The sequence below is a fragment of the Hemibagrus wyckioides genome, linkage group LG08 (assembly GCF_019097595.1).
Source record: "Hemibagrus wyckioides isolate EC202008001 linkage group LG08, SWU_Hwy_1.0, whole genome shotgun sequence".
Taxonomy (NCBI): domain Eukaryota; kingdom Metazoa; phylum Chordata; class Actinopteri; order Siluriformes; family Bagridae; genus Hemibagrus; species Hemibagrus wyckioides.
The window spans coordinates 11544614-11616702 of record NC_080717.1 but is presented as its reverse complement, the minus strand read 5'-3'; the positions used below and the strand labels follow the sequence as shown (position 1 = coordinate 11616702).

The 72089-nt window shown below is 37.5% G+C and overlaps 4 protein-coding genes across 4 annotated transcripts in view; 1 reads left to right on the top strand and 3 right to left on the bottom strand.

Moving 5' to 3' along the window:
* The first annotated feature begins 26268 nt into the window (after nt 1-26268).
* LOC131357765 (integral membrane protein 2A-like) lies at nt 26269-34557 on the top strand. Its single transcript, XM_058397049.1, has 6 exons — nt 26269-26467; nt 27521-27652; nt 28571-28768; nt 29023-29133; nt 30853-30997; nt 32006-34557. Exons 1-6 carry the CDS (start codon nt 26396-26398, stop codon nt 32092-32094), a joined length of 747 nt encoding a protein of 248 aa, XP_058253032.1. The 5' UTR covers nt 26269-26395; the 3' UTR covers nt 32095-34557.
* A 1594-nt stretch (nt 34558-36151) lies between these two features.
* gpr174 (G protein-coupled receptor 174) lies at nt 36152-47132 on the bottom strand. Its single transcript, XM_058397048.1, has 2 exons — nt 46764-47132; nt 36152-38276 (listed from the first exon to the last, which is right to left on the bottom strand). The coding sequence occupies exon 2, from the start codon at nt 38027-38029 to the stop codon at nt 37010-37012; it is 1020 nt and encodes a 339-aa protein (XP_058253031.1). The 5' UTR covers nt 38030-38276; nt 46764-47132; the 3' UTR covers nt 36152-37009.
* Nucleotides 47133-52443: 5311 nt separating this feature from the next.
* Nucleotides 52444-58608, bottom strand: p2ry10 (P2Y receptor family member 10). The gene is made up of 3 exons (XM_058397867.1): nt 58277-58608; nt 54719-54935; nt 52444-54481 (listed from the first exon to the last, which is right to left on the bottom strand). The coding sequence occupies exons 2-3, from the start codon at nt 54898-54900 to the stop codon at nt 53611-53613; spliced, it is 1053 nt and encodes a 350-aa protein (XP_058253850.1). The 5' UTR covers nt 54901-54935; nt 58277-58608; the 3' UTR covers nt 52444-53610.
* A 7426-nt stretch (nt 58609-66034) lies between these two features.
* Nucleotides 66035-72089, bottom strand: part of lpar4 (lysophosphatidic acid receptor 4) — a 6683-nt gene continuing 628 nt past the window's right edge. Inside the window, exon 2 of the mRNA XM_058396308.1 lies at nt 66035-68815. Coding sequence (XP_058252291.1) covers nt 67588-68649 — 1062 coding nt within the window. The 5' untranslated portion in view covers nt 68650-68815 and the 3' untranslated portion in view covers nt 66035-67587. The remainder of the gene's footprint in view (nt 68816-72089) is intronic.

Here is a 72089-nt window from a genome sequence, read left to right as displayed (position 1 = left end):
GCTTCTTTGATTGTTCATTGAGTCTGGTCCAAAGTACTCTTTTGCCTATGGTCCATTTATATTAACTGTCTACCATTTAGTGCATTCCATCTCCACCACGTATAGCCCTACTGGGCATCCAAAAAATTTAAGACTCTGAAAGCTGAACATAAACTAGTTCAAGAGGTGAAATGGACAGAGAATGAAATGTGCTGTATCATTATTAATGTAAAAAAAGATGTCCAATTTGATTTTTCATTTACTCAGCACAGCCAATACTGGCTAAGTAAAAATAATTGCTTAACTCTTCCTTAAAGCCTTATGTAATACTAACCATATGATTAGTATCTAAGAAAAAAGGGGGTTTTGTCTCTAGTTATCAATAGCAATTTATATAATAACTCATCCAGAACAATAATGTGCTGGTCTGCTTTGAACTACATATCATGCTCCTGTGTTCCCAATTATTTAATTTCCAAGCACTCCAAGAATTAATATAGTTTGTGGTAAAAGAAAATAAATCTGCGGAATGCAAAGATTAAGTGAGACCTTGGGGAGTGATACATATTTTTAATTTTACATGCACTGGAGAAGACTGAACATATTTCCCAGGGCTTGTAAAAGCATGGGGTTCAGCTATCTAAGACCTGATGCTCAGTGGTGGAAGCACTGCTCAGAAGTACTGTAGTAAAATTACTGTAGTAAGAGTAAAAATACTGCTACTCTAGTGTTAATTACTTAAGTAAAATAAGTAGTGATCGTTAAAATTACTCAAGTAAGTGTAAATAATAAGAGTAAATAAGTCAACCTGAAGAGTAGACCTTCAACAAGAAACTGCTGGGTCTTGAAAAAGAATTGTTTAAAAGTTGTACATATTGCCACATACAGTTTAACTGGATTACAGTCTACTTGGATAAATGTATTATTATTTTTGACTCTCTAGCAGTGGAAATGTATGATATCAGGTGGCAGATAATGACTCAGATGTAGGAAAACAAAAACTTTATTGTGAAATCGTGAAGATAAATTCAATATGTGAAGCAGCCCGAATTTGCTAAGATCAGGAGATGCACAAGCAGCATTCACCTGGCAATGCAAGAGCAAAAACTAGGAAACCAGAAACTCAAAATCCATGACAATATATACTTGTTAATGACTGGTATGCTAACACAGCGCATATAACTCAGAATGAGTGAGTGGGATGAGTTCTTAAATACTGTAGCTGTGTGATTGATTCCAGGTGCTTGCGATCAGTAATCAGGTGAGTCTGAACATATGTGCTGGAAGTAGGAATCAGTGACGTTCATGTTTGTAGACCACACAGTGTTATGGGAATTATAGTTAGAAGCTGATTTCTTGTGTTGACATGACAGTACCCCCAAACATCCCCACCCCCCGAAGCATTACCTCTGGGAGTGGAGTTCTTTCTTGGCCTCTCCTTGGATCATTGACCTGGGTGATTCAGGTTGCATGTATACACATTGGAATCAAGCACATAGTGTATCCGAACCCAGCATCTCTCCTCAGGTCTGTAACCCTGCTGTTCTATGAGGAATTAAAATTTACCTTCTCTCCTGTCTAGGATTTCTTTCACCACATAAGCTAGTTTCCTTCAATGTCAAGGGATGCTTTTAAGTGTGTCTATGAGAGTCTCTGGTATTACTGGCTTTAGTCAGGAGACATGAAACTATAAAGTAGGTATAGGAGGGTGTGATGTGGCGAGTCTAGTTTGTATGTTTATTTTCTGAAGATTTTTGAAAGGGCCAATGTAGCCATAAGTCATTGTATATAATACAACGGAATTTAATTGGCAACTCTCAGACAGCAACGTTTAAATATAAAACTAGGAAGGAATTTAAATTAAATTAAATTAAGAAGTTTAAAAAATAGAAGGATTAGGAATAAATTGTAAAAAACAAAACAAAATCAAGATTGCGTATTTGAATGTATTTTAAGATGCATATATTGCACATAGTATAAACAAGATATATTGCATATTTTCTAAAGTGACAGAGTGCACTGTAGTACATGTAGCAGCAAAGGATAAGTTAGATGTGATAATTTTCTGTATCTTTTGGGTAATGTGAAGATTTTTAGTTGGCAGCCATACCTACTTGTGTACCTAATGGTGAGTTTCTCCTCTGCACCAATCTAAACAGCCCTGTTCACATACATAATTACTCTGCCTGTGAGTGAGTTGGTGAGAATGGTGTTCCATGGGAACAAGGGTATTTAGCATTGAAAAGCACATTGGAAGGTGTTGTAGCTTTGCACATATTTTTCCCATGGTAGTAGTTTTGCCCAGTTCTCCTGTAATGTTCACAAAAAGCATCCTATATCCCGAATGTCTGTCTACACTTGGCCATTAGCCTGGGGATGACATCTTGTTGTAAGGCTCACTGAGATTCCAAGTTTCTCCATAAATCCTCCCCATACACAAGATGTGAACTGAGTTTTCTGGTCACTCAACATGTCCTTGGGGAGGCCAAAGTTCCTAAACATGTGATTAAATATCAGCTCTGCCATTTTGAAGGTGAATGGCAGATGATGTCAGATTAACTGTCGATAATCACCATGATGACCATATTGTTCTGTGATTAGGGGAGATCGGTGAGGATAACTAAGTGGTCTTTGTAGAGTAGATAGAGGAAGTAGTTTTCCTGTGGACATTTTATGTTTCATTTATGGACCTAGGATGTTTTAGGATGGGGCCTGAGGGATTTCACTTTTTTCTAAAGAAATAAATTAAAAAGAGAGCAGTGATTTCAGCAGGGCTGTATATGGGTGCTACTATGATGCTGAAGCCTCAAATAAATCTCCAATAAATGGCATTGGAAAACTGCTGTTGCTGAAGATGTGGTAAATGTATGGGCATGTCTCACACCAGGAGTTTTATTGTCATAAGGGTGCTGTGGTGGTAGCACACTGGCTTAACTTTGCTGAAGACTTTAGACTTTGAAATTTGTGATATTCAGGGGAGTTAAATGGGACTTGATTTTTGAACTTATTATGGTTGATGAAGCTATGCAAACTGACAGAAATTGGAGACACTGGGAATAGCAATGTGCCGAACAGCATGTGGTGGCCATGTTGTACGCTGTATGGTGTTATAGGAGATAAGTTAGACAATGACTCTATGAATATATTTACTAAATAAAAAAGGGTTACTGTAGTGTAGTTAAAGAAATCCTTTTTTTGGCTGCTGGCAGCTGCCTGGGCATGAGTGAGAGGATGGACTGAATGCGTGTAGCTCTCTGCCAGGCAGTTCAGTGTGAATTCTTACAGACCGGTGCTTCTGTTAATGATCATGGTCTCTTTCTGTTCTGTGAAACTGAATTGGCCACCGTTCTGCTACAATGCACCTTTTTCCTTTCCTTTAAATGTAGGCTATTATCATCTAGCCTGATTTGCTAAACCGTGTCCCCATGGCTAAATGATCTCCCAATATCTTATCACTCCTTGATTACTTACGTGTGCCTGGCGACCAGTGATTGTGTGGTTAATACTGTGGTTGGAGAAACAAAAACAAACCCAAATTGATAATGAATTTCAGACTCAACATTGAGACCATCAAAAAGCCATCCAGAAAGGAAATACCCATTATGTGGTCGTTAGTGCAAAACCTCTGGCTTAGCTAAATGTACACAGAACCTTACACCATTGAGATGACAAGTTGTAATATCTCTTTTGGGTTATATATATATATATATATATATATATATATATATATATAGAGAGAGAGAGAGAGAGAGAGAGAGAGAGTGTGTGTGTGTATGTATGCATGTATGTATGTATGTATGTATGTATGTATGTATGTATGCATGTATGTATGTATGTTTACTAAGGAAAACACAGAATTGGGTAAGGGTTGTTAATCTGGCATCTGTTGTACAGTATTCTTAAATGGAAGATCTCTCAGAGTGAAAAGAACAGACTTTATTTGGTGTCACTGTGGCTTTTGGGAAGCACTCCCATCTAAGTGAAAATTAGATTTCTACACCAGTGACAGTGATTTTCAGTTGTTATGGAGAAAAAAACATTTCCCATTACATCCATTCCATGGCCATTAGTATGCTTAGCTCTTCAACAGTAAATTGGGCAGTTTATATATCTGGATGTGTTTTGGAGAAAGGGGATAAAAAAAACAAAAGTGAATTAAAAAAAAGAAGATCTGACCATTTCACTAACACTTTTAAAACAACATATGAAATTTCAGCAGTTCTTTAACAGTCTGCTTGTCGTTTTTATTTGCCTTCTCAAACAGTTCCAGCTTACAGCTTTCAAGACAGTGCCAAATACGAATGGGTGATGGCTGAAAAGCTTAGTTTCTGGCTTGGATTTACACTCTTATTATCATTACCGCAAACTGTAATTCACATGTCACTCATGGCCACATCAGCACAGGGGCTGACTTGGCATACCGGCAATGAGCTTTTCTGAATGCTTCCAGGCCTTCATCTAGTTTCCATCATATATACAGGACAGAACTGAGCAACATAATAAGAGACAGGGGGAGTGAGAGAGAGAGAGAGAGAGAGGTAAGTATGACAGCACAGGAGAGAGAGAGAATGATTTGTAATAATTGCAAAAGATGACGATGTGGACTTTCTCATCTGTATCAAAAATAGGCATTATTATGTTTCATAATTGTCATAGGTCCTGGATTCCATAGGAAAATTGTTTCCTCTATTTTTCTTTCTCTCAAAGTTGGCAACTTATAATCTACTAAACATGCCAGAAGTTATACACCAAGGACTATCTAGTACCTTAATACCAAATTAAACTATCTGGTGTTAAGAAAGGCACTTTTAGTCTTTGAGTTCACAGTCAGTTACTGACTCAATTTCAACAAGTTATGTTAGATTCTCAGTTCCTAAAATGTGATGGGAGATTCTTATAACCCCATGACCCTGATAAAGTTTAGTGAATAGAAAAACTCCTTTTGAGGAACTATGTTCATATACCAGAAGTTTTCTTCTCCTTCATTTCTTTAACTGGAGACATTTTTCAAACTCTAGAGACACTATAATTTAAGCTTCCCCAAAGCAGGGGAAGACATGCTATTTCAATCAAAGACAGTGCCAGTTCCATCACATTGGCTGCCAGCATGTGGTTTCTCTTCATGATACTTTAATTCCTCATGGTTCCTTTCTTTTATCAGGGCCATGCAAAATGATTTATTAGAGAGGTCCAGCTTATATTTTTAGGAAAAGATCCCTCTGTCACTGTTAATAAAGCTGTCTGTTCTGGAGTGTGGTAGAAGTCTCCCTGGAAAATTGATCTTTTCACAAAGGCCTCTTTATAGGATCAATGTTAGAACCAAACAATGGGATGAAAGCTTCAGACCCAGGCTAAAAATAGGTACTTTGGTTGTAAAGTGATTTTTAGAGGATGCTAGCCAAGCCTGGACTTCCACAAAATGCAGTAAAACCGTCATGCTTCTAACCTACACCTATTACAGAGTTCAGCAATCATTTAGATCAGTTTATCAAATGTTGTTATTATTTATTTATTTATTTATGTATTATATGAATGAATATCCATCTTCAAATGGCACACCACAAATGTTTAATTAGGCAGACTTCAGCCTTTTATTAAAAAAGTTCAGATCTGTTTGGGAGCCTGACATGTACATAGCACCAGTTTTTTGTGATGAAAGATGGAGAAATATGAGCACATGGTCTTGCTGTGTTTTGTTGAATCACTCCCTGTTGATGGAAGCCATAAATAAAAAAAAAATGAATATAGTCCTGGTAAATATAACCTTGAAAACACAATGACAATTCACAATGCATCAGTGTGACACTGCAATTAACAAAAAAAATAACTGGATCACAGAGAAAATTTGGATAGTGGGAGCCATTTAAAACTTAAAATTTCTCCTTCAGATAGGGAAAAACATGAAAGACCTGGTTAGATGTGTATTAAATGATCAGCCTGTGAGTAACTATGGTCTTTCTACATGCAACCATTCAACATGTTCCATTCCACTTGTAGATTTATTAATATAGCTACTAAAAGAACAGACCCTAAAAGATCACCCATTACTTCTCATGCAACACCACAGGAGTTGTTTATTTTCTTTCCTGCAAGAGATGTCTTTCCAGTGATAAGACAATTTAACAGACATGAACATACCATTAATGCTATCTTGTGGATTAAATAACTTTCACTATACTGCAGCTACACAACAGTTACTTAAAGGATTCTATTTCAGACATATAAAACACATTATATACACTTTATCTAGTTTGTTTGGTAATATGTGACTGCTTATACTATTTACCAGATTATGTGGATATTGACAGAAGATTCAATTCAATTCAATTTATTTGTATAGCGCCTTTTTCAATGGATATTGTCTCAAAGCAGCTTTACAAAAGAAGAGAAACAGAGAAAGGAGAGGGGAAAAAACCTAAATAACTAGAAATAAAAATAAATTATTGAATTAACTTATTAAACTATTTTATCCTTATTTTATTTGATCCCTAATGAGAAAGCCTGTGGTGAAAGTGGAAAGGAAAAACTCCCTGAGATGATATGAGGAAGAAACCTTGAGAGGAACCAGACTCAGAAGGGAACCCATCCTCATTTGGGTGACACTGGACAGTAAATAACGTAACTGTAACTGATTAATGTCCTTTCTACAACAGCAATCAATGGCCCATGAGTAACTATTAGGTCAGTGTAGTTTCTGAGTTCATTATAGACACTAATTCCTTGCTGTCACAAGCTGACAGATGAAATGGCAGATTTGTGACGGTGTGAAAGTCCCCAAGTGGTTCTGTCCACGGCTGTCTCCTGGGTAACAGGCTGTCCACACAGATCCATCCACAGCATCAGTGAGCACCACCAAGCGACAAGATTCCGACCAGGGGTAGAAGCAGTGGTCACACTGGAAACTGGCAAACACTGGGAGCACAGGAGTGGGGTGTATAGTTTGACAGAGAAAGACAGAGAGAGAAAGATATTAAGTATGCTTCTGATTATGTGATGTTTAAAGACAATGCATATTATGTGTAAAGTGCAGGCAGGGACTCCGGCAAGACTAGCTATGACAGCATAACTAAAAGGGAGAGCCAGAAGGTGACAGACATGAAGGCTTCCCGGGACGTAAAGCGTCCAACCACTTCACAGTCAGCAAACCTGAGCGACTTGTGAGGGTGGAAAGATCACAGCATCCAAGCATCCCAGTACACCAAACACTCTATGACCATGAACCTTCCAGATCTGCACCTTTACCTAAGAAAACTATACATTAAAAGCTTGACTAAACAAATGTGTCTTCAGCCTAGACTTAAACATTGAGACTGTGTCTGAATCCCGAACACTAATTGGAAGGCTGTTCCATGACTGTGGGGCTTTGTAAGAAAAAGCTCTGCCCCCTGCTGTAGCCTTTACTACTTGAGGTACTACCAAATAACCTGCACCCTTTGATCGGAGTAGGCGTGGCGGATCATAAAAGACTAAAAGATCGCTCAGGTACTGCGGTGGGGGACCATTTAGTGCTTTATAGGTCAGTAACAGGATTTTATAATCAATGCAAAATTTGACTGGGAGCCAATGTAGTGTGGCTAAAATAGGAGTGATGTGTTCATATCTTCTGGTTCTAGTTAGGACTCTAGCTGCTGCATTCTGGACTAACTGGAGCTTGTTTATGCTCCTACTGGAACATCCAGACAGTAAGACATTACAATAATCCAACCTAGAGGTAGCAAAGGCATGAACTAGTTTTTCTGCATCATGAAATGACATCATATTTCTTATCTTGGCAATATTTCTGAGATGAAATTAGGCTACCTGATATTATCTACATGAGCTTCAAACAACAGACCAGAGTTAATAATCACACCAAGATCTTTTACTGCTGGACAAGATGAAACAGAAAAACCATCCACCATTACTCTGTAATCAGAAAGCTTACTTCTAGCTGCATGTGGTCCTAGTACAAGCACCTCTGTCTTGTCAGAGTTAAGCAGGAAGACTTTAGTGACCATCCAATGTCTAATTTCCTTTACACATTCTTCTATCTTAATAAGCTGGTGTCTCTCATATGACTTAGCTGAAACATTTAGCTGTGTGTCATCGGCATAACAATGGAAGCCAATACCATGTTTACGAATAATTGCACCAAGGGGTAGCATATATAGGGATAAAAGCAGTGGGCCTACAACAGTACCTTTTGGAACACCGAACATAAACTTGGTATCCATAGAGAAGTCACCATCTAGGTCTACATACTGATAACGGTCAGTCAAATAAGACCTGAGCCAGGAGAGGGCTGTTCCTTTAACACCAACAACATGTTCTAGTCTATCAAGTAGAACAGTGTGGTCAATGGTGTTAAAAGCTGCACTAAGATAAAGTAGCACCAGTAAGGAGACACAACCCTGATCAGAAGCCAGTGACAGATCATTTACCACTTTAATCAGTGCTGTCTCTGTGCTATGATGAGGTCTAAATCCTGACTCATACATTTATGAAATGTTTACATTCATAAATGTTATTTCTATGCAGGTATGAACATAACTGTGCTGTGCTACAGCCTTTTCTAGGATCTTGGAGATAAAGGGCAGGTTTGATATTGGTCTATAGTTAGACAGCTGACAGGGGTTGAGGTCCGGTTTTTTAATCAGGAGTTTGTTAAAAATATTGCTTGAAAGATGTAGGCACATAGCCAGTGCTAAGGGAAGAATGAATAATTTTTAGAAGGGGATTGGTAGCTACTGGAAATATCTGTTTAAGGAAAGATGTGGGTAAAGGATCTAGAAAGCAGGTTGAAAGTTTTGAAGAGGAAATTAGTGAAATTGGATCAGGCTCTTGAAGTGGAGTAAAGCAATCTAAGCTCTGATCAGAAATAGTTATATTATCTAATGGATTATCTATCAAATAATTTGGTTTTAAATTAATAGTAAATTAATAATAAAAAATTAAATTAATTTTTTGCCTGATATTGTCAAATTTTTTATTGAAAAAATTCTTGAAGTCATTGCTGCTGCATATAGATGGCGTACGCTATTCTACCATGGTTTTACTCCTAGTTAGTTTTGCTACAGTACTAAATAAAAATTTAGGATTGTTTTTGTTATCTTCGATTAGGGCAGAAAGATACGCTGATCTAGCAGCACTAAGAGAATTTTTGTAGCTCAGAAGGCTTTCCTTCCAGGCTAACCGAAATACTGCCTCTCGTGCCTAAGACGCATTTTAAATGAAAAAAGATGTACAGAACTAGCTTTATCCTGACACAATTTATAAGTGACTGTAGCCTAAAAGTGTTCTCTGTTTTGCCAAACATTTTTAGATTTATCAAACATAATCAAAAGGGTTTTAGTTTCTTCTGCAGCCCAGAGACTGCAGAAACAGCACAAGTTTCCTCCATGATAATGTCTTTTCCACTCTGCCTTCCATACCATCATTAAATGACAAGAATTACCTGAGGTCTGTGGATGCATTCCCCTTTTATTCTGCCCTACCCCAAAACCCACTGCCAAGTGGCCTGGCCAGTCTTCCTTACACTTTAGCTTTACTAGGCTTTTATATGTGGCATTGTTCATATTCAATTTTGACACAAGTCTTGACAAAAATTTGAGTGTACAGTGTATGTGTGTGAGGGAGGCATTAGGAGTGGGAGAGTGTGTGGCATGTTTTTATATCTTGGTGACATCAAAGATCAAAACTTCAGCTTTTATAAGAAGAACTGGAAAAAAAGAAAGAAAAGAGAAAAGGTTTCCTTTTTTATTTACTGAGGTTAAGGTTTTGATTACATTTAGATTACTTATTTGTGTAATTATTAATCACTGTGGGAAGTAAAATTTGTGAAACCCACTCTTCCTCTTTTCAAACCCTTTCAACTCTTCCCTTGTCATCCCATTAATAACACATGATAATTTAATTGTCCAATAGTAGAGCATATTTTTCATCATGTACAAACACCACCTTCTAATTTCTTAACCATGTTCTACTTTGGACACTAGTTAGAGCATATCCTGAGCGGGATATAACACACACGCACATGCACACACACACACACACACACACACCACCACCACCACCACCTAATCCCTCCTCTCTTCAAGTACAGTGATTTTCTCTTACTGAACTTTGGCATTAGAGAGGCAGCGTTGAAGATATCATCAATTTTGGCGACCTTTGCCACTCTCCTCAGGTTGCATATCATTGGATATCACTTTCCAAACTCTTCAAAGATAGGGGGGTGTGCCTCTGTCTCCTGAGACCCAAAGACAAATCACCCTCCAACATCAAATATAGACAGGTTTAATGGGTCATCATGCACTCGGGTATCAGTGATGTGAAATGAGACAAAGAAAAATGCATGCTTCAGGCATAAAACTCAATGATCAAATTTCAACCAACTGCAGGATCAACCAAATGGGCACAAATAAAAACAGCCATGTAGCTCTTTGGTGGAAAAGCCATCTTTTCAAGGACTGGAAAGAGTTAAGGGGGTCAGGACCTCTAGTTGAGGTTCACTGTTTCGAGTCTTGTAGTCGACAGGTGGGACACACAGCCACGCACACACATACCTCTCACAGCACCAAAACATCTTTGATTGATCTACAAGTAGGAAACAAATTATTTCAGCTCCCAACATGTTTTCACCATGTTTCATGTTTGCTTAATAGACATAGCTACAATACCTGGCAAAACAAATGAATCTAAGCTGTATATAGTAAGATGACAAATAAAAATAATAACCTTTATTGAAGTAAAGGGACAAAGTGCTCTATGGAGAGTATGAAAAATCTTGTACAAGAAAAGTTTTAAAATACAATACAAATAAAACTAAACCAAACACAACAGTGTAAAAGAAAACCTTGGTTTTAAAATGGTCCCATTCCAAAAATGAATGATTGACACTTTCAATGTCTTAAAATGATTTAAGGCAATTTCAAAGCATGTTTGGTGATTTTTGGCTCAGATGGACAGATACAGAAAAAAAGAAGACAGTAAAAAAAAGACAATCTTACAATTTGCTTGTTATTATTATCTTAAACCGACATTAATGTAAATTTTATGAAATCACCACTTCTGATGCATGAGCAGTATGTTTTACTTAGCCCTCCAATACTAGTAGGCAAGATATCCAATATTCAGCAGCCTCAAGCCTTCCAAATCTCTGGAAATGTCTGACTAGCACCAATACAAATCAAAGTGTGCCATTTATAATAGTGTCTGAGATCAGCCCTTGCCCCCAAATCGAGTGTAACTCATAATTTGTCCCCAGTTGTTTGGTTTTCTACAGCAAGTCTCTCATTGTCTGCACCACTTGTACTGTGAACCTGAAAGCAATGTAACCAGACTCAGAAAGGCTGAGGGTCTGGAAGTGATTTCATTCAATTGCAACGCCGATGAATTGGCTCCAGCAGCGTAAAGTCAACATGGTTGCATGTTGGCCACGCCACAGTCTTCGTGCAGTGGTCTGGAGCAGTTCGGGTGATGAAGTAATTTCCCTAGAGTTTTGCACTTCGAAAACGTAAAGGCCATCCCTCTTGGACTCTGCAAAGTTTCCCGTCCCTGTTTCCTTTTTTTTCTTCCTCTTTTTGCTTGGTCTCCCCATTTGCCTTGAGTCGTCCTTTATGGCTTACACATGCCTGCCTATATGCTACAGAAGACATGAAGACTCAAATCCACAACATTCTAAATTCTTTTCCCAAAAGTCGACAATAAGACAAATATGTTGTACAAATGTATATTGCTGGGTGTTCACACTTCAACACCCTCTGAAATATTTATTTCCTCTTATTCTGTTTCTCCAAAAGTCAGCTGTGGATCGCGTCATGCAGCCATCTGTGGCTTCTGTAAGTCATTATCAGAGATGGGTGCTGATGGAAGGATGCTTTGCTTGGCGAGCTTGGTGCTCCGTGGCTGCATGTGATGCATCTTAAGGCTCAGAGAGCTCCCCTTTCAGCCCCTTCCACACACATCAACACATTTGTTCCCTTCTGACTCTTATAACTTCCTTCATTCAGCATAGCTAATAGCTCATCTGTTCATTTTGAATATAAGAGCAAATTATAGGTGTTGAGACTCTTGTCATTTTTTTGTCTCCTGCAGATTGAAAGCTTTTGCTGTGTTATTTTCTTAAATACAACTTATCATGAAATGATTGGTTGTGATTAAGATCTGTTTTGTTGATCCTAACTAAAAAGAATAAGGAGTATAGAGAGTTTTCTCCATCTACCTTTATTGTACCAAACTGCCTTACTAAGGAATCATTACAGGATCACTAAGGAAACATTATGCAAGTTTTGAGAAATTTCTTCCATTTGAATTTGATATTTAAGACATGTACTGTAAATTAACTTGAACATGATTTTATTGTGGCAATCATACAGCTCATGACATGACACTCAAAAAGTTCACTCTAATAAAACCGGCTGGCCCTGAAGTCTGCAGAGGTCTATAAAGACCCTGATGTTACAGAAAATGGCACGCGAATTTGCTCTGCATAAACCACATGCTCCAAGTTACAGTCTCCTCTATGAAATAAATGGTTCACTGCACGGTTTATGGCAAATGTAAATGAACGATGAAAAGGTCATTTATGTCTGACCACACACATGTAGGACCTTAACGTCTTGTGGGCAAAAATATTAATCATTAAATAATACAGAGAACACAGAGTTGCTGCTTTACTCAGAATCAGTGTATTAACTGAATTATTTATAATTCTTTCATTATTTACATGTATCAGTGTATGTAAATAAGAGAATTTACACATTTATCAATTAAATTTGAAGAAAGAATAAGCATGCATTGAAATAATAGGGTAAAAAAACACAATTCATTAACCAATATTTTTCGCAAACAATACACAACTTTTTCACATAAATATAATCATTTTTACATATCACAATTACTCAAACTATATTCACATTTGCTACATTACTCCACTATTCCTTCGACCACATGGTGACAGACGAACCCATAACTTTCTTACACAAATACCTTTTACTTTAATGTTTCTGGATGGATTACACCTTATTGGGGGAGATATTAATCATTACATAACATACAGGACACTGAGAACACTTAACTCTCACTTACCTTCTTGGTAATATCACTGTGGTACCAGAGTCAGATCAAACCAAGAAGATGACAGTAAAATCCTATAAAAGCAACTGAGCTTTATTTAGGGTTAATTAGAGGTCATTAATTAATGACAGGAGTATAATAATTACTTTTGCATATGAATTTGAATGTGATTAGTTAATTCTGATTATTATTATTATTATTATTATTATTATTATTATTATTATTATTATTATTAATGATAACAACAACAATAATAATAATAATAATAATAATAATAATAATAATAATAATACTCAATACATATATTTTAAAACTTCAGAAATACTAACAGGTGAGATAAATTAACAATGATTATCTCATTTCAATGGTACCTGTCAAGGGGAGGGATAGTAGGTGAACAGTGTTGGAAGTTGATAGCAGGAAAAATCGGTGTAAGGATCTGAGCAACTTTGACAAGGGCCAAATTGTAATGGATAGACAACTGGACTACAAAACTGTAGGTTTTGTCGGGTGTTACCAATATGCAGTGGTTAGTGCCTACCAAAATTGTAACCAGTGAACCACTGAAAGGGTCATGGTAGCCTAAAGCTCATTGATGGATGTGGGGAGCAAAGTCTAGTCCATCAGAACTAGAAGATGTTTTCTTTTACATCTTGTGGATGGCCAGATGCAATGGCACCACGATGCACTATGGGGAAAAGGCAGCAGAGTCAGTGTGATGCTCTGGGCAATGTTCTGCTGGGAAACCTTGCTGCAGACCAAGTACACCCCTTCATGGCAACACTATTGACTAATGGCAGTGACCTCTTTCAGTAAGTTCCCTTTCGAGGGAACTCAACACTGCATCATGGCTGATGCTATGGGAATGCTTCTATATGGAAGTTGTGTCTGAAGCTCTGTGTGAAATGACGCCGATTTATCGGCTCGGGTAGGTCATCGGACGAAGCGGAGTGTGCCAGCAAGACCATAAAGGGGCACCTACATTACATCACTACAGCTTCTTTGTCTTCAGGAAGCACTCTGTGTATGTTTGTGTCAGTTGTTTGTCCTGTCTGTCTAGACTAGGGAAAAAGAATATATATAAATATATACATATACATTTTAGGGGACGACTAGCACTTTTTATGCGTTGTTTGTTTGATAGTGGAGCGCATGCATGGCTCTCAAGGGCTTGAGGAGCTCGATGTGGGCAAGAAGGAGTAAACAGCATTCTAATTGCCACGGCATTCTGTGGTCTTCGAAAGCTCCTGGAGGTGATCACACATGCTGTTGTTAAGCTTAGCTTAGATTGGTATGATGAAAGGTTAGTGTTGTCCACTATGAGCTTGACAATCTCTAACTAACTTCACACCGCCTTTCACCTACATGCAGGCATCTCCTAATTAATTAATTAATTAATTTCTATACCTCCACACTGAGGTGTGGAGGTTGTGGAATAATCCTTATTCTGCCTGACTGTTCTCCTCAGCACTGCCGACTATTCTGCCATTGTGGACTTTGATGAACAGGGTATGTGGCGATGCCTAGGGTTGATGAAACGCTTGCAGGCATCTCTTCCCTTCACTGACTGCATGGAGAAATTCTGCATTCCCACTGAGGCCCTGTCAGGCCACATCGGCCTTATAGGGAAGGCTTACAATCCTGCAGGTTAAGCCGTTGCGGTGCTGCACACAATGGCAGTTTTGCCGTCATACCGAGCTGACCTGCTAAAGGAGCGAATCTGTGGGAAGGGGCTCATCAATGAGGTCTGATCTCAGCCAGGCCACAGATTTAGCCCTTTGTGCCACAAAGCATGCCATCGGCCATTTTATGATTGCATTTAATTGCCACACAGAGGCAATCTGACAAAGATAAAAGAAAGGGACAAACCATCTGAGAAAGGCCCTGTAGAGTTTATTCCCCTCCCAAATCAAGCGGGCATGTCTTGGTTAACTAGGAAGACGGGGGCTACACCCAATTTTAGACCTGTGTGCTCTGAATTGTATGCTGAAACATACAAGTCCAGAATGTTAACACTCAAGGTCACTGTGTTGCAGGTCCGAGGACTGATTTGTGATGATAATCCTGAAGGGTGCATATCGTCACATATGCATCTCACCAGAGCACAGGAGACGGGGCGAAGCATACCAGTGCCGGGTTCTCCTTTTAGGCCTAGTCTTATTGCTCACCAGTGCATGGAGACTGCTCTGGCATCATTGCACCCTGGGGCATTCATGTACTCAATTATCCATCTCATCTCATCCACCTTATCTCATCTTGCTTGGCTCAGTCAAGGGGAGTGGCAGCTAGGCATTGATATGCCGTGCTTGCCACATGAGGTCCCTAGGCCTCAACCCACTGAAATGTGTGCTTTCTCCCTCTCTGAGATCCACCTTCTGCGGTATAGTTTGGGATTCAGCCACGTCTGTCCCCCATTCTGAAGAATTCCATCCTTTCTGCCACAAAGGTCTGACTTTAAAATCTGACTAGGCCAGTGCCTATCTGCCTCTCAGGCTTAGAGGGTGCTCTTGGCTGTAAAGGCCAAATCTATTCCTTTGGATCTGCTACACATAAAACATGAGTTTCAACTCTGGCTCAGGAGCAGGGGTTTTCATCCCCGCAGACATCCTTTTCAGGGTCACAAGGGTTATGCACCACAAGCTTCATACCCTTCTTATGTGGACAGACCCTGGTTTCTAACCTTGGGACTCACTCTTGGGTGTGTCCTTGTCACAAGTATCTTTTGACAGACACCTGGGTTCCTAGACTCCGTTCACCCAACTGAGGCTAGTTCACTGTACTATTAGTACAGTGCTAGAGTTCCTGCAGGTCATCCAGCCTTTCTGCAGGCCTTCTGCCCTCTGCCCCACGAGTTGGAGAGACTGCACCTGCTGTTGCTCAAGCGCAAGGCATAGGTCCTCTCCCTTTTTGCCTGCCTTGGTGACCACAACAAAAGCATTTCAGTCCCCAAGCAGCACCTTGTGCTGGGTAGTGGTAGCTATTTCCTTGGCCTATGAGGTGCACTGTATGTCTTCACCTCTAGGGATTACAGCTCACTCCACTTGGCGTATTGCCTTGTCCAGCACCCTGGCTTGTCCAGCAACCCCCCCCCGGGAGATTTGTGCTGGGGCAGGTTGGTCCTCTAAGCACACCTTTATCGGGTTCTATAACCTGGACCTGGACCCCACTCCTGTGTCCTGGGTCTTACAGGGCTAAAGATGCTATGCTTGCTCATTTGTGCTCTTCCCAACCTCCAGGACAGACTGGCAGTAAGGTGGCATTGGTATTGGCATTCCTATAGCAGCAGCATCGAGTTCCCTCGAACAGGAACTACACCAGGTTACGTATGTAACCCGGTTCCCTGTAAAGGGAATTGGTGTGATTTCACACAGAGCTTCAGGCACAACGTTCACATAGAAGCATTACCATAGTGTAATCCATGACACAGCATCTCGTTCCCTTCTCAGGGAACTGGGTTACATACATAACATGGTGTAGATAATGTGCCCTGCCACACTTCAAAAACTGTTTAAGTATGGTTTGAGGAACACAACAAAGAGTGTGTTTTGTTGAGGAACACAACAAATGGTGTTGACTTGGCCATCAAATTCACCAGATCTCAATCTAACTGAGCATCTGTAGGATGTGCTGGGCAAAAAAGCCCAATCCATAGAGGTCTCACCTTGCAACTTAAAGGACTTAAAGGATCTGCTGCTAACATCTTAGTGCAAGATATCACAGCACACCTTCAGAGATATAGTCTGTATGTTGTATTTAAAGTTTGTCTGTATAGTTTAGTATATGGTTAAGTGTTATTTGTGGCACTCTGACAATAGAAACTGTGGTGACATCTTCAGCCTTGTGTTGAATTAGAATATGATGCTGACCACACCTATTTAAATGTAGCTGCATATTGCCACTGAGTCATGTTACTTAATTTAAGCAGCGTCATAGTAATGACTTAATACAATTTTACCTATGACTGAACTGGCTAGAAAATAAAAGCTGCTAAGTTAACCTATACCAATTAAGGTGATGTCCTTAAATACCTGAATTCACTCACTATAGACATAATAACCTTAAAACTGCAATGCAAGATTTTATATTTTTAAAAAAAACCCATAAATATCGAGCAAAATAAAGTTCACATTTAATTGTGCTCATCGGCTCCTGATAAATGCATGAAACACCAAAAATTATTATTATTATTATTATTAGTAGTAGTAGTAGTAGTAGTAGTAGTAGTAGTAGTAAGTGCAATAGAAATTATTTGATTTATCTTCATCAGTCTATAGAAGAAAATAGTGACCTGGCCACTAGTGGGTCATTTACTACTTTAATTAGCACTGTCTCTGTGCTACAATGCCTAAATCCTGACTGATGCATTTTATGAATGTTATTCCTATGTATGCATGAGCAAAACTGTTGGGCTACAACCTTTTCTAGGATCCTGTTAACATTTATTCATTTGAGTTGAAGTTGAAGCAGGATATAGAGATTACAAATGGTTTAGTGTTGTCTGATGGGTCCATGGTGCATTTCTGGCAAAGATCTGTTCACATATAGGTCTGGCTTGGTCCAAACCAAGCAATGATGCTTTTAGTGATTATCTGTATTTCTTTATTTAGTCAACAAATTGATTTGTTCTAATTCTTTGTTCAGTATTGTTGTATCTCCTACATGTGTGTTTATTGTGTGTCATTTGAGAAGCTGTGCACAATTCTTTGGTTTGTTAGAGTTTTGATTTTTATTTTTATTGTTAAGTTTGGTTCTGTTTAATTGACCTCTTTGATAGGCACAGATCTTTTTTTACATTTATTTTCAATTGAAATTGTAACTTTATTTTGTGGCATAAATAAATTAGATTTTGTTTGGAAAACAAATGTTTCTTGTGCTTTGACTGTTTGTTATTCACAACCAGGATTGACTTTCTTGCGCCTGTAGCAAAGTCTACTGTGTTTATTGCCCCAGTGTGCAGAGTTTTGCTCTCAGGTGAAAAACGTTCTGAAATTCACTCTTGCATTCAGAAGGCCCTACTCTAATTTTCTCTGATAAGATGCTGTGAAGCTTGCACACATATACTATAGTAATTCAAATGGCTTGTGGGGTTTAAGCAACTTCAGAAAGCCTGTGTACACAATCTTCCGAATCATATTATTAAGTGTTTGACTTGACCAGGCTGTCGGTCTGAGGACGATAAACTCTGGTACAATCAATTTAATCCCTAAGAGTTCATATAGATTCCAAAGAGTGTGTAATATTAACGTGGTGCACTAATCAGTCAGGATATCTTTCAGGATCCCAACCCAGGAGATAATTTTAAAGAGTACCTACACAAAACTGAATGAGATGTTTGAAGAGTTGTGGCTTTGGGATCTTATGTTGTGTAATCCTCTAGAACTAACACAAAGTGATGACCTTGTGCAGTCCATTCCAATGGCCCAAAAAGTATGCATTATCAGACACAGTTTTGATAAATCCTTGAATGTGCATTGACTTGAGATTAATATGCATAGAGCAAGGTTTCGGACCCTTTCATAGATTATATAACCAAATGGTTGTGGACACCTGACAATCAACCCCACATATAATTTTTAAATATCCCATCCCATATGTAGTACTGTTTCTCCACTCTTCTGGTAAGGCATTCCACTAGATTTTAGAATATGGCTGTCGGGTTTTGCCCATTCATCTACAGGAGCATTACCCTAAGGACCTGAGGTGCAGTTTGTGTTCCAATTCATCCCAAAGGTGATCGGAGGGGCGCAGCTCACGACTTTCAAATTGTTCTATTCCAACCTTGACAAATCATGTGTCCATGGAGCTGCCTTTGATCATAGGGCTATAGTCATGCTTTTTGCAAGTCATATTTCCAAGGAAAATTGTAATATTACAGCATATAAAGACATTCTAGACAACTGTGTCTTTCCAACTTGGTGTCAACAGTATGGAAAGACCAATATATGGGTGTGATGGTCAGGTGTCTGCATACTTTTGGCAATATAGTGTACATGCTCCAATTAACAGTGGAGAGGGTTATATCATCCCTTCCACCATGGGAGCACAGCCAGTTTTACTTTCTTGAATTCTTGATGCAAATGGCTATGGTTAGGGCAAACACTTTTTTAATTTGGGCAACTAGGACTTTACCTGGCTTTTTGTGGATTCAGTGAGTGTATAATACTTTATCCCACTGTATAAATGTGTTGACAAAAAGAAAAAAAAGTGACAGAAGGAAACTGAGCTCATGCATGATGGATAAAATGAATGAATGGTGATGAAGTGTAATCAGTGCCTGGCTAGAGCCAAACATATCTGTGTATCTGTTTCTGAGTCATGGCTGGTGATGATACACCAACCATCTCAACCTCTGTTTAGCTGTGATTACTCATTTCAGAACGTTTCATTCAGCTATGATTGTAGTTTATTCTGCCAGAATGCAGACTGCAGTTCATTTGGGGATGTCCAGCTATTCTGAAAATGCATGATCTTGGGTGACATATCACACTGAAGTTTTGCACTGGCATTTCCACCATAGCAACAGTTTGCTGTGTCAATAATTGAACAGTCAAATTGGTAATGTGGAAATTAACAATGGATAGTTAATTCTGTGAGCTTGTGATTGTAAGGCTGTGTGATCAAATCCCAAGATTGCCAGGGAGAACCCTCTGGTGCACTTGACCATAACCCTGAAGTCTGAACTGCTTGGGCTGCATGGTCTTTCTGTTACAAACTGCTTTGAATAAAAATGTCTACCAAATAAACAGAAGCTCTGACACTACACATGGAACTTGAAAACAAGAGATGATTGATGTTCCATTGCAATATCTTGCAATATTGTCAATTTTCTAATTTATCCAAACAGTGAAATAAATAACATGCCAGACTGAAGCTGAGAAAATCAACAATGAGCATGTGATGCTTCCCTGTTGGCAGTATAGCAAGACTTGTTTCTCTATCTGTACCACAATGTGTGTGTAGCCAAGATCTTGAAAAACATCTTCTTGTGGACAGACCTAGAAAAAGTCAACAGTGTTTCATCATTATACATTCAAGATCTAATCAGCAATGTTTGGAGAGCATTTCAGTGTCAGCATACCATCTGTGAATGATTGGAAAGTTAACACCTCAGCCTTTTGTTCTTGCCATTTGATTCAGTGGTCCCTTCCACATGATTCCCTTGGGCTGGATAGCATTTTCTGAGCTGTATGAGCTCATCTAACATTCTGTGAAACAACACACACAACATCTCACCACATCTCACAGCATATTATTTTGACTGAAAAGCTCATCGATCTTACTGTCCAGCTTTAGTACTTTTCTGAATAAGACTCATATGCTTATGATACAATTTTTTGCCATACTTAACAGGTCCAAGAAAAGTGCTGTCTTTCATAAGTGATGACTATTCTTACATTCCAAAACACAAACCAAATAAATAATATGACTATGAGACCACAGGGAGTTATATAATATATTTTGGTGGCAGATACCAGAATAAGAAACCTGTGTGAAATGTGGCAGGAATGGAGTCAGCGTATTTGTCTAACAACTGACAAAATATTTGACAAAATATTTCCAGTCTTGCAAAACTAGAACATTTCCTGATTATGTGCCTTGAGCTCTCCTCAAGGAAGAACTTGAAGCAATTATAGAGATGCACACAATCACAGATGTACACACAGATTTAGAAGACAAACTGCAAATGATGTCTGAAGTGTCAATCTACTAGCAGCTAGCAGGATCTGATTTTACACAAATGTCCTCAGACAGAAAAATGTGTGGAGTACTGTGTCTTCTGAAACTGATACATGCACAGTACAGTCATTTTTCTTTCTTGTCTTCACTTGGGGAATCATTCCCATGCATCTAAAAGATCTATTTTTTCTTAGAATGCACAATACCAAATACATGTCACCCCCAAATCTTATAGGAATTCATGGTAAACTTGTTTATGTTTATATATTTATACATTTTATATGGTTCCGTTTTCTACATTTTCTTTTCCCCCTGATGTTGGAGAAGTGCTTTTTTGCAGAGCTAGAAAATAATCAACAACTGCATGTTTTTTTTTTTTTGATCCCAGTTTTAAATATATCTTCAGTTTCAGTAGGTGGATGCAGAGCAGAAAAGGCAATTTACAAAATAACTGGACTAGTTTGGTTGCAAGTCCTGCTTTTTTGGGCAGGAGTATCTATTCAACATGGGAAGATTCATCCCTATTCTATTATATACTGTTTGCTAACACTGTTTTACATTTTAATATATTGTATTGTACCCTGTGTTTTGTATACAGTTAACTTGTTATTTTAGCTATATATTGTTATAGTTTGTGTTATACTCCACTTAAGTTGTATTACTTGTATAATATTCAAATTGTATTTAAGCATGAATTCCACTGCACCTGTGCTCATACATAGCTATGTATAGCTAGCAAGTAAAGATGCTATGTTTGTAAGCAAACAGTTAGCATCAGATTGATTGTAGCAGCATTAAAAAGTAGAAGGTGTGCAGTGGTGTCTGTCCAGTCTCAGTCAATTCAGGATTCTGAAACTAGTTCCACAAACTAGTTAAAAGGGCCTGAATACTTCTGTACCATTTTCCAGATGGCAGGAGGGTGAAGAGTGTGTGTGAGGGGTGTATGGGGTCATCCACATTGCTGTTGGCTTTGCAGATGAAGTGTGTAGTGTAAATGTCTGTGATGAAAGGAAGAGAGACTCAGAAGATCTTCTCAGCTGTCCTCACTAACCACTGCAGGGTCTTGTGGTCCAAGACGGAGCAATTCCCAAACCAGGCAGTGATGCAACTGTACAGGATGCTGTCGAGAACAGCAGGGAATTTTCTGCTCTTGACAATATCCTCTGGAGGTGTTCAGGCCCAGCAAACCCAGCTTTTTAATCAGATGTTGAACTGAAGAAAGTGAAGGACACTATAGACACTGAAGACTTCTTTGGCATGGGGACGATGGTAGTGGCATGTTAGAACGATGGTGCTGCTCAGGAAAATGTTAAAAATGTCATTGAAGACATCCACTGGCTGCAGTGCACATCCCCTGAGCACCGGCAGACTTCTGTGGGTTAACGCCACATAGAGTTTTCCCCACATCATCCATGGTAAGACAAAGTACCTAGTCACTTGGAAGAGGGGTTGTCTTTCTCACCACCATGTCATTCTGTGCCTCAAATCGAGAGTTGAGTTAGTTCAATGCATCTAGAAAGGAGGCATCACTGTTGCAGGAAAGTGAAGTTGTCTTATAGTTAGTGCTGGCCTGGATGCCTTGCCACATGCACCAGGTGTTGCCGCTCACCTGGAAGTGGCTATGGATTCTCTGGGCATGTGCATGATGTAGCTGGTCAGTGATGCTTTGTATTCTGAAGCAGATTTTCGCCTTCTACAGAACTTTAAAGTTTTAAAGTGTCTGACAAGCAATTTACATGCTGGAATAAGAATAACAGGGATGTGGTGTTCTGAGTAGATGAGATAGGAGCAGGGCTCTGCATAATACGTACTGGGGAAGTGTGTGTAAACAAGATCTGTCACATTTACCCCCTTGTCAAAATCTGTCAAGAGACCTACAGCAACATTAAAGGACCTTTAAAGAATTAAAAAATAAAATTAAAGAATTAAAGAATATCTAACAAATATTGATTAATCTTTATATGTGACAACAATCTCTCATATTATGGGCTATGAGGTAGGGTGGCTAGACTTAGGTTAAGTTGTCTTTATTTGTCACATATACATTACTGCACAGTAATGTATTATTTCGCATATCCCATCCTTGGGGGTTGGGGTCAGAGCACAGGGTCAGTCTTGATGCGGCACCCCTGGAGCAGGGAGGTTTGAGGGCCTTGCTCAAGTGCCCAATGGTGGCAGCTTGGTGGTGCTGGGGTTTGAACCCCGATCTTCTGATCAGTGTTTCAATGATCTAGCCGGAGCTCAGACCTGAATCCAACTAAAAATATTTTGGGTGACCTGAAGGATACTATGCCCTTTGATTGACCCACAGTGTTTTTGCAGGATAGACTGGGAGAATATTGCCAAGTCAAGATATAAGCTTACCCTAAAAAGACTGAGTGGTATAATAAAATCAAAAGGTGTTTCATTTCAGCAAATTATTAGTTTAGGAGGGTCACACTTATGCAACCACATTATTATGTATTTATAAAAAAAAATACAGTTTCTGATTGATTTTTACTTATATATACTTTGTAATTTCACATCAAGTATGGAAAAAGTTCTGACATGATTACATAACAAAAACCTGCAATTTTATCAGGTGTGTAGATGTTTTACATTCATTGTTTGAACCCTGTTCCTTTTGTATAAATTGGCATGCTGAATCTGTTGCTAATTAGATCCATTGTAAACCAAATCAAGCATCAGCAAACACAATATTATTGCATTTGTCTGTGAGTGTAAACATGTAAGACATCTGCAAATGACTTGTATTATAAATGCAAAGCCTTTTTGCAACCATCTCCTTTTAAATGCAATAAGGTGTTCCATGAGATACAAGGTACATACCTGATTTTTTTTTCTTTTCCTAAGTGCTTGTTAATCCTTCCTTTTTGGTGTGTATGCAAGCAGGATTAACAAGTTCAAGCAAATTGTAAGTTGAGCCTATACACAGCCCTTCAGGACCACTTTACCTTGTGTGCATTGGACCACATGAGAATGTATGTGAGACAGCAAAAATCAGCTCCCTTGTTTATTTGCAAGCCAGTTGTAATTACCGGCCACAGTTCTCCTGTTAAACATGGAAACGTCAAAGCCCGGTGTGTGTGTATAAAAAGATATAATGTCAGATGTACAGTAGAAAAGTTGAATAGCCAGGTCTGGGACTCGCAGCAAGTGTTCTCGACGTGTTTATTTACCTTCAGGAATCAGGAAAGTAAAACCAGAGGACCACCTTGAACTCCAGCAGTAATTTTATATTGATGTTTAAAGGTTTAAGACTTTTTTTATAGACCCAGAGTTCCCAATTCATCCGCGACAGGAAGTAGCACATGAGTAGGCCAGCATATCATTTATATTTTTTCCATGAACAAGAAGGCACTCTGTCGAATCTTAATTTTGCCACAAGCTAGCATGGCTATAGCCACAACTCCCACTGTGCTATTTCTACAGCTCATTTCTACAGACATTAAAAGCACCGCTGAGTACTTGGGGCAAAGAGACCAGGCATACTGAACTTAATAAAAAGCAGCAGATGAAATATAGTACTTCGACACTATAAGGTATGCAGAAATTCAGTATGGAAAACACTACTATGAGTATTTATACAACATATAAAATATATATCGCTGAAATTATATCAGCAAACAAGATGTTGCTGATCAGCTATTGAGTGAAGACACTTATGTAATATATTTTAAAAATGGCTGACACATATGGCAAGGCTTCATTTTTAGCACTGAAAAAAAATAATAAAATAAACACTGATACAGTATATTTTCTGATATAGGAACTGCAATACTAAGGCTAACCACTAATTTAATTTCTCTATCACTATTTTAGGATTCATTTTACAGATACCCAAAGAGATCCAAAGGATTCAGGTTGTATTTGATGTATTCATAAGGATAAAGACATGTACATATCAAAAATTATTTCTGAAATAATTAGCTTTTTTTTAGCATTGCTCAAATCAATTTTGTCTCATTCCACTTTGCAAATAGTCTTTAATTACCCAAATTTATAGGGGATCCCTTATTAATTTTTTTAATTAATTAAAACACACACACACACTCCATAAGTTTTGAAAGTGATGTGTTGTGGAAATGAAGTCATCACTGGCTAAAACACGCAGGCGGGTTTACTTTACTTCCTACACGTACATGTTTACGTTTAGTACAGTTGCAGTGTAACTGAACTTAGACCATCTCCTACAGGTAGTTTCAGGTTCAGTACCATGGTGCGCTTACTGGTCCACATGACAGATTTCCAATTTACCAGTTTTTCATGTGAACCCTGTACTATTTAAGACCAAAGTGCCAGTGTGAAAGCACTCTTTATCTTTATTTAATCCACAGAATATAAATTCCATCTAGAATATTCCACCTGCATATTACTGATGAACCAATTATACTGACAGGGATGTTTAAATAAATACTTTTTTCTTATCAGTTGTGGATGAAAAATTATTTCTTTTTTTCCCCTCAGTGTTTCCAGGGCATAGAGATTGGGATTGCATCCTCTTCCAGATAAAAAAAAAATATTTTGGACAATAAACAGACATATTTAAGCACAAATAATGGTTTTGCATTACACCAGTAACATGCAGTGTAGGGTACTTAAGTTGTCTTCCTATAACAAAATAAACATAAGGGTAATTTAAACCAAGTCAAAGATGTATTTTTTGTGCATTATATTTCATCATAATAAGAAGGGGAGTAAAGTAAACTAGGGGAAAATAGAATGTTGGAAAACTTACTGAGTCTGCAGAGATGTTTTATTAGATAGGCAGACAGAGACATAGATAGATAGATAGATAGATAGATAGATAGATAGATAGATAGATAGATAGATAGATAGATAGATAGATGGATGGATGGATGGATGGATGGATGGATGGATGGATGGATGGATGGATGGATGGATGGATGCATAGTACAGGTACATAGACACGAAATGCTGTTAAGCATCTACCAGAAGTGCAAATAGTAGAATTGTGCAAATGAACAAGTGTAGATTGTAAATGCATGTAAAACAAACAAATAAATAAAGCAGCAAATACATGTAAAACAAATAAATAAAGCAATGACAAGTAGTATGTCCAGAAGCTGGTGAGGACATATAATTACTTAAATCCTGTCTCATGCAGCTACTGCTAAACAAACAAACAAATAAAGTTAAATGCCTTAAGTAGTGCTTTTCTGTGTTTTCTTTTACAGTAATTGTTGCTTAGATTTATACTTATAGCTATTCATTCAGAATTTTTACGAAGCCCTGTTATTGTTGGTTTGCTGTAAAAATGGCTTTCAGTCAGTCGTGATCAAATGCTTCTGCAGAATACTATATAAACATTTTCTTTGGAGATTTCAGAAATGTATTATGTTTTAAAGCATTTAATTTATTAATTGAAGTGCCAAAATGTCCCAGTATGGGCCTGTCTAAGTTCATCCTCATTTTTATGGCCAAAAAGCCATTTGACACGTGCATCATTCCCTTATCCGGATCCTTGGCGCATAGGGAAAGTTATTAGGGAATTTTTCCCCCTTATATGGACAACAGGAACCGGAAACCCGACGTGTAGAATTGCAAACAAAAGTGCGTCATTACAGCAGTGCGGGACTGTCGGAACGCGCTTGTGTTTTGGTGAAACCAGATCATACCTAGAATTTCCATTGGCTTTGTTTTTTTGCATTAGTTTAGGAATATGGTGAAGATAGCGTTTAATTCCGCTCTGGCGCAGAAAGGGTTTGTAAAAGAAGTGCCGGTCTCAGAAAAGGTGAGCTTTTGTTTTTACTGCAGGACGCTTCCACTGGCCTACTAGGAATTTAAATAGATTTAGCCTAGCTCATTTATGTTGTTAGGTTTTATTGCTTACGCTTGTACCTATTAAATTTATAATGAACAGATGCATATATACTAAAACAAGTTATTAAAAATGGCGTTATTGTATATAAGCCTTGTGGACGTAATTACATAAGCCTAGGTTGAAATTCAAATGACTTATTGTTTACTATTTAGGTGCACCTCCTAGGTTAGGAAATTAACAGGATTTACGCCCTACATAGTGCACTTAATTCTCGATTGAGAGTCATTCGGAATGCAGCCTGGGCGATTTACGTTCACTTGAATTTGGTCCTCCATTTTAAACTGCTGCCAGTTCAGTGATGTGAATCGGTGTGCTCCATCACCACCTTCCTTGTCCCGAATCCGGCTTTTTTGACTTAATATAATATATTTAAATACTAATATTGAAAATTTGTAAAAGCATATAGGTTAAGGTTATCAAATCTAGACTACATAAATATTATTTTAACCGAACGCTTGGTTATAGCACTAATTCTGTATTAGTCTAATGCCTGTAGTACATCTTCATACACAGACCCGGTGTGCTGTGAAGACTGAGATGTAACATTGCTTGGGCATCGGTTATAATCGCATTTATTCGTACAGTTAATGTGTATATCTTCCTATGAAATGTGTTAAAGATACAGAAATGGATCGTAGTTATTTAGAAGTTTCGAAGGTTAAATATGCAGGAAAGGTATAATAAATACCTTTCCTAGGTTAAATATGCATACTCGGAGTACAGCTTAGTTCCCTTTTCTTAAGCTGGTTCTTAGACAGAGAGCTTTTTAACATGATGTTTAAATGGTTTTCCCCAATGTCCTAAATACAGACTCGGGCTTTGTCTTCTGTATTGTTTGGTGTATTTTTAGGACAAATATAAAGACTCCTCAGTGAGATATTCTCATGTTAATTATCATCACCTTGATGACAGTCATGCATTGACTAAGTTTATTTGTTAATTGTGTTTGTGATTAATGACCAGGATCCAGAGACAGGCTCTGTGTACAGCGAGAGTTCCACTGGCCGCTGTCTGCTCACGCTGCTCGGCCTGGCCTTCATCATTTCAGGCCTCATTGTTGGTGGAGCCTGTGTGTACAGGTATTTGGCACCCAAGGTACGTATGCTTCGAGGGTCCTTGTTTACTTATTTCTTTTCATGTGTTCTGTCAACTTTGAAATGTTTTCCCCCATTGTGTTTGAGATGCAAATGTGTCTAATGCCCATGTGTTCTGTGAATTGTATGTTTGCAAGAGGACCTCAGGTATTCATGTTAGTAAGCAAAATGTGTTTTCCTAGCCCAAATAAGTGAAATAAAAATGATGTACTTTCTTTGCCTTGGAAGAACTAAAGCTACATGATTCAGGCCTAGGTGTTTTGCTCTTGTGATACTTTGTAAAACTACTTTGTGTATCTTTGGTGTAACTTTTGTGTTTTTATCATTTTAGTTTTGCGTCACTGCTTGTCTGTCTCTGTCTGCCAGGGCAGCACTGCTGACTTGTTTTCCTTGGTCAGATACACATGGTTCTCTGGTAATAACTGAGCTCACGCATTAGTTTATTTGGTGTGCATTTAAATAACTGAATTGTGATCACCACATCACTGGAAATATTTGGTAAGAGAGTGCATCAAGTAGTCAGAATATTAGTATGTTGTGCAGTTAGCGCCCCCTTCTGCATATAAAAATGAAGTTAATGAAGTGTACTTAATTGTTCTTGAGTGAAATAGATTGTATAATGTGTGGGCTACATAAAAAATCCAAATCTGCTTACTTTACTTCTGCTTTTTGACATCTATTAATGTCGGATGAATGTGTAAGCGCAGCCTACTTGCAGCTAATTTAGACTACTTTACATATTTAAGGGACTTGTCCATGACTGACTATACTGATTATAAAGACCAGTTTCATCCAGTTTCGTTATTAGCTGTCCTACTCAAAAGCAAAACCACTGTAAAACTGTAGAAATTGCACTTCCTTTTTTCACTTCTAATTTTGTGCCATGCTTTTAACTTATCTCACATTGTTTACTTTGCAGAAGCTCTATCGTGGATCCATGCAGTTCACAGATATGGACAGTGCTGATATGCCCATAGACATGGAGACCCATGCCCCTTATTACCTACCCCGTGTTGATGAGGACGTGGAGATCCGTGACAATGTGGCCATAATTAATGTCCCTGCTCCTCGCTTTGGGGCAGGAGACCCAGCTTACATCCTGCATGATTTTAAGAGGGTAATAAGTGCAGTCAGTTTTCTACCAGTCATGTGTATGCGGTAGAGTGGTGTATGAGGTTTTGTAGTGAAAGAGAGAATGATATTTATAGGGGATCTTCCATGCTTAAGCTACTGAGGTGTGACGAGGAAGGCCTGACCCATTTAGTACCATTCAATTGGAATTTTTTCTTACACTTGACTATTAGATATTAGATCTGTATTTATTGTAATCAATAATTATCGTAACCAGTTTCAAATGATTTCTGTCAACAGAAGCTGACTGCGTATTTGGACCTAACGCTGAGAACATGCTTTGTCATCCCTCTCAACACATCTGCAGTGATGCTGCCCCAGGACCTCTTGGATTTGTTCTTGCAGCTCATGGTGTGTCTGGGGTGGGGGATTGGGGGTGTGATGGTGCAGGGATTGTTTTTTTTTTTTTTGTTTTTTGTTTTTTTTAATAGAAAGGTTAGGTGTAGATAGTTCTTATCCTATGTGAAAAGGTTGGTGTTTGGAGTAGAAATCTCTATAAATAAAGTGCACTTACCATTCTTCCTTGAAATTGAATTCACCAGTCAGCCATAACATTAAAGCAACCTGCCTAATATTATGTAGCTCCCCCTTGTGCAACCAAAAAAGGTATGATCTGTTGAGGCATTGACTACACAAGATCTCTGAACATGTTCTGTGGTATCTGGCAACGAAATGTTAGCATCAGATCCTAGAAGTTCTGTAGGTTGTGAGGTGGGCCCTCCATGGGTCAGACATGTTTGTCCAGCATGTCCCACAGATGCTTGATTGGATTGAAATCTAGTTAGAGTTAGGAAGGAAAACACCTTGCTTTGCTCATCAATCTTTTCCAGAACAATTTTTTTGCAATGTGGCAGAGAACATTATCCTGTAGAGAAGCCACTGCCATTAGGGAATGTTATTGCCATGAAGTAGTGTACTTAGTCTGCAGCAGTGTTTAGATAGGTGGTACATGACAAAGTAACATCCACACAAATGCAAGGACCCAAGGTTTCCCTGCAGAACATCTCCCTGAATCTGTCAGCTTGTCTTCTTTATAGTGCACCCTGGTGCCATCTGTTCCACGGGTAAGCAATGCACAAATACCTTATCAACATGATGAAAAAGAAACATCAGCCTGGTCAAGTTTATAATCCTTTATAAGCCTGGCTGACACTGTAAGAGAAGTGGTCTTACTACCTCTTACACATGCAACAAAAATTGTATGTGAAAGTACGCACACTGCATAACTGGCTCACAGCTTTAGTTGCCCATTTTGGGTGATGGCTGCAGCTGACTTTAAATATCAGTTGCACCTCTAAACAGCTTGAAATGCTGCTAACCGCTCTCACGGTTCTTGTGATTTTAAGTGTGAACGCATGAAAGGAAGGTGACAAATTATCTAGTGTTTCAGGACGGTTGGGCTTTTTATTTACTTACTAATTTACTTACATTCAGGGAGAATTGAGACATTGTTCTCAATAATGGTTATTAATGTTTTCGTAACACTGAAGCTGGTCATTTTTGACGCGTACAGGATGAGAATGTTGTTACTAGAAACCAATACTAAGTTCACCACTAGGCCACAAAGCATTTTGAATCATGGCACTGCTTGGAAACCAGTGCATGTGGGCCTGACTGTTTTCTGCTATTTTATTACACATGTAAATGGAAATACCTCATGAATACAAGTGTGAGCAATTGACAAGGCTTTGCACTTTTTTTTTTTTTTTTTGTTCATTGGTACTTGTACATTTATGACTATTAACCATACCCATGTGGCATAGTACAAGAAACAAAAGATTACACATGCCTGTTTTAGGATTCAAAAATTGCTCTGCGTGTTTGACAATGAGGACAGGAAATGTCTGATGTTTAAAAGTAATAATTAAATGTAAACTGGTTTACTTTAGCCCACACAATGAATATATCAGGTTTATCTTGGAACAGAAACTGGTTAGGATAACACATGTATCCCTCTTTGCCATTTTCCATAATTATTTCCATAATTGCCATAATTATTAATTCCATAATTTTAAATGTTACCTAATCATGTAATGTTAATGGATTTTTGTTCTCCATTTGTGTTATCAGTCTGGCTCATACAAGACTTACTTGGTGCATGAGGATCTGGTGGTGACCGAGCGTATTGATGACCTCGCCCCCTTGGGTTATTACATTTACAGCCTGTGTGAGGACAGACCAACATACAGGATGCAGCGTCGCAGTGATATAATGGGTAAATGACCTATGTGTTGTCACTTAATAGTCCATTTTTATGTTAATTTTAGTCATCTAGTTATGACACAGAGCACCAAATAAAAAAATTATAAAAAATTTATATAACCTGCAGTATGTCCTTAAATCAATTTCTAAATACAACAATCTATTTAATAATGTATGTAAGTATTTATTGTATAGTGATTTTTATTTTTGGATGTGTTGGGCTTATTTGATCAGAAAATAACTTCTGATAATAAATATAGCAAACAACCCATGTCTATTAAAATAATTTATAGAAGACATTTGTGTAAAATAAATCCTATTGTTATTATTATTGTTGCTGCTATTAACTGAGTGTACTGGTATTGCAATAGGAAGCCTTTTTCAACTGAAACTGAGTGGTATTGAGGCATGAAATCCTTCAGTACATGCTCAAATCTATAAATATACATATTGATACACTGTATGGCTTTGCAAAGATTTGTGGACACTTGACCATCACAACCATATATGGGGCTTCCCTAAACTGTTAAAAAAAAAATTAGTCTTTTCTTTTTTTTTTATGCTGTAGTGATAAGATTTGTATCAGTGGAATTAAGAGGCACAAAAATTAGACAAGACCCCTGAGCAAGGCCTAAGTGCAAGCACAGTACATTTGTCAAAGTTGGACTGGAAGAACTCAGGTGGCCTGCACAGAGTATTGACCTCAACCCCACTGAGTACCGTTGAGATGAACTGGAACTCAACTGTATGCCAGTATGTCCTGCCAGCAGAGTGGAGGCAATTATAAAGCAAAGAGGGATTAACTCTGCATGGGAAGTGATGGTCTGGTGTGTACATACTTTTGTCCATGTAGTATAAATCCATCAAGACATCCTTCAGTAGATGATGTATTAAAGATTTAATGTTGTATTTGAAGATTGGCACACTTATTTTGTCAAGGTTCATTGTCTATATCTAATGTGTGCCTTTTGTGTCTAAGTTTTAATGTTTTTCTTTTTTGTTGTTGTCTCTCGTTTTGCAGGCCTGCAGAAACGCTCAGTGGAGGATTGCCGCATAATCCGCCACTTCGAGAATAAGTTTGTTACCGAAACAAAGATCTGCCAGGCCTGAGCAAGCAGGAAGTCAGGAGTGGACAGACATCCACCTTTTGTTGCAGGGTAGAGAGAGGTGAAGTGAGCTAAAAGAGGGAGCAAAGGAGGGCTGAGAGGAAAGGGTCTGTCTTCCAACTCCTGCTGTAGTATTGAGCATAGGGTATTTTGTATCATTATAGAGACAGCAGACTTCTCTTCTCCCACTTAAGGTGTAGTGATATAGCTCTCGTAAAGCAGTTTGTGATTTCTTACACCTTTGTCACTGTACACTGCGTGATTCCCTCTACAGCCTGACTGCAGCTCAGACCTTGTTTTTAGTGCCTGCCTTTTCTCCGTCACCATTTCTGTGGATAACTTGTGAACTGTGCAATATGTTAACCTTGGTGAACCTAAGTTCATGTTTTTTGTTCGTTTTGTGTGGGTTTTTTTGGGCAGAAGCATTACTAGGTAAGCACATGTTGATACACCTCTAGTCTAGTCTTTATGATATTTATCAACATTTTTTTTTCCTCTGGCCTAATCCATATTAGTATATAAAGACTCTCTCTAGAGGACTGTTCAGCAAAACTCTTAAAATTCAAACTTTTGTGTTCATGTATTTGAGGAACTAACCATATACGCATGTCTGCTGATTTAGCTGACTCTGTGTAGCATTGCTTCTGCCAGTGTTCCTGCTGATGTATATCTATACAATTAGATATTGCCCGATTGTAACATGGTAAATTATGTATCTCAATCCAAATTACAAATGCCTCATAATGAAGGAACATCAGTAGAAATGTACTATGATGCTAAGATTTTAGAATATTTACAGATTAGGACTGTAAGGTGCTTTGTGTGCAAGATTTCATGCTCTGAGTGGCCTAGCCTGGCCATCTCTCTTCTCTCACCTTGTCCCATGATCTCGGGCCTAAATTTCTGCTGGGGAGCCACATTGCAGTGTTCACTGCTGAGACACAGTGGTGTGTTAACAATCACTCGACTGATCAGCTGCTTGAACCCTCTGCTTAGGCCTTATAATTTTTTTTTTTTTTTTGGAAGAGGAGGAGTTGATGTTCATCCTTCAGCAAAAGGATGTAGCATTGAGATGGTGTTGAACATAGTCACCAGCAGGGCTTTTTTTTTTTTCCCCCTCTTCATTCCAAAATCGTGAGGTCTTTTTAATTATTATGAAGAAAGTGTCTGTCTGAGACCAGTCAAAACCAGTCTTGCATGCTGGGACATCTTGCATGCTGAATGTTTGCTGCAGGTCACTATAAACATGTCCATTCAGTATTGGTGTAAATATACTCGAAGTCACTGCACCGGTCACAACAGCTACTCATCACAACATCCTGCCATCTCTGGCTTAACCCTGCACGGCATTGTGGTAGTTCAGTTGTTTTGAAATTCCCAGCATTCTGTTAACATGTATATTTTGGAAGGTTCAGTAGTTTAACTGCTGCTTAGAAAATGACAATCAAGACTGGAGTCTCTGTTGCTGTCTTTCTGTATGTACTGATTCAGAAAAACAGACCTGAAAGATGCTGGACTGAATCAAAGAAATGTACTACTGAAATGTTAAACTGCTGACGGAAGTCTGTTTGAAAATAAAACTGCATTTGTTTACTTAGAAAAAGAAAAAAAAAATGTGTTCATTGGCTAGTGTCTGGGCTTTCATCTGAATATGAACCCATTTCATCAGCAAATTATTTCAGGCTTTATGATACAATGCTATGTAATTTCTCTTGGCTTTTTGTAAACAGGCCTGAAATCTAACAGAAGTTGGAGCTGTCATTTTAGCTGTATGTAATTGGCAACTGCATAGGGGAACTGCGTTTTTCAAAATACCCTGATGTTTTTTGACGGATCATGAAAGTATAGTCAGCTTCTAACTGTTCTTGACAAAAGCGGTTGTGTGAAGGCTAGCCAGCTCTTTGTGGTCAACAGGCTTATTATTGCAAAAGCTCTTGTTGCTCTCTGGTCTTGCATTAACCTTGTTGAGCTGTTAAAATGAGCACAGAACTGCTTCACTGAGCTGCATAAATGAGCCCTGACAATTGAAGTTAGAAGAAACTCCAATATGTGTCTCTAATGGCGAAATGTACTTTATTATTTTATCTGACCCACATGCTGGACTGAGAAAATTCACAACAATGCACCATGGGATTCATTTCTGGTTTTTAAAGCATAAATCAGTTTTCAATATGGGGTCTGTGAAGCAAAGAAAAAGATGTTCATGTTCAAAAAATCTTGGAAATCACAAACGACCATTATTCTGTATAATTTGATGCATCTGATCATCACTGGCCTGTTTGATGGGTCACTTGAGTATAATCCAAACTTTAGTAACTTAGTAGAAAAACAATTAGTCTCATAAAACTGTTAATTAATAATGACAATTGTGTAAAAATAGGTTTTGGTGGGTTCATAGGCTCACAGTTACAAGCCCTATGGCTCCAATAAATAGGACTATTTTGTAAATGAATTTAAATAACCTGTGATTTGAATCGTTGAATTATACTCATTTAAGAAATATATGCTAGAAGTGTTTGTAAAAAAAAAAAAAAAAAAACTTTTTTTCTCTGTCTGTTTCATTTGTGTTAGAGATCCCAGGCTGCAAAAAGTTGAACAAAACCCTGGAATGTTCTGATATCATGGTAAAGATAAATTTCTGATTAATTTTTTGAGGGTTGATAGTGTTTTGTGTTTGCACAAAATGCTGTATATAACCCTATCTTTTGGGTTATTAAAGGTAATAAAAAGTACTAAAATTTTTAGCAAAATCTAAAAGTATGCTTGTTAAATCTGATGTAAAATACATTTAACAAACAAGCGCTCAGTGATCAGGTGACCATAAATCGAAAATACTGCGAAGAAAGGCAGCTCCTCTCTCAATTGCAAGTAACTCTAAATAAATCTATTAGGTTATTTTTGTACAAGGCTGTAAAGACTGCTACGTAATAGTTCCTTTTTTAATCTTTTGGAGCACTTTGGCTGCAAGGGATGCTGTACCATAATAACCACTTTCAGTCTTTTGCTTCTGCTTTGCTTGCGTATCAGCTAGAGAAACCTTTTTTGACACCCATTCCTAAGACTACATACAACAGCAGCAAACCACTTTGTTAATGACATAAAGGACATTTTCAATGTATAATGAGAGCAAGAAATTTGTTAATGATGTCTCTCTCTCATATGTGTGTGTGGTGAAAGTGTTTTGGAAGATTTTTCAACTACACTACCAGTCAAAAGTTTGGACACCTTTTAATTCAATGTTTTTTGTTTAGGGATTTATTTTCTACATTCTAGAGAACAATACTGGAGATTTCAAAACTATGAAATAGCACACATGGACTTAAGTAATCCATATGTAATGACAACAAAAAACAGTCAGTTGTTATTTTAAGACACGAAGGTCAGGTGTTCTGGAATAGATCTTGCAAGAACAGTATTGTCAAGTGCATTTGCAAAACCCATCAAGAACCATGATGAAACTGGCTCACATGAAGACCATCCCAGTAAAGCAAGACCAAAACTTACTTCTGCTGCAGAGAAGTTGTTCATTTAGAGTTACCAGCCTCAGAAATCACCAATTAACAGCACCTCAGATTAGAGCCGTTATGAAGGCTTTACAGAGCATCAGTAGCAGACATATCTCAATATCAACTGTTCAAAGGACATTGTTGTGTATTTCGGCCGCCTTCAGCATTGTTTTACAATGTAGAAAGAAATGAACCTCAGGAAAGACCATGGAATTAGGTGTGTCCAAACTTTTGACTGGTAGTGTATGTTTTAAACTTAGTTATAACAGAGTTTTGAATCAAATTCTAACAAGTTGAGGAAATTGTACCCTAAATAAATATAAAAAAATACTTACTGCAATTTATACTGTTACAGTAGCCTTTGAATTCCCCCTTTTTTTTTTAGTAAAGATTTTAAACATTGAAAGAGACATTGGAACTTTATATTGTGCAGCCAGAGGCAATGCCTTTCTTTAATATTGTTCTTTTTAATTCATATTTCTAGTTTCTTTATTATTATTATTATTATTATTATTATTATTAAATTGAGCAATATTTATGCTCCATTGCAAAAAAAAAAAAAAGTTCATTGCCTCAGAACAATGCAGGCAATGTCTGCCACTGCAGCGTATTGTCTGTAGGAAAATTCATGCTGAATAGTCAAGTAGTCAGTCATGTAGTGAATTTTGCATCCAGTTTCACTTTGCCTGGGGATATTTCCTTCTTCTTCTCTTCGCTTTTCTATTTTCTCTATTTTTTGTCTCTGTTTTGTGTCCTTGCTTTAAACTGCAGCACATTGGGTTATTAAATTCAAATCCCCTCAAAGATCATTTTCACGCGTTCTAGCCAAGCTGTAACTTTAAAATAAACTTGCACTTTGTCTGCATATGTAAAGTACCTAGCAATGGGTAACATTAACCATAAGACATGTAGACATCAGCAGCTAGTAGACAACAGTAGGCAATGTTCTCCACGTTGTCATTGTATTCAGCTATACCACGCTTTCTTTTTCTTGTTAAAGAAAAACATTTGTTTGTGTTAACCTTTTCTGAATTTAATAGTCACAATTCTTCACTTACACATGATTATTTTCTCACATTTACAAGAAGAACGATAGGTCTCAGTCTTGACACAATCTTCTCTAAACATGCATGAATCAAACTGCTTTTAGCATCACAACACTCAATAATCAGGGCACATTCCTTCATAAATATTTAGCATTAGCTATATTAATATTACAATATTACTGGTCTCAGTGCAGGTTATTCATATTTTTAAATGTTCTTCAGTCATTTCCTTGAATGAGGACTATGGGAATAAAAAGTAGCTTTTGTATTTATTCTCACTGTCTGCAGTTGTTGTGGGATCTTACCCTTAATGTTAGTGACAACAGTAAGGTCTTTCCTACAGTTAATAAAGTTAATGTCTTTATATTCATCCTTCTTGCTCAGACTGCAGCATTTTCACCTCATTTGTTGAGCAGGAGATTCTGCGGTGCAAATGGAAGCTTTCTACCAACTCTGGTCTTGAGAGACGCCGCTTGAATTCATCAGTGGTGAAGTAGTACATCACGGGGTCCAGGCAGGAGTTAAAGCTGGCCAGACACAAGGTTATAGGATGGCAGCGTTGGATGAAAATCTTGAACACACAGCTTATTGGCTTTTTCGATTTGGCTAAAAAGTCCAAAGGGAAGGTTATGTGATAAGGCATGAAACAAATCAGGAAGACACCTGCACAGCTCAGCACCATCTTGAGAGCCTTGCGCTTTTCTCCAGCATCTTGAAGTACACAGTTATTTTCACGCAGACTTGCAGCAGTTAACCATGTGCAAGTGAGGACCACTGCTAGAGGTAACAGAAAACCAGTGAGTTCTGCCATTGTGACAAGTGTCACTCCACTTGCCATGGATAAATTCACCATAGGTAACTCTGAGAAGCAGATCTTAGATTCTCCCATCTTGAGAAATTCAGAGTTTTTTCTTAGCAAAGGAAAGGGCAGGCATCCAACACACACGATGAACCAGCCTATTGCACACCATGTGCGGTCTCGCCACCTTTTTGTTGCTGTATATCGCAGTGGATAGATGATAAGCATGCAGCGTCTTATGCTTATGCATGCCAAAAAGTAAATGCTGGCATACATGTTGACATATTTCAGGTAAAAGCAAAACATGCAGAGAGCATGGCCAAACGGCCAGGATTTGTTCAGGTAGTAGTATATGCGCAAAGGTAACGAAAGCACTTGGAGCAGATCAGCAATGGCTAGGTTAATCATGAAGATCACAGCTTTCTTTGTTTCCTTCACATACACATGGAAAACCCAAAGTGCCAAAACATTACTGATTAACCCTGGGACCAGGATTACTGTGTAGATGATTGCATAAGTGTAACGCTGATATTCTCTAATATCATCGTTTGTTGTTTCATTTCCACATGCAGAAGCGTTGTCACTCATTTTCCTGTCATTGGTCCAGATTTGTAGTTCTGCTCTAAAGCACTGAGGGACGTCAGTCCTTGTTTGTTTACACTGAGGTTCTCACACACCTGTGGCCCCAAATATATTATCCAAGCTTGGTGCAAAAAAAAGTCATGCTGTTCCATTAGGTTGCCATCCAGTGTTGACTTTTTCCCTAAGGAACAGGGATGGAGCAATCGTCTTAATGTCCTAGCGGTGTCATGGTGTCACTTTAGTGTATCCAGTCCTGAAAGAAAACATACAGTGACAGATGAGGAACAGTTTGACTTAGTGGGAAGGTACCAAATTCCTCATATGGCCAATCACATATGCTCTGAACCAAGAATTTGCATAAATGATGGTCAAATAACAGCTGGTATAAGTATCTGGAGCAGGACTGTGGTACTGATACAAATGACTGATCCTTTATTTGCATCTTCTTTACATATTTCAAAACGGGGAAAACATCAGATACTGTGCTTGTATTCTCACACTTTCCTCATGGTTACTCAATTACTAAGAAGTACATGCTTCATTCATGGTAAACATAGAGGATTTCGTAAAATATTCATTCAGACCTCAGTTAGTGAATCTGTATTTAATTCTCATTTAATTTTAAAGAAAACCATCACTTGTCATTTACATTTTTTTTCTCAGACCTTCTCAAATGTTATGCTCTGTCAGTGCGCTTTTTAATTGAAGTCCATCGTGTAAATAATTAATCAACCACAGCCATCATTTTTCAGTTACAACCACTGTGCGTACATGTTCTGTTGAATAATAAATAAATAATTAAGCTGCACTATTGTGAGCAGCATGTGGCTTGCAGCTAAATGGTTTTCTCATAATGAACCTTAGTGTTTGTCAGTTTGTGGGCTCAGAATGTTAAAACAAGTACACTCCACCTCCTACACTTCACACCTTAGCATAATGGGACTTTCCATATTCACAGCTGCCTGTAACATTTTTTTTTGCACCCGCATGCTTTGCACGTGCTTAAACAATATGTTTGTCGGTTGTGGTTGCTTTACAAAACTTTGCAGTGAGGAGTGTGCTGAGAAGGTATTAGGACGAGAAGGACAAAATTGTGTACTGATCCAGTATGGAATACAAATAAAGCACACATTTGTTCAGTCTATGCGAGCTGTTCGTATTTGCTTATTTAGAATTTACAACCACACTGAACCAAGAACACAAAAAGCATTGCTTGCACAAACCAACACTAACTCTAGGGCTAAAGAAAGTCGAGCAAATTGTTGAAATGAAAGAGCTGCTTCTGCTTTATTCAAGTATCACAGCTGTACTTTAAATAAATAAAAGAAAAACCCTGATCTACTTAATAATCATAAGTTAACCAGGAAATGAGTGTTTAATGTAGAGCTTGCTCTGACATTTCATAGCAATTATGTTTTTGGAAATCACAGCCCACAGCAATGTGGTGGGAAATTTTTCTGATGGGAATATTATGAAAAATCCAGAAACCATTTACCAACAAGGGCACAGAGTGAAAAAGAATTCTGTCTCAGCAGTGAGAATATTGGTACATGGCTTAGACACGTGTTGCAGAGGATTTTTGTCTTTACTTTGGAAATCAGCTGAATTATAAAGAATTACATAGGTTGTTGTCTTATTTACTAGAAATTCCTCAGCAATCTTTATGGTATTTTATCTACACCACAATACTCAAAATGCAGCATTACAAACCGTCCAAATGTTAATCCTACGTATGCAACAGCTCATATAATCTTTTGATCAAAAAATGCTTAATGTAGACCATAGAGATCATTATATGTATAATTGCCTGGGAAAACGCTTCACATTGCCAATGATAAAGAACGATAATGATAAAGAGCAGTACACAGTAAAAAAACAAAATAAAAAAGCCAAGATTTGGTGTGACTGTGACTGTGTTTATGAAAAATCAGTAACTAGAAGCCTCTGGTACATTTTGTACAGTTTCATGTATATATATATATATATATATATATATATATATATATATATATATATATATATATATATATATATATATTGCTTTAAAAATATAAATACAGTTTTAAAAGGAATTAAAATATTTTTATAGTTTTTATTTAAGACCTAGTTCTTCTGAAACTTTGTACTTCTATTTCGTCTTTTTTCTGAAAAAATATTGACTCTTCTGCATTTCTTTGTTGACGTCAATCTTGCTGTAACAGGAATTTCTTTGTGGACATGTAATTTGGAAATCTTGGTTAATGACAATTCTGGTTTTTGGTTATGGTCACTGATTTAAAAGTATGTCTTCTGCAATATACACTTATATATAGCATGTTGGAAAAAACTAGATTATAGTAAAGCTTTTTCACGAAGCCTCAATCACCAAAATGTAAAAATTTTTTTGTCATCTGTTTTGTTTTTTTTGCACATTAGTCCATCTAGCACAGGGGTCTCCAACACATCACTCACGAGCGACCAGTAGCTCGTTACAGTGTAACGCTACCAGTGCCCAGTTCTGAGTAGCTTGCCTGAAGTTTCATAGAATATGTATAAATTGATCAAATCAAATTGACTCAATAAACCCCCTCCTCTGTCGAAATCTGACTCCCCGTATCATACTCTGTCGTTCATCAATCAATTTCACACACAGTTAGCATGAAGACCATACATGGAAGCATTAGCAAAACAAAACCAGTGAATAAATCTATCCTGCTACAGGAAGATGCAGGGCGTTTGTTCTGTAGACAATTCTTATTAGTGCAGGTGGTGTTTCATAGTAAAGTACTGTTTAATATTTCCCATTGCAATTGGATATAATTGCCATAAAATACTATTAATTAATCGCATAAAGTCCAATACATTTGTTAACATTACCTTCAATATCAAAGGTGTTACTTTTGTTTAAGAAAAGAGTCTTTTTCAGTTTTGCTGAGGCCATCAGGCTATGTGCCTGAGGACTTGTAAGTAACAGAATTCAAGTGAATGAATGCAATGATATCTGATTTTACTAAAAAGATTCACACAAAAATGGCTTATTCAGCTGGTTTATGCCAACAAGCTATGTAAATAAATGTTATTATAATAGAACATGAGTAGCTCTTGGCCACCTTCATTTAGTCAAAGTAGCTCTCAGACAGAAAAAGGTTTAACATATCTGTCTATTCCTGCTCAAATTACTACCTCAGTATTTCTGTACTTTTTTACTGTACAGATGCTCACACTGCGTATCGCATCCCCACTGCACTCTGACCTTCTTTTTTTAATTACTCTGTGCCCTGTCTCATTATCATCTATCTTATCATCCGTTTTTGTTTTCTGTATCGCTACTGTATTTTATTTTTACCAAGCTGCTAAGACAACTTAACGTGCCAGGGATTAATAAAGTAATTCTATTCTATTCTATTCTATTCTATTCTATTCTGTTCTGTTCTGTTCTGTTCTGTTCTATTCTAGTACCCCTGTGTGTTAAATAGAAGGAGTATTAAACAGTTGTGAATAATTATAATTCTATGGGTAAACACACATACACACACACACACACACTAAGAAGCACTTTACTGTCCTCAGATCTGTTTGGAAAATGCAAAAAAAAAAAAAGAGCTCCACTTTAAAAATGAAAAAAATAAATCTAATCTCTATTACAAATAGGTTTGTTTTTCATTTTCAGCTGGCAGAAAACAGTTAAATAAAATAGCAATTAAATTTAGCATTTATAAATAGCATAGCTTTGCTAATCTTATAATGATTCTGAAGCACTATCCCTTACTTTGAAATGTGTTGCAAAATTTCAGAAGGTACTGCCAGGCAATCTTGCGTTAGTAATAACATTGTGCCTAAATTCAGCCTACTTCACTCCACCATGTCAGGATGACTTTGTCAGTTTAAAAATGACCCCTTTTTTTAATTCATGAATGTTGTTTGCACATGAAATGAAATAAGAGTGCATTATTTATGCTTTATCATTACAGACAGCCTGTTTATTCCCTTGTCCAGCTAGGCCAGAATATTAAAAAGAGTGACTCCCCAAACCTCACTGTCTACAACAACCAGTCCCAAAACATGACACAAACACTGGTAATATATGGGCCAATATTTTAGTAATGGCTTCAGTGCAAGTTATATAAACAGTGAAAAAGGAGGCTGGCATAGCGGTTAGTGTTGCCATCAACCTTGAAAATAGGTTACTGTATGTTTGGAGTTTAACATGTTCCATGTTCCCCATGTTTCTCTGTGGTCTCTGGTTTCCTCCCACTGACCAAAATATTCAGGTTTCCAGATTCACAATGCGTATCAGTAAGGGGTTCAGTGGATGGCTCAGTGGTTAAGATGCTGGGCTACTGAAGGTTGTAAGTTTGATTCCCAGGACCATCAAGCTGGGATGCTGAGCAAAGCCCTTAATGCTCAGTTGTACAAATCAGATAAATGTAAGTTTCTCTGGATAATGGTGTCTGCCAAATGCTGTAAATATAATAAATTAGGGCCTTGGATTAGCATTATTTTAGGTTGCACTGAGTCACATTGTTTGGGAAACAGGATTTAGGTGTGCCTCACCCATCATTACCCTCTAGCTCAGCTGCAACCACTTCCCTCCCAATGTAGTGCACAACTTCACCTGCCTCTGTATACTCTCCCTCTGTTCTTTCATACCCAGCACATTCACAAATAGTTATTCTGGACATTACAGTACCAGAATTTCAAGGTAAAGATTATGGTATTACAGTATGTTTGTACATACATTAGGATCATGTTCATCCTCATGTGCATTCAGTCATTTCCATTTTCAAATTTTTCCATGGTTATTTATTTCTAGATCAAACTAGGGATGCTAGAGCCTCCAAAGAGATTGAAATAGTGTGCCACCAAGTACTTGCAGCTTGGCTATTGCCAGACGCAGTTCTTCATTAATGCTTAATAAAGGTTAACAAGGCATATTTATGACACAGTACAATTGAACCTAGAGTCTTGTAAATTAATAATTAGTTGTTACATATAATTGTTTATAGTGTTTTTGGTTTTGAGGTTGTTTGCATTCATTGGGAAAAGTGATCATAAAGAGATTGTATCATCACTGTGCCCTTGTCTGTTCAGAATAGAAGGAGTGGTTTGCTAACTAAGTGATGTATAATTCAGTTTACTTAGGTATATCAAATAGGTCTAAGTTAATGTAGGCAGAAATGGTGGCCATGTTTGGAGGCTAAGGTGTGTTATGTTAAAGGTAGTTCACAGACAGATCAACTTTACTGAAAGTGCTTGTTTTGGGAGCACTATTTCTCCTAGGCCTTTCCCCTAGGATGAGGCCCTGTGCTTTCTGGCTGTTCTGAGATTATGAGGTATGAGATTTATGGCATAGGCTTGGGTTGGCATATGGCATCAAGTACTGGTCCTCAGGACCATATTCAATGAGATACCATGTGCTGTAGGGCGGTAGGCACACACTATTGGTTGGAAGAGCATGTACTTGGAACTGGCCAAAAGGATATGTGTGCTTTTTCTTGGTCATCTTGTCTTTTTCCCATGGTAACTCTTTTGGCACTCACTGGTCCAGTTCTGATGCTTACATGCCAGTTGTTGGTACTTTTGGAGGTGCACAGGGGTCAGCATGGGCACCCTGACTGATCTACTGCTATGCAGCCCCATTCACAACAAATTGCAATGCACTGTGTATTCTGAGACCTTTCTATCAGAACCAGCATTAACTTCTTCAGCAATTTGAACAACAGTAGCTCATCTGTTGGATTAGATAACACAAGCCAGCCTTCGCTCCCCATGATCATCAGTTAGCCTTGGCCACCAATGACCCTGTTGCCGACTCACCACTGTTCCTTCCTTGGACCACTTTTGATAGATACTGACCACTGCAGACCAGGAACACCCCACAAGAGCTGCAGTTTTGGAGATGCTCTGATCCAGTCATCTAGCCATCACAATTTGGCCCTTGTTAAAACTCACTCAAATCCTTACACTTGCCCATTTTTCCTGCTTCTAACACATCAAAACACTTTAAAGACAAACTGTTCGATGTTGCTGCCTAAAATATATCCCACCCACTAACAGGTGCCATGATGGGGAGATAATCAGTGTCATTCACTGATCGATGTATGTACTTTTGAGGTTAAATTTTGGTGAGGATCTGAGCTGACCACAACTGATAAAGGGCAGCAGAGACCAAAGGATTTTTCAGTACTTGGACCGTGATTGTTGATGCAGAGTCTGAGACTTTTCCCTTTCTACAACAAAAGATGCAAGCTGAGGTAGAAGATGTCAGATGCACCCCTGTTGCAAATCTTCCTGAATGTATGCCTCCAAAGTCTGCTGTTGTGAGTGAGATGGTAAATATAGTTAATTGAGGGAGTGGCTCCTAGCCATAAGACCGCAGTTCTAAGTGTGGTGTGATGTCAGTCTGCTGTTCAGTGCAGTTTAATGAAGGCAGTTCAGTGAACTTGCCTGTGGACCTGAAGTTGACCAGCATTAATAAAATAGAGACACCACTTGAAAATCATATTTTCTTGTAATATGAGTGACTGGTAAGACACAGATTGAAGTATGGCAGGGGCATTGCTCCCTGGTGAGTGATAAAACCCAAACCCAAATTTACAGTTTTATAAACCTCTCATAGGATGATGTCAGTTTGCGTACCTTCTCCCATACAGCCATATCACCCTGTCTGCTATGAGCAGAATATTTGAGATTTTCTGTGACTTGAATATTCCCTCATGGTTAACTGTTCTGCACGTACTTTGATGGCAAAGTAATATGTTGGATATGGGTGCAATTGCAGAGAAAGTTTAATTGGCAGAAACAGGCAGAAAAATTGATAAGTAAAAAAATAATCACAAAAAAGCAAGGTAGGGGATGTATGAGTAACAGAGTAACAGTGCAAGTGCAAATCCAAAATTTCACAGAACCAGGGAGAGCAAAAAAAAAAAAAAAGCATGTAAAAAACAAAAAACAGTAATTATACAGATGAAAATGGCTTGGTAAGATCAGGCAGAGATCAGACTGAGTGTAACTTTGCAACTGATTTTATTTCTTTATAGATGCAGGTATGATTGTAAATAGGTGTATTTTATATGCTATGCATAGCCTAGAAGACAAGGTAGATTTTATATTTCTCACCATTTGAAATTAATGAAACATTGGCTTTAGTAGGTTTTGTTGGAAATAATGGGATGAGTTCCAAGGCTCTTTGCTTTCCAACGCACATTGAAATACATTCCATATATTCCATACAAATTGTAAATACCATTAAGATTTTCTTTGCCAATCAATAGTTCTCACCATGCCAGTTTGTACGCATAGTATAACCTTTGTGCTAGCCTTGATCATATTAAAGATTAGTATGTATTAAACAGATGTGCTTAGAATTTGTTTTATTTCTTATGAACCTAAATTCTGAAACCAATTTTGATACTTTAAATAGTCAAGTACATTTCAGTTTGGAAATTTTGTTTAATTGCATAAAATTGGAAAAGTATCATTATGACTAGAAACTCAGACTAGTTATTAAGTATGGTTTCAGCACCTCACAACTCCTCAGTGTGCTCACAATCTGACCAGCAAACCAGATGTTTTTCTTATTGTTGCATAGTGTGTGGAATATTTCATCAACCTCATCTGCCCTTTAATCCAGAGGTGTTGTTTAGCTTAGGCAACAGAGATGAGCTCTTCATTGTCCTGAGGGACAGAAGGCCTCTCACTGATGAAGGATACTCTGGAGAATTCAGACAGCCGTGCTGATAGTATGTGGGGGAAAGAGGAGCCAGAAAGGATGTTTTAAGCAGGCTCCATGGGGCTGAGCTACTGAAGGCTGCCAAAAATGAATCCTTCTGTTTGGCCTTTTCTCCCCTGACCCAAAAGGCAACCAGATCATTCTGAGAAGCAATGTGCTCTCTCCCCTACATGTCCGAACAGCAAATATTCATTGGTGAATTCACACACACCCATTTGGCACAGCAGTTTGAGGCTTAATTGATCTGATCAAGATGTTGTGGGGGAAATCCCATGTAAACTGTGTCACTTTTGTTGTGGGAGTCTGACACATGCACTCATCAAATGAATCACTTTTCTTTCCATTTGTGACCTCTTGAAAAGTATTTTCTGCCATGGAACATGATAAGATAATAAGATTTTGAAGCTATAGATTTGTAGATTTGGGTAACCAGTTCTACTTTCCATCATAGTGTGATAAGCTTTAAAAGTAATTTTGGAAATTTTCTTTAACATTATAAGGACTGAGTCATCTCTCAGATGTTTAGCCAGTGCCAGGCAGGGTCTACACTCATTTTCAATTTTAAGTACAATGGAAATTTCTAACATTTGACAGGATATGATGTTATATGAAGGACATCCAGTCCTAAAGAAAATATAATGTCATTGTATATTTTTCTATTTGTCAATTGTCAATTGTTCTGGTAAGTGAGGCACTATAAATGTCCTTCAAATAAACAGTTCTTCACTTAAAAATGTAAGAAAAAAAACTGAATGATGCTTAAGATCTTATTCTCAGTAGGGTTGTTGGTGTAGCCATATCTTGGCTGTTTCTTGGCCAGTGTCAGATCCCATCCCTATCTCTCCACTCCCTGCTTCCCCCAGTCCCTTAATACCAAATTGGGCAGTAGTGAAATGTTTAGGATTCTTCAGTATTTTGGGAGCAAAACCTCGTGAAAGGCTTTACCCTCTACCTCAGATTATCCTCATGCAACCACATTTGCTCTACTGATGTTATAATAATAACTGTTTTAAAAACTTGGTGTCTTACCGTGTCACTAGTGAAGCAGATGTGTTTCTCTTCTTATAAAACAGTTGGAGGGAAAACTCAGTGCAAGGTGAAATCCATCCATGTGATCTCAAACCAAAACTCTAAATGCAAAATGACTGAGGCAGCCAAGCCCTTTAGTTTTTTTTTCTTTCTTTCTCACTCACACTTCCTCTTTCAATTGATATGTGCGTCTCTGTTTTTTTTGTTTGTTTGTTTGTTGTTGTTTTTTTGTTTTTTTTTGCTCTTCTGTAATATATTTAATCTTTTAACTCACGATTGTCTCTCTTTCATTTCATCTTCACCCCTGTGGTTTCTGGTGCTGTTTGTTGCCTCACACTCATTCGTTTATCACTTCTGATAGAGTTTCCTGCCCCACTGTGGGGGCGTTCACTTAGGGACGTGACACTTGCTCAAACTCTCCTACTTCTGCTATTTCTTGATACCCATTTCTTCCGTGTTTGAAAGATGTTTAGTGTGCTTATTGTCACTTAGAAACAAGAATATTGTCACTTACATTATGAGTTCAGTGTACTTAAATTAAAGGGTTTCCTCTAATGTTTCTTTGATGATGAATTGGTTATTAAATTCATATAGGAAATCTACTTGGACCCCACTACAATAGTCAACCTTCTGTTGTGCTGTTAAAAGGTTTTGATATGGTTTATTTATTTATTTATTTATTTTATTTTATTTTATTTTATTTTATTTTATTTTATTTTATTTTATTTTATTTTATTTATTTATTTTTGTTGTTGGTGGTGGTGGTGGTGGTGGTAGTGGTGTTGTTAGAAGATGTAAGCTATGAAGCACCTCCTTATCCTTATATCTGAGCAATCAAATACCCAAAGGAACAGTTCCATAAACCTCTCATAGGACAATGTCAGTTTGCCTGCTTGTCAGTCTGCATACAGCAATGGCCCACTTTAGTACTTTGCCAGTGTTCAGATTTATTAGAAATTTTCATTGACTTGGACATCCCCTTGTGGTTAGTCATGCTGCATGCATTTTGATTATAGAGATGAGGAAAGGAAGGTGAGTGTTTTTCAGACATTTCACACCACTAACTATAACCTGATAAAAGATTATGTAATGCTTTAATAAAAAAAGATAAAACAGTTGAACAAAGTTAAACAGCAATTGTTAGTAAATAATTGTAAAAGCAGTATAAATGACTTCAGGATGCATTCAGATTGTTAGCTGTAACAAGCCACATCCCTGCATCCAGCCGTTGATTATATTGTTGATAAGAGTATGTCCCTAAGTGTTTTTATTTACAGGAAAAAGCAGAATGAATAAGTATTACATAATTAATTTAATTATAATATATATTTTTTCATGTATTTATTTAAGGATATGTGTATGAAAATATATTCCCAAAACAATTCAGGACTACTTTTTGGAACACTTCTTCATTTCAGCCATAAGATGTCACTACAGGTCACTACAATCTAAATGCCATGCACTTTATTACGCTTCACGATTTTGCGTGCACTTTATTACCTTAGCCTCCACAAACCTGAATTATAGTCCAGTGACAATTTCATGCATATTTTCCTGGCTCACATACAGTGAACCTTTTTTTGGCTATTTGCTCTTGTATTCTAATACATAATATTCTTATATAATATTCTTATATATAAATATGAATTCATATTAGACCACAATAATTTATTAGTATGGTGTAGCACCTCATTTTGTGGCCAATAGAGCATCAGTAATATCTCTTGCAGAAAAGTGGCCAAGTCATTACATGATGCTAATAGAGTAAATTTTTCTTGACTTCTCAAAAACATTGCAAAGTGGCTCAAAAATATTCAGATTTGGTGACTGTGCAGGTGACTATGCACATGGTCCACCAGAATGCTTCAGTAGTCCTTGGCAGTGACACACTCATCTAGCACAAATAGTAGGCCTAGGGAGTGCTGTAAAATTGCAGCCCAAACTACCACTGATCCATCCCTGTGCTTCATTCTGGACACACAGCACTCTGGGTGGTAAGCTTCTTTGGGGGTATCTCCACATGGTATCTTGCCCAGATGTGGGAAAGACAGTGAAGGTGGACTCATCAGAGAACAATGCATGTTTTACAATATCCACAGCTCAAGATTTTGGCTGATGGCAACATTGAAACCAACATTTGTCATGGGCATGGGTGACCAACGGTTTGGCTAAATCATATGGACCCTATGGAGCTCCAGATGAACAGTTTTGGTGTTTTATTTTTTATTTACAATATGGGCTAGTACCTGGGCATCCCTTTTAGACAGCTTCTGCTTGCGTTGCTAGTCACGTTTGTTAGAAGTGCTTTGTTCACAAAGACCTCCTGTTCTGGTCACAGATGCACCAGTGAGACCTGCACCACAATGTGTCCTCTTTTAAACTATGATTTGCCTCCCATTATGTTATGGTGTTCTTAGCTATTTGTCATGAAAGCTCCAACACAGTGTGGGCATGGTGGCTAAGAGGTTAACAGATTTGCTTACCAACTTCAGGATTGGGGTTTTGATTTTTTGAGTCTCCATATGTTGCATATGGGTTTCCTCCAGGTACTCTGGTTTCCTCTCCAAGTACAAAGACATGTGTTGTGTGTGTATATGTGTGTGATTGTGCTCTGCAGTTGGTTACCATTTAGTTCAGGATGTCTACCACAAATCCCCATGCTTTCTATGACCCTGTGTAGGATAAGTGATACAGACAATGTATGTATATATCACTCCACTGTCAAATAATTGAGTGCTTAAAGTGCTGTTTGCTCCTATAGTCACTTCATCAGCAGATTAAATATTTTACCATTTATTTTTTGTAGAATGTCTTCTGATGCACTGTGAATGTAGTCTGACATTATTAGAAATATGAATAAATGTGTTTATAATTGTTTATTAACGTGTTGAAAGTGTTAGACATTTTATTTTTATTATCAACCTTTGGCAAATAAAAAACACATAAATTGATTTAAATATAAGTTAAGGAGTTAATAATATATTAAGGAGAAAATAATAATAATAATTATTATTATTATTATCATTATTATTATTATAAAGAGTGAGCAAAATGAAGAAATTACGTATAAAACTAGACTGGACTAGACAGCAATATTAATAACACAAATTCTGGCAGACCGTCCGGTGCCTCAAGTCATGTCAAAGTCAAAGAAGCTTTATTGTCACTTCAACCATATACAGAAGATGCACACAGTGAAGTGAAACAACGTTCCTCCTAGACCAGAGGTGCTACACAGAACACAGACAAAGTACAGTGAAACATATAACTATAATTTAAAAATTAAAAAGAAGGGGAAAGCAGTTCTGCCAACACTGTTTACAGTGGAGGTAGAGAGATGCTGACCTTGACTGGGGATATTGTAGGACGGTGGAAGAAATACTTCGAGGACCTCCTCAATCCCACTGACACACCTTCCATAGAGGAAGCAGAGGCTGAGGACTCATAGCGTGAAACATAGCGTGGGCGGTCAGGGACAGTGCCTCTGGACTGGGCGACCGGGGTGGTGGTCCCTCTTTTTAAGAAGGGGGATCGGAGGGTGTGTTCCAACTATAGGGGGATCACATTCCTCAGCCTCCCAGGGAAAGTCTATTCCATGGTACTGGAGTGGAGAGTTTGACCTTTAGTCGGACCTCGGATTCAGGAGGAACAATGCGGTTTTCTTCCTAGTCGTGGAACACTGGACCAGCTCTATACCCTCCAGGGTGCTTGAGGGTTCATGGGAGTTTGGACAACCAGTCCACATGTGTTTTGTGGACTTGGAGAAGGCATTCGACCGAGTCTGGGAGTATGGGGTCCGTGGCCCTCTGTTAAGGACTGTTCGGTCTCTGTATGACCGGAGCAGGAGCTTGGTTCGCATTGCCGGCTGTAAGTCAGACCTGTTCCCAGTGCACGTTGGACTCCGGCAGGGCTTTGTCCTTTGTCACCGGTTCTGTTTATTATTTTTATGGACATAATTTCTAGGCACAGCCAGGTGCTGGAGGAAGTCCGGTTTGGGGACCACAGGATTTCATCTCTGCTTTTTGCAGATGATGTTGTCCTGTTGGCTCCTTCGAGCCAGGACCTATAGCATGCACTGGGGCGGTTTGTAGCCGAGTGCGAAGCGGCTGGGATGAGGATCAGCACCTCCAAATCCGTGGCCATGGTTCTAGACCGGACAATGGTCGTTTGTCCAGGTTGGAGGGGTGTTCCTACCTCAAGCAGAGGAGTTTAAGTATCTCAGGGTTTTGTTTACGAGTGAGGGAAGGATGGAGTGTGAGATTGACAGACAGATTGGTGCAGCGCTCGGCTGACCTGGGAACGCCCCTCCAAGAGTTGGAGGAAGTGGCTAGGGAGAGGGAAGTCTGGGCATCCCTGCTTAGACTGCTGTCTGCGCAACCCGGCTCTGGATAAGCGGGAGACAATGGATTAATAACACAGCTATGGCTTATATTAAGTATTGACATTATTCAGATAAAAAAGTCCACAAAAATGATGTTTCATTATTCACACAAAAAGTCCACTGGGTTATTTTTGACACACAGCTAAAATGAAGATGTACTATGTTCTCATTATACATTTCCTGTTGCCCAGACCATAGCTTATTTTACTCACAGGAGATGGGCAGAAGATAAAATGAAAGAGATGTTGATCTTTTTTAAAACTTAAGATACTTTTAGAACTTATTTAGGAACATCTCAGTTTCATTTGTCAGCTCTGAGGAAACATTTTTACTGTATATGATATGCCTTGACAGTGCTGTGACATTTACACCATAGGGTGAGAAACATGTAACATGTGCCATTTTATGTCACCCTTTTGTTTGGTTCTTGAGCAGCTTTAAGATGCTGCAGATTCAATTTACAGTGTAAGTCAGTAGTAATTGTGGCCATGAGTAACTCTGGAACTTCTATTCTACACTCTTGTAATATGTTACTGAATAATGTACTTTATACTGAGTAAATGAAACATAAAACTCCAAGTCTCAAGTTAACACTGTGTCCACTGACAGACATGATGCTTGCACAAACTCTCTTACTCCTATTATTTCTTAATACCAGTTTTTTCTGAAGTTTGATAGCTGTGCAGTATGTTTATTGATACATAATATGTGCAGTACAGATCCATAATCATACCTGTTAATCTGGTGCTCAGGTGAAAGTCACTGTACTGTACACTAGCTATGTATGAGTAAACAAGTTTCTACTTGGAAACATCCCCAAAAGAAGAACCTGATTTAGGTAATTTAGGATTCAACATAGAAGTGATTGTTCAGGTCATTAACATTGTTCACTGTATTAATATGGTGTCCATTTGCTGCATGTGAACAAACGAAGCTCAAACGTGTGTGTGTGTGTGTGTGTGTGTGTGTGTGTGTTCTCATGAAGTGACGGTTTAACAGTTAACCTCAAGGCTTGGCTCACGTTCAGCTGTTACAGTCATCACTATCACAGAGTTTACTTTATGCATTCAGTCCATGTGCCTGATGCCTCTACACAGTTTGAAGTGAAATATGGCACATTTCAGCAATGTGCATCGCTTGCCCACACACTTCCTTCATTTGTACATGTTACAGTGTACATGTACACGAAGCAAAAACAAGCGGATGAGTGAGTCACGGCAAGAATAAGTAATTTCTCACTTTCTATTGAACTTTGGGGTAATTGCTAGAGGCAGGGTGGTGGAAAATAAACTCATGAAATCTGAACAACATTACAAATTTATTTTTGAGTCTAAATAAAAACCCAGACAAATATTGTATTTATCAAATGTACATTGTTCAAACCATGCACTACCTGATTTTATTTACAGCTTCTTGTAAGACTGGTGCTTACAACCATTTCAGTTTCAGTTCATACCTCTGGATAAAGATGATTGAGATATTTGAAATTTTATTTGAATACACCAGAAAAACAGAGAATGCAACATCAAAATGACTGTAGTATAAAAGTCTATTACTACTTCAGTGATTTTATGACACAGAATACTGTTGTATTCAGCTTTGTATTATCTTAAGAATGTATTCTATCAATAAGTCCTTATTTACAGCATGCTTGTTAAAGATCAATATTCTGAGCATATTTTTATTAGGGTTGCTAACAAAGGCCATGTATTAGAATATGAACATTTTCTTTAATGCATTTTAATGTAGAACGGCTTTGGAGTGCAAAACAATGAAGTCTCTGACCACGTCTGGCTTTGGTCCAGTGGTTTCCTGTATCTTCAGCTATCAATGCTGAATAGTGACACATATGACAAAGTAGTTTTTATGCAGTTCTTGCACAAGACTTTTGATGTTTTAAAGCAGATTTGTGTGCCTGTTTTTCAGCAGCTAAGTCAATATCAATTTAATCTTGTCACAGTATCTCTTCTGATATTGTCCAGAAAGGTTTTTGCTGTGTGATGTATATTGTTTATTGCAAAAATGTGTTAATTTTGTGTTGTGTTGTTTTTATGGATTTTCACCATATTTTCTGAGCTCAGCATCACAGTAAGGTTATATTAAGGTGATATTTGTTGAGCTGAACTTTAAATGATTTGCGCAGAGCTAATTGGCTACAATGCTGAAGAACAGACGGACAGAGGAAGGAACAATGGGCCAAACCCTGCTTATTAAAATTGGAGCAGACATAAAGTCAAGAAGTCACAGTTCAGCATACTAATGTATACCTGAAGATATCATTAAAATGTATAAGGGAGCTTAACTTATGTAGAGTGCAATGTTCTCCCCCTCCTCATCAGGAATTTCTTCTCTTTATAAAAATGTGCACGTCATGGTCATCAGGGAAGTGCTTTTATGTAAGAGGAAGTGCTCTGTATGTTCATCACAGAAGTGCTTTTCTGTAGGAGGAAGTGCTCTCTATGGCTATCAGGAAAGCGCGTCTCTGTATGAGGAGGTGCTCTCCATACTCATCAGCCGTCCTCGTAATATAGAGCTGCCCTGGCGACTGAGCTGCTGCCGAAACTCTGTGGTAAGGAAATAGTATATGAGTGGATTCAGGCAGCAGTTGAGGCTGGCAATGCACAGTGAGATTGGATGGAACTGTTTAACTGCCTGCCGCAAAGAACACTGCTTAATGATGTCCTGTGAAACCATCATGTACAGTATGAAGTTGATGTGGTAGGGGGCAAAACAAAAGAGGAACACACCGGTGCACACTAAGACCATACGCAAGGCTCTTCTTTTGTCGTTAACCGAGACACCAGGCCTTAAGCTCTGCTTCAAAGAATGAATGATGAAATAAGAGCATAAGATAATGATAGTCAGTGGGGCCACAAATCCAAGGAGCTCACCACAGGACATTATGACCACTGCTGTTGTTATGTTCAGTTTCCTCATGGGCAAGTCCTTGAAGCAGGTTTCATTGTGCTTTGTTGTGTTCTTCAAGAGGGAAGCTGTCTTGTTTTGAGGGGTGGTTCTCATCAAGATAAATGGAGAGCAGCAACAACCAACAATCAACCACACAACTATGCTAATGCGAACGTCATAGCGCCGCTTCCACTGTCTGGCACAAAACGGGCGCATCAGGAAAGCACAGCGTTGGATACTGATGCAGGCCAGGAAGGCAATGCTAGCGTACATGTTAAGATATTTCAGGTAGAAGCAGAGCAAGCACAGACCCTTTCCAAACGGCCAGGTGAGAGTGATGTAGTAGTAGACGCGTAACGGCAGGGACAGGACATGGGCCAGGTCAGCGATGGCTAGGTTGATCATGAAGATGATGGCTTTAGTCTTCTTGCTGTAAATTACAGAAGCAACCAAGTGACTTTCTCATAGATTGTTTCATACTGCCATTGCTTGCAAAGCAGCATGAATTGAATGTAATGTATTAAACATCATGAGTCAGAATGTTCTGATGAGGCATACACAGGTTTACAGTCATTGTGTAAGTAGAGGGTGCATGAAGTAGTTCACATAGCAGATCTTTAAAACAGTGTAAGAGAATTTATGAGAAAGCAATTTAAGAAAAACTGACCTTATAAAGCGACAGAGCATCCAGAGAGCGAGGCTGTTCCCTAGTAAGCCTGGGATGAAGATGAACAGGTAGACGTAGGTGTAGAGTTTATTCATGCTCTCTTCCCACTTTTGATCTGCATTTTGTTGTAAACAACTGGAGTTGTTGACCCCAACAGCTGAGGCATTTTGGGAGGACATCATGACACTGTAGAGTCATTTATTTGAGCTCTTTCTAGCTGGAAACGCAAAAAAAAAAACAACCCTTTAAATCATTGTTACCACACACTGAAAGACACATTTTAAGCAATTACATGTGCAATATCCTTAAAGCTATGGCCACGTGAATGATTTACATGCTGATTTAAAATCACTTTAAAAGGTTAAAACCTTATCAGGTACAAAAAGGCTACAAACTACAGTGAGGGCGGAGATGTCGAATACAAGAATACGTCGACTGAAGTGATTATGTAAAAATATGATTATTTATAATATACTGCATAATATCTGTATAACAACATTCTACTGAAGTGGTGACAATCTATCTATTAAGTGCTATTATGTTCTAAATACAAGATAAGAAAGCCTGTGAGAAATGTCTAGGGTTAGTCATTAAACATAAACGGAAATGTTTATCTTAATATAATTCTACCTTTAGACACTGTACTGTATATAAATAAACATATATAAATAAGTTGGTTTTCTCATGCAGTGGAGAAAGCATGTGGGTGTGCTGAACTTCATTAGTATGCAGAGTATGCAGCTACGGCTGTGGTCTTTTCCCATTAAACAGTACATGTTGGTCTCAATGAGCAGTTAGTTTTAAAATGAGTGTTCCCTTCAAGGGAGAGGAAAACAAGAACGAAACCCTGTCAAAATGGCTGACAGGGATATGTTGCTAGTATTGAATAATGCTGCCTGCATCAAAATACAGTCAATTTCAGGTTTAATAAAAACCACACGGGTTTGAAAAATGTAGATTTTGGGCTCGGTATACTAACTATATATAACTACTGGAAAAATCTTTTCTGATTTTTTGTTTTCCTCTCACAATATACCTGTGTTAGTTAAGATTTCAGATTGATCTTATATACAGTGAAATTAAAGTAAAGTAAATGAATTCATAATAACTGATATATTTAAGTAATTAATTAAATAAAAATTAAATTATTTTTTTAAAATTTTTTTTTTTGATATTGGTGTGTTATAGGGGTTACAGGATATTTTTTTTTATTGTTCAGGATAGCAGCTTGATCTTGGTCCCCATGTTGCTGTTTGTTTACATATGTCCTCTTGCAAATTCTGGGGTTTTCCAGGAACAGGTGTATTTATACTGGGATCACATGACCCTTTGGTGGGGGGAGGGAATTAGAGTGAAAATTTATGCAACCACAAATTTAAGGATTGGGGCAAAAATCTATGTCGATTCACAATATATAATCCCATATAAACCTTCAACGCACAGAATGGCAGTTTGTTGAGGAATGCATTGTGCAAGGCTTAAACAAATTCATTTTTAACTGTAATAAAAGAAAGTTTAACAAATTTGTTTTAAATGTCATTGCGAATAATGTTTGATCTGACAGAGAGTAATGTTTCTCCTAAATCAGCACATCTTAGTATCCAGTCATTTAACAATATGGCTGGAATGAAAGTGTGTGGGTGTGTTTGTGTAGACAGAACTACATGTTCTGTCAACTGAAGTGAATTAGGACACAAGTGGGCTTCTGAAACTGGCCAACATAATTAAGCATTTTGACTCAATGTCCTCTATGACTGCTGACATTTGAGTTTCCTTTTCAAAGCTTTAGCCACCCTGTTTCACTCAAGCCCACCCACTGTTCACTTACTGGCCTCATCAGTGGGGTAGTATACAGTTTAAAATGTACAATGTATAAATTACAATCATATTTTTAAGATTAATGTGTGGGTAATTATTACCTGTAAGATTTCAGTCATGTTATCAGTAATTAGTTGATAATACAGTCAAGTTGTAATTAAAGAGACTCTATATGTTATAATTGTTATGCCATGTGCTTATTATAATGTCAGTTATATGCCATGTGCTGTACTGTGGTAAGAGATCAGATCATGTGCCTTTGCAACAGAGCCCCCACCGCTCATAAGGTTTGCACACTACTACCACATCATTTCCTGTTGCTTCAGTCTAAAAGTTTATATGCTATACACTGTTCATACAACATTTCCTTGTTTTAATTAAACCTATGCACAACAACCCAATCTCTACATTACATTCCAAAAATATGACAGAAATAATAAAACTAATATGTAAAACTATTATATATTCAGTGATGGCATTTTGAAATTTTGACTTTTTTTTTTTTTAAAATAATTGTTAATAATTACTGTACAGCGCATGGTATTAAAATCAATAATTACACCTTTGTTACAATACAAAAAAACTGAAAGGAGCACTGTATTAGAGTTTTATGCGAAATTAACAGTTTGTTTAAAAAAGCTTATAAGGAGTCAATGGTATATGCACAAATCTTGTTAAATCTGTTACTGAGCTGTTAAATAACATTTGGTTACTTGTTTTTTAGTGATTCATGGCACAATTGTCCATGATAACCATTGATGATGGTGTGTGGTTTGTGAACAGTGATTAGTTCTATCATGTATGCAGAACAAGAAAGGAAAGCAAGGTTCCTGTCATTCAGCTGAAGGCTAAATTATCTTTTACAAGTGCCAACTCCCTTCCGGCACTGGTTTCAGAAAGAGGGGGTCATAGCGGTTAAGTGCTAGCGAAGCCGCAAGTCTCCATGACGGAGACTGAAAGCAGATGAAAACAAGGTGTTTTGCTAGTGAAAAGCTGGTGCAGTAATATTTGTATATGTTTATGCGGGATGAGGCTTTTGAGATGCATCAAGACCTAATGCATCTCTTATTTCAGTCTAGCATTTGCAATGGACTCAGTGCTTTCGTCCTTTGTTTCTTCTCACTGTAAACAAAATGTCTTTTCTGCTCTGTGACTGACGTTTGAGGAACTTGCTCTCTGCACATTGTACACCGTGATTTTCAAAAGCCAAGCATGGCAGTTTAGTCTACTCTAAAAATTTGAGTCATTTCTCAGAAACTGATTTGAAGGCATTTCTATCCACAGCCATCTTCTGCATCAAGTTACTTTTGAATTGACTTCCATGTTTATGCTCACATTCATGTTATACACTTCACCGTGTTCTCATGAGACTGACATGGAATACTGTTAATATTTTATGAATACAGACTGTACATTGGTGAAGCAGAAAAGCAAAAAATTTTTAAAAAAATTAAACCATTTTAATTTAAGCTGTAACTGTTCTGTTATTTTTATATCTAACTGCCTTATAGTCACAACACAGCATTTGATGTTATAAGGATGAGCAGGTTATCAAAGAAAGAAGTAAAACAATCAATCTTTGCATACCCCTTTTGTCAAAAAACTCCGGGAATAACAATTCTTTCTCAGCTACCTTGTCAAATTTACAATTAAGAGCTGTATGTTCAACTACACAAAGAATACACATATAGTTCCCTTTTTAGTTTTGCTGTGGCTGGGATGTGTTGTGGAATCCCCTACCTTTCAGGTGCAGAGAGTTCCGAATTCAGCTTGTGTGGCTTCCAACACTGTTGATAACAAATGCTGAACTGTGCGCGCGAAAGTGCTACTGTTTTGTCTTCACGTCTCCAAAGAGGAAGTGGCGTCTTTTTTAGCTTTGCCAGTCTGTGCTATCTGTTTGGTAGTTTTCTCAAGCGCATTCTAGTCTTAACAGTGTCTGAAATAAACTCCAGAAATGCAGACAAATCTAGATTCTGAATGCATGGAGCTTCCAAAAAGATACAAATGCATTTTTAGGGTATTTATCTCCTATTAGAGTTGCTGCTCATGTAACACCTTAACTCCCTGCTGCTCCTCAAAGCTTGGCTTTGTGTCATGCCTCTGAGCTTTGACTGCGTGGCTGTAAGACCGGTTACTAGTTTGTTTAAGTCTCACATGCTGTCTCTTTGTTAAAGAGAGGCACACTCATGAAGGTGAAATAATAACATAAATAATTATGACTTCTCTATTTTTTGGGACATGGTTGGAAGCAACTTTCTTCTAGAATTGACAGCACATGATGTCAGAGGTTCAGTCATTTAGTCCAATGTTCTTAAAAGACAAATCAGATGATCAGTTTACTTTAAAGTAAGCACAGCTTAACTATGACACTGTGATGAAGTCCTTTTCCGATGGTAATTTATTTTTTAATATTCTGTTTTGACTACAGAGACTATTGGTTTAACATTTTAAACAAATTAATTGCATTATTAATTAGTCCTCTCAAGATACTTGAATAAATGTACTGCTACTTGTAGTAGTAATTCTAAACCAAAAGAAAAAGTCATCTGGTGAAAAACAGACAGATTAGAGAGATTACTATATTACTTTTAAATATGTCTACAACTAATTATGTTAAGTAACCAAGTGAACAGTTCTGATGTAAACAACATCTGGGTTAGCAACAAAAAATCATTAGCTGGCTAGCTAACTTATGCTTCTATGGTTGCCTGCTATATTTGTTAGTTAGTTCATACATGTTTCTAGCTATATAGTTAACTAGGCCCTTACATAGTTACCTATAGGCTGTATCAGTGTTTATATATATATATATATATATATATATATATATATATATATATATATATATATATATATATATATATATATATATATATATATATATATATATATATAAACACTGATACATCATACTTTTCATACTGCAAAACATCCAGAAATCTGGTTAGACAATCTAGCTCACTCAGCTAGCTAATTGTTTATCTGTACATATTTCAGTTACTTAGATACTGAGCTGCGAAATCCTGTTTCCTTTCAAGCAATTAAACTGAAGATACTAGGTAAAATGAGCAGTGAATTCATATTGGTTTCCTTTATCTCAGACACTTTCCCTGACTAAACATTTGGCTGCTTTCAGTCTGCTAGTGTGATATGCATTGGATTTTTATTTTACTGTAATGTAATTTTACTATTTAAATATGATTTAATTATACTCAAAAAAGTATGTTCAATCATGTGCTGAAGTACTGTACTGAAAGTATGTGTGTGTGTGTATGTGTGTCTGTGTGAGAGGGTGTGTGTGTGTGTGTGTGTGTGGGCATCCGAGCGTGATTATGTGAGATTTATCAGCAGTTGAGCTTCTTGGTTTGTTTGTAATTACTGTATATCTGTTCAATGAACCGTTTTATTTCCCTGGTGTTTTTCATTATAAACAATAAAAAAATCCAAATTTCCAAAAAATCCAAAAAAGACAGCCTGAGATACAGAAATAGTATACGCCCCTAGCATACACTAGGCTCGCAATGAAGTCTCTTTCTTACTGTGTTACATCTATGTAAATCATGCAGATTTTAATTAGTCATCTTGAGCTCATGCTGATTTAAATCCTCACCGAAGCACTTGTAACTATTTTAATCAGCTCCCTTGAGTATTACAGTAGGTACTTTAGAGCAACTATAAAGTCAAAGCAATTTTTCCAGTGTATTAACATTAAAGTTCTTATTTTTACAGCGTTGATGTAAAAAGGTGCAGGTGGGGTCATTCATAGTTTAACTGTGTAGATAGCATCATATTTCTTATCTGTGCTATTCTTTTCATTTCAAATGTGTTCAGATAAATTGAGATAGGGAATTATTCAGGTTTGTGGAGTAAACTGAAGAGCGAACTGCAAAAATTTCTTGATGCTGATAAAGGGTAAGTATGGTCAGAGGTTTCAGGTTACATATGTTGCTCAGCTGGTATTGCAGGGCCCAAAGTTTATACAAAAATATGCTGTTTATACAAAAATAAACTTTGACTAACTTATTATTAGGATGAATCCATCAAGTTGTTTAAAACAAATTCTGGCCTACATGTGTGACAGTAGTAACATGAGTTTAAAAAATTTTTGCTGATTCTTTGATTTGATGATAATGCAGCCACAGTAGCACATGATCACATGGAAAACATCTGCTTGTTCTTAGCTGACAAGTCTAGAATGCAATGTGTTCTTTCTGTGATGCTGACTTTTCTCAACATTTGATGCATTTATAGATGTTTTACTGAGCTGTTATTTTACTTTCACCTTTCGGTTCCCATGAACAAGTGTTTTTTATAGCAAACCTTCCATAGTTCTGTTTTTTACGGAAGTTATGTATTCTCACAAACAGGAACAGTAGTATTTAATACTAATACATAGTATAATACAGTCTCCTCCCAAAAGAATATGAACAGCAAGACCATTTTTTTTGGTTTTTGACTATACTCTGAAGACATTTCGGTAGACATTCAGTAGATGGATATGAGACAATAGATTAGAATTTCAGTACCAGCACCAGTTTAGCCATTTTCTATTTGAACTCATCTTAAACAACCAATCTAACAGGACACATCTGGGCAACATGAAACACATGTCAGTCAGATGTTTCAATATTTTTGATCATTTGACTAATGGAAATTAATAGCACTGAATGTCTACACATGGTTTTAGTCCTGGTTTTCACCTCTCAAGACTGCATTTGTCGGTAAAAAAGGACAAACCAACATAAAGACCAGAGAGCTGGAAGAAAAGCAAGCCAATATGAGGAATGAGAGAAAAGCTATCAGAGGCGATGGGCATAAGGAACACAATAATTTGGAATGTCCTGAAAATATGTCCTGATATTCTTACAACCAGACACTGAACACGCCAGCCAAGGAAAATAGTAGTTAATGACAAACATTTTGAGAACCACTAACAACCTTAACAGGGCAGGGGTGAAAGTATCACAATTCACCATTCAAAGTTTTTGAGCACAGAGATATAGAGATATACAGAATAAATCATGTTATTAAGAGGCATACTAGATAGTGTTCACGAAAAAAAAAACCCACTTCAAAGTCCTATCCCTGCAATATACTCTTTCATTCCACAACAAATGAAAGTTGTGGTGTGTGAAAGCTGATACACACTTCTGAGTCATGATGAAGTGGGGGTTAAAAACGGTTCTTTAACAGAGAACAGTCTTAGGTGACTATTATGCTACTTTTAGTATATGCCATGATGTTTTGGAACATGGTCTTTTCAAGCTCTGTTAAATTTTTGAAAGCTATAGACACCTAAATGTAGGTGTTGTGGGTTGAAAGTTTGTGCCCACGTAAACTGAAGATCATAACCATGCTTCCTGTACAGCATTTAAAGTTATCAGTTCGAGAAGATAGATTTGGGGTGGAATGCTGATCTACGGCTGAAGCATTTGGAACCTGAAGCATGGACTTTCTGCTTTATTTTGATTGTGTCTTGAAGCTGAATTTGCAGATATTGTCTTTTAATTGGCTTACTGTCTTTTGGGGTTAAAAGCATTACACTTTTCTACTCTGTAACAGCAATTAAAAATAAATATAGTGAAGTTGAAAATGTATGTTTAAAAAGTAAGGTAAATGTGCTATGATTAATTTTACTCAAAAAAGTACCAGTAATAAGAACCATGTACTTAAGTAATGTAATAAAGTACAACTAGTTTGTCAAGTTCTACACCAAGTTATGGTTTGCAGTTCACAAGCAATCACTTTTACTTTCCAATAAGCAAAATAAATTAAACACATCCAAACCAGAAGAAGAGTATGGAATGGATGCAAGCATCTTTTAAGTTTTTTTTTTTTTTATAAACCATAACGAAGACATATATGAATCTGTGTGTGTGTGTGTGTGTGTGTTGGGAGCTATTCATTCCTGTCTGGGTGTAAACTCAGTCACATGACTACATGAGGAACTGTAATTTCTCATTTTAACAGCTTGTCTCTAATGAAAGTTTGTTTTCATTCAACCTGCCCTGGAATGTCCATGTACATTACAATTGTTTTTTCCCTCTTACAAATTAGCATATTCAGTATTTATTCTTCTGAACTGAAATGCTGAAGATGACTCAGCAGAACTTCCCTAATTCTGGTATTTAAGGAAGTTATTAATGCTCACAAACAGGAGCAGTAATATTGTAACGGGTGTGTTACTGTTCATTATGTGTGCTCTGTCAGATTGCTTGTTAAAATTAATTAAATTAACAGTGCTGAATGTCTACTCTTGGTTTGATCCCCAGGGTTCAGCTCTCAAGACTGCATTTGTTGGTAAATGCCCCCTCCAATAATATTGGAACAGCATGTTAGTTCATGATAATGCACAAAGTATACAGCTTATGTTTTATGAATTATAAAATATTTTCTAAATTGTAAATAAATATGCAATAAGCATTAAATAAATATCTGTAAATTAGCATACACATTATGATATAAAAACCATACACAACTGCATTACACGTCACCAAGACAGTGGTGTAAACTAACCACATTTGATTTCAGTGCTGACGTATTTGTGACGTCTGTTTAAGCTCTCAGGTTTGTTTTTTTCACCCAGTGTGTGCACATCACTAAGCAACAACTTTGGCTTGTACATCTGCATTTAATGATAATATGAGGGGGAAATTATACATTAATATACATTAATTGAGTTTGCTGTGTAGTGTGCATTTGTGCATTTAAATGAGTTTGCTGTGTAGTGTGCTTATTTTTGTCCATGATCAAGCTCAATGTAAATAACTTCCCTTCACAACATGACTCAAATTTGAATATCATGTGGTTTCATATCCTACACTTTTAGAAGTATTTTGTTTTGGTTATATAAGACTAAGAGTAAAATGTTACACACCAATAATTTGAGAAACTATTTACCTTTCATCTCTTCTCAATGTTTCTCATTGTTCTCTGCACGCAAAATCTTTTTTTCCTTTTGACCTACTCTGCTGGCCAAGTCTGTGGTTACACGTGTGCAGTTGCAGTACATCACAAATGAGAAAGTTTTCAAAGCAAAAAAACAAGTTTGCTGCTTATCAGAGCTCTCTCTCTCCCTCTCTCTCTCTCTCTCTCTCTCTCTCTTTATCTATCTATCTATTAGATGTATCTGGTTGAATATGTGGGTTAAAAAGTATATAGTGAATTGTCAAGATGTTTAGGTGTTGAGAGCAGTGAAATGTTAGGGTCCAGGTCGGTCCCAGTGACCTGTTCCTTATAAAGACTTTAGTAGTGTTTGATCTGCTCACATATCCTGCTACTGGCCCAACATACACCTGCAGAAAGGTTGGTTCTGACCACAACAGCCTGGTAGAACATATGTACCGTAGCATCCTGTATTTCTGTTACACAGAAATATATTGTGTTTTTATTTCCTCCTCATATGAATGCCATTTGCTGGGAAACAGCGGCACCCACAGACAAGTGAAATGTTACAGAGCACTTTATAGAAGAGTAATGGCTTCCACCACTGGAGGGAAGTGAGTTTAAGTTTAAGTGATGAAATTGGAAGCACTGCTGAGGTTGGTAACTGTTGAGTTAAGAACATACTGTCAGCCCAAACTAATCAGCTGACATTGTTCTCTTATTTACTAACACTGACAGACAGACAGAAAGCCAGAACCTGCCATCCACAGGTAAGCTGCGAATGGGACATGTGACTGTGCTCCTGTTGAAATTAAAGTTCAATGGTATGTATCCTATACCTAACATCAGTGAAGAGATTCTGATAAACCCCAAATACAGATCAGCTGTTTCTGTAGAATCCTATTGGTTTTAACTTTCTACTACAACCCCACTGAAAACCTTTGCTCTAAACTAGAACACTGATTGCACCCCAGACCTCCTCACTCAACATCTGACCTCATTAATGCTCTTATAGCTGAATGAGCAAAATCCTAACAGTCACGCTCCAGAATGTAGTAAAACACCTTCTCAGAAGAGTGGAGGGACTCTAAGGATTCAATTTAAAATATGATATCATAATGGTCAAGGGTCCAATAACTGTACTGTATATAGGAGTATGAAATGCTACAATAAGTTATTTAAATTGAAGAAGACATAGTCTTGCAGTGTGACTGTAAAGAACAAACCTATTCCATGTGCTAGCAAAAGCTCAAAGTAGGCTCAAGGGCCATATAGTAGCTTAGGTAATTCCCTGTGTAAATACGTAAGTAATTTAACATTTTAACTACACAACTACTCTTATTCAAGCCATGCACACCGATGTGTTCCCACTGGCCACTTGTCCTCTGGCTTTGTTTTCAATGTCCATCACAAATTCTCAAAATTTCAGACTCCTCTACTGTCACACTTGCTGCTATTAAACCCTCTGCATACATGCTGAATTTTTTCCATAAAGCTCATATTTCCTCCACTGTAAAACACAAGCCCTTCTAGTGCCTCCTTTATGTAATTAAGCATTGCACATACAGATGTGTGTGTCACTCAACCATGAATAAGAACAAGTGATATCAGGTTGCTATTTGTGCTTTCAGTATAACCATACAATGGAATAAACCATATAACCAGATATAAAACATGTAACTGAATAAAGATGGACAAGAATGAATGTTATAGGTCAGAGTCTCTAATATTAACATTTTGTAATTTTTTGCTGTGTAGTTATTTTAGATGTTTTTAGTGTGCTGTAAAACTCGTGGAGGGTCGATCATTTACCTATAACAAATCCTGAAGTGTTTTGGTTTTTTTGTACCACAAGAATTTTGCAAATGATTATATTAGTGTGTATCTTCTACATTTATTGTTGTGTAACACCTGTGAAGCAAGTTAATTCCTGTTATCACTTACATTCTACCAGCTATAAACTGTTTCTCCTCACCAGCCTATATTTTCTCCCTCTTTTAATACGACTAAAAAAAGGAACTTATTTATAAATTCAGGGAAAACTTACGGGAATGGCTATACCTCTGACTTGCAAAACACTAAAACTGGAGACTCCTTCCAAACACGCCTCTTGAGAAAACTTTACCATTAAATGAACTGTTACACATCTTTTTCTTTAAAGCATGTCTGTCATACAAGTTCCATCCCTGTGGAAGGTATTACTTTACAAGCATATCAATGTATGTCATATGTAATCAGTGTTGTTTTTCAGGTTTGAGAATTAACTTCAGACTTAATCAGAGTTAATATTAACTCAAGTTAAGAGTTACCAGCTATTTAGCTCTAGACGCTATCTTTGCGATAAAATGCATAAAAAACAAAAGCTTTAGACAACTGACAGAAATCAGGAGATAGAGTTCCAACCAATATTGGTGGAATTGTGTTATTACGTCTTATTAGTGATGTTATAATTACATTGCAAAGTCCTGCATTAAAAGAACATGCACTTGGAGCCATCAGTAACTATTCAAGATGGTCCCTAGTTTCTTGTCAGTAAAAATATGTGCAAAAGAGTTAGATGTAATGTATGAAATCATACAGAGGTTATATTTCGTGGTCTGGGAGTCCCCCAAAATATATTGTTAAATATCTTCTTATACACAAATGACACATTTCTGTGATGTTTTTATCATGTTCTGCTATAATATCATTATACCCCTCATTCAAATTTAAGCATATTAGTTAAATATAAGGGATTTCAATTATTTGTTTGAAATATTGAAGTGAAGAGACTGTTATACACTTGTATACAATTTGCTGATCATGCAAACAGCTTCTAAAAAGTGCTAGCAAAAAGTCTTTAGGATTATAGCACAAGACTTAAAAAACAACCAGTACAGCACTGTAGTTCATATTCCTTTAAATCTTCCTTTCTTCAGCCTTTATTATATGCCTTTTCTTGACTCAATTTGAACCAAAGAGCTTGCAAAGCTCCAGGTATTTGCATATTGGCCTCGGCTCTGCATGGTTCAATAAATAATAATTCATTTGGAGAGCACATGCTAATCTAGTGGAGGGTACGTGCCTGAAAACACCCACAACAACATGATTAAGAGAATTAAGGCAGCTCCCTGAACCTCAACATGACTAATCCCAAGACAATAACCCATTGCTTAATAAGCATTTGGGGAATACTGAACTTCAGAATTTTCCCCTTCCTTTTACAGAAAGCCTAGTTTTTAAATTTCCAACATACAATTGCTGTAGATTTTGAGATTTGGTTTTTACTCCTTTGAGCCTTCTTTATGAAACATTAAACTGCTATGTATTTGCCCAGCTTTGCTCTCAATCAGCACACACTGGGGGTGGGGTTAAGCCTTGTATACAGATATGGGCCCCTTCTGCAGCTGCTGTGATAAATCACAGGAGTTTAGTTTGCTTCAGCTCCTCTTAAATCAGGGAATTTAAATCACCATTGAAATGAATACATTCATCTACATGCTGTCGTCTTTTCTGTAACTGAATGATAAGACAGACATACCAGTCTTAAACATTTTTAATTGCCTGATAACCTGCAGCTACAGTAAAAAGACATTCAGAGATCCCACATGTAAAAGTGCTGTTTGTTAGGAGCTGATATTTCTTCAATCCTATCTTTCATACACAAACATTTATCACAATACAAAAATAAGAAATATTACTTCAGTGCATTTGTGCATGTAAGTGCACACCAACAAATTGAAATGGTTAGCAAATAACAGTGACACACTGCTCTTGTGTACATGTCTATCAGTTAAGTTAGGAGTGCTAATTCATTTTAAAAAAAAAGTGATCATATCTAGAAATCTGAATAGGATTGAATATATATTTTTTTAAAATTAGAATAGTATGTCACTGCTGTTCAACTAAATATAATCATTAATATTCCATTAGCCACTATGTGTGTGGAGGCGCTTTATTAATCATACGTTGTTCCCAAAAACTGAGAGACATAAAACAGTGTTGGACCTTTACAGTCGAATTTAAATATTGATGGATTTAAGCATTCAGCCTGAAGGCTTCAGTCAGAAAGTTCAAATTCCAAACATTTCCTCTGGCTGAACAAAATCCTTAGAGCTAAATCCTTGGTACAGACCTTAGCAAAGCCCCTCTTAAACATGAATACTGGTGATGTATATTCTGTCCTCTCAAAACTGAGTCTCTGTAACCCGTTCTTTTCCATTACTGGACACACTGCAAGCTTCTACTTTTTCAGTCTCTGTGTTCTCTTTGCTAGACACAGGCCCTTCAGTGCGTGGTGTACTTTCCTGCTTATTTTGACATTTCCCAGTGGACAGAGACTTCTTAAAAGACTCTGAGGTGAAGTAGTATACCACCGGATCAAAGCAGCAGTTGAGGGTGGCCACACAGAGCGTTACAGGATAAAGAGTTCGTGCTAATCGTTCGAGCCAGCAGATTGCCAAGGCTCGGGTGCGCACCATAGCGTAAACAAATAGAACAGAGTTATATGGCACAAAGCAGACAATAAAGATGGCTAAATGCACCACAATCATGCGCAATACGCGTTTCTTGTTGGTGCCAATTTGGCAGAGTGTAGCTGGCTTACGCAGAGTTCGTAGCACCATGGAGGAGCATGCCAGATTGATGAGCAACGGAATGAGGAAACCCACTATCTCGATGAAGATAGTGATCTTGGACAGGTAAGTCTTCCAGGTATTCTTGGAGAAGCCCTCAAAGCAAGTGGTGATGGTATTGGCCTGGTTGGTTGCAGAGAAGAAGGTCACAGACATGCCTCCACCCAGGATCAGCAACCAGATCAGAGCACATACAATCCCAGCGTTGCGGCGAGTACGGATAGAACGTGACCTAAAGGGGTAAACTATGGCCAGGAAGCGGTCCACACTAATGCAGGTGAGGAAGAGCATGCTGCCATAGATGTTTGTGATGAAGGCTCCTCCAGAGATCTTGCACAGCCCGTCACCAAATGGCCAGTGACGCCTGACATTATAGTAGATTTTAAACGGTAGAGTGAATACAAAAATCAAGTCTGATAATGCCAAGTTGGTCATGAAGAGAGTGGTCTCATTGCGTATCTTCATACGACAGCAGAAAACAAAGAGTGAAGCACAGTTGGTGATGAGACCCAACACGAAGGCGATGCTGTACACTACACCATACAAGTTGTATTTGAAGGAATCATCAATGCCGCAGTCCTCCAGCCCAGTCTCGTTAAGAGCCAGACTTGCCATTGTGGCATCAGCGGACAATGGGGGAGTTTTGCTTCTGGCGAATTCCCAGCTGTCAGAAAGTGTATTGGCCACAGCAAACTTCCCAGCCCATCATCGGCACACTCTGAATGCTCCTAAAATGAGCTCTTATCATCTTTAGTGTGCACAGATGGTCAGTTTTTGTTTTCTGTAGGAGTGAACAAAACAACAAAAATGACAACATTAGTAAGCAAGCTAAACATTTAAACTAAACATGAGTATTTTTGGCAGAATTATGTCTGGCCATCTGTGAATTTCCCTTTTTTCCATTTACAAATGCAGACAATGTCAAATCTGTCACTAACAATCCATTAGAAATTATTACTCAAAACTACAAAATAGAATTAGAAACATGAATGTGACTTTGGACTAAAAGTGTTGAAACACTGCAGAATTTAAAATTCATCTTGACTGTGTGTAACTTGTGTTTACTGTAAATGTAACTCAATGTACAGCTCTGGCTCTCTAAGACAGAAACCTGGTTTAGACCTTGACAATGTTCTGTAAGTTTATATTGCTAATAATATATCGCTACAAAATGGTGGTAGACACCACAGTATTGCTTCTTTGGCATTATAATCAGGCTTTTAACAGAAACCTGAGTGGTAGCTTTGCACAGGCTCTTTATATGATGACTTAAATCTGTCCTGAAAATAAAGTTGTTTATTTTTTTCCCTGGATGCAAAACTGTTTAATTTGTTTAGCACCCAAATGACTAAACTCTTTTAGCATGTTTGGGAGGGTACTTCCTCTAGCATCTGCCTTCATGGCACAAAACTGTTAAAGTTTTCCAGTAACAGTAATGCAAACAGCATCTTAGAGACTCACTTGACTGCAAAGAAGAAGCAAGTTAACTTCCTAAGACACACCATTATGCTGACTATTTCTTTTCCAGACTGTGGCTGTCTGGCTATGCCTATTCAAAAGAACTAGTGGCTCCAGGTTACATATAATCACTAATACACTACACTATATATAATGTTGATTTTATTCTGGACACTTCAACATTTTGCCAGCAGAAATAATGTTTAATGAACTGTTTTCATTCACTAGTCCGGAGGTTAACTGTTTATTAATATTTTATGTGACTAAACAGTTACTTACTACAACTTTCCAACTACTACTTTTTACTTTACTTTTTACAGATTCTGTAAATCTGTGTGAACTGGGCTTGGTCTTTCCACACAGAATTTGGCCAGCATTTAAATTACAGTTACATTTTTTTAAACATTTTTTAAAAGCATAATAAATGCATGATTAATGAACAATAAACCTGGAGACTAATAAATTAATCAAAAGGATGAGAAATGCTCACTATACATATATATGTTGTTAATATAATGAATTGACCCTGACTTGCAGAATGTAGAGGTAAATTAAAATTAAAATCATTTAAAACCAACTTTGTTTTGATATTTGTAGCTATACTAGCTGGTTTGTTACAAACTAGCTTGATTTAGCTAAGTAACAAGCATTAATGATCTAAGATTATTTATTTATCATTTAATTGGCTTTAACTCTCTGAATTTGTATCTCCAGGTTGGTTGCTTTCAAGTGAAGCCATGCTAATATGAGCAAAGATGCTGCCTGGAGGTAACTGCTCAGATGGCTACAGTGCCAGATGTCTCGTTTATTTGCCACACTCTTAGCTAAAATTAGCCAAAATCTTTAATCAAGTTAAGCAATAGATCATGGCTGTGATTTGGTCACTGGTATAAGTCAAAGTAAAGATCGTAAAGTAAGTAACTTCATAACAAAGTGGTGTATTGCCGAGATACAATGTAACAATAATATTAGAGTAGAAGGTAGATTTTTCCAAGCTTAAAACCTAGCGGCTGCATCTGCAACACGCTGCATATAAAAGAAACAGTGTTGTTCCAAATTTTGTGAGAAAAGTATTATCAACTTTATTATTAACAATCTGATACTTGTACTACACCTTCAGTGAAACTGATGCAGTATCTAAGAGCACACTATCTCTCATACACTAATTATCCAGTGATGTCCATGACGGTGTTGGAAAAAGCATTTTTTCTGTAATGCAGGTGATGCCAACCTTAGAAGACATTAATGTCACTATATGTGTAGTTAATGTGTAAATATATGATAATATGGCAAACTATGCTAAATCTTTAAGTGAGCATCATATAAAATTGCAGTAGCTTTACATATAGTCATGCTCAGCTGAGATGTGATGTCTTTACCGGGTTCTCACATGCCCCTTACAAAGCCTGTACTGTACTGCACAACCCTATACAATACAGTCAGTGTGCTGATGCAGCCTCCAAAAAACTGATCCAATTTAGTCACTCACTGGCAGCTGGCAGATTTCGAGGTTAGACCATTTGCTCCTATGATGAAGTAAAACCCAAACAACTTGTGCTTTACACTCTTCATTTGCTGCTCAGTTCAGTTCAGTTCAGTTTATGCTAAATAATATTGTTTAGTAAGTCATATGACGCATTACTTTACTATCTAACATCTAATTTGACTGTTAATAGAATGATAAATAAAGAAATGTTAGCTGTGAGATGAAGACTGATCTTAAGCATTCCTGAAGCAACAGAGGACTTGTGGTGGATTTATTATGAATTCAGTGATATTATAACTGAAATGATCTGGTGCAAATTCTTCCCGAAAAAATGAAACTTTGTTATGAATTATTATGTCTGTATTCTATAAATATGTCTTTATTAACAGTTCCATTGAAACCAAAGTATTATTCCAATCACAATTTAATTCAGATAAAATACTAACCAGCTATCCATCATGTTATCAGTATCATATTATTAATCAGTATGAATATTTTGATCTTTTCTGAGACCCATTTCATTACAATGAGCCTGTAAAGATAAAACACAATGGGCATGTTGTTATAAGGAAGTGATAAGTTAGTATGAAAATAACAGCAGTTACATGCAAATATTAAACAGGTCATAAATTTTTTTTTCAGTTCAAAGTGGCATTTAATGTCCAGGAAACAAGTTCCTATTATCACTTATGTTACTGCATCTGTAAACAGTCGTTCCTTCAGCAGTCTCTTTTTCCTCTCTCTTAAAGTCAATAATACAAAACGTTTTTGCTCCTCATGATACTAAGAAAACCGTAATGCACAAAGTCTTCCTCTGATTTTAAAACTCTCCTATAGAGGAAACCTATAGAGGAAAAGTGCTGATAATGGAGACCCCATAAAAAATAAAATTAAATAAAATTAAATTAAATAAATAAATAAAAATTAAAAACACTATATCAATGATTAAGTTTGCTTTTGTTAAATTGTGTTCAATAATAACACAATTGAATTTTTTCATTATTAGCCTTAGATTATATGAAGTGTTCACCACGGTAATTATTATTATAGAAAATTGGTGATATTAAAATTTTGTAAATTTAGAGTTATGTTTAGTTATGTTCTTCTTCAC

Bases quoted from the DNA above. Each gene is read 5' to 3' on its own strand.
- LOC131357765 (XM_058397049.1), top strand. From the start codon at position 26,396: ATGGTGAAGATAGCGTTTAATTCCGCTCTGGCGCAGAAAGGGTTTGTA. The intron at 27,653-28,570 runs GTACGTATGCTT...TTTACTTTGCAG, and splicing joins ACAGGTATTTGGCACCCAAG to AAGCTCTATCGTGGATCCAT. The intron at 30,998-32,005 runs GTAAATGACCTA...CTCGTTTTGCAG, and splicing joins GCGTCGCAGTGATATAATGG to GCCTGCAGAAACGCTCAGTG.
- gpr174 (XM_058397048.1), bottom strand. From the start codon at position 38,029: ATGAGTGACAACGCTTCTGCATGTGGAAATGAAACAACAAACGATGAT.
- p2ry10 (XM_058397867.1), bottom strand. From the start codon at position 54,900: ATGATGTCCTCCCAAAATGCCTCAGCTGTTGGGGTCAACAACTCCAGT. The intron at 54,482-54,718 runs GTCAGTTTTTCT...TGTAATTTACAG, and splicing joins ATGCTCTGTCGCTTTATAAG to CAAGAAGACTAAAGCCATCA.